We start from the raw sequence: 70815 nt of genomic DNA on the forward strand, positions 1-70815 counted from the left end.
TCTTGGTCCACGGAGCTCTTTCGTGTTGCTACAGTGACCTCAGGATCCCTCTAGCCTTGAAACAGTGTTCTTGGGGTTTCTTTGGAGTGCCATCAAGGATATCAAGGCTCCTTTCATGTGTGATGTGCAACACGGTATTGCTCTGCAAGCAGTGCAGGGGAATCGGGCCTCATCTCGCGGCGAGGGGGAAGTCTCATGGTTTTTCTCGAGTTGCGGCGGGAACCTGGGGTATATTCTCGAGTTACGACGGGGATGGCCCTTCCACACACGTGTGTGTTCAGCCATGTCAGGACTCCTGCCTAGTTGCGAGGGACAACTCGGGATTCTCCTCGAGGCTTTGCAGGGCAATTGGGACGCCTCTCCAGCTGAGGCGGGAGAACAAGGGTCCCTTTCCACGTGCCAAAGGAATCCTGGGTCTCCTATCAAGTTTCACGAGGAGTCAGGCATCGTCTCCTTTGGAGGCACTGATCTCCTCATACCTCTGGAGTTTTCAAAGATTTTGAGGCCTCCTGTCGCGATGAGGTGGGGAACTAGGTCTTTCTCTGTGGTCTCCACAGGGGATTCAGACACCCTTTCGTCTTGGGAGATGCAAGACGAGCCTGCATTCCAGTCACTGCAGGAATATCCGGCCTTATTTCGAGTCAGGGCATCGCGGTGTCCATTCCACTTGAGGCCGCAAACTCAGGGTCCCTCTCACATACCTAGAGCTGAGAGAAGCCTCCTCTTGAGGTGCTTGTGGTAAGGTGGTATTCCTCTGGAATCGAAGCCAGGGACTAACCTCTCATCTCGAGTTGATTTTTGGTCCCCGGAGCTCTTTCGTGTTGCTACAGTGACCTCAGGATCCCTCTAGCCTTGAAACAGTGTTCTTGGGGTTTCTCTGGAGTGCCATGAAGGTAATCAAGGCTCCTTTCATGTGTGATGTGCAACACAAAATTGCTCTGCACGCAGTGCAGGGAAATCGGGCCTCATCTCGCGGCGAGGGGGGAAGTCTCATGGTTTTTCTCGAGTTGCGGCGGGAACCTGGGGTATATTCTCGAGTTACGACGGGGATGGCCCTTCCACACACGTGTTTGTTCAGCCACGTCAGGACTCTTGCCTAGTTGCGAGACACAACTCGGGATTCTCCTCGAGGCTTGGCAAGGCAATTGGGACGCCTCTCCAGCTGAGGCGGGAGACCAAGGGTCCCTTTCCACGTGCCACAGGAATCCTGGGACTCCTATCAAGTTTCACGAGGAGTCAGGCATCGTCTCCTTTGGAGGCACTGATCTCCGCGTACCTCTGGAGTTTTCAAAGGATGTGAGGCCTCCGGTCGCGATGAGGTGGGGAACTAGGTCTTTCTATGTGGTCTCCACAGGGGATTCAGACATCCTTTCATCTTGGGAGATGCAAGACGAGCCTGCATTCAAGTCACTGCAGGGATATCCAGCTTTATTTCGCGTCACAGCATCGCGGTGTCCATTCCACTTGAGGCCGCAAACTCAGGGTCCCTCTCACATACCTAGAGCTGAGAGAAGCCTCCTCTTGAGGTGCTTGTGGTAAGGTGGTATTCCTCTGGAGTCGAAGCCAGGGACTAACCTCTCATCTCGAGTTGATTTTTGGCCCACGGAGTTCTTTCGTGTTGCTACAGCGACCTCAGGATCCCTCTAGCCTTGAAACAGTGTTCTTGGGGTTTCTCTGGAGTGCCATCAAGGAAATCAAGGCTCCTTTCATGTGTGATGTGCAACACGGAATTGCTCTGCACGCAGTGCAGGGGAATCGGGCCTCATCTCGCGGCGAGGGGGAAGTCTCATGGTTTTTCTCGAGTTGCGGTGGGAACCTGAGGTATATTCTCGAGTTACGACAGGGATGGCCCTTCCACCCACGTGTTTCTTCAGCGACGTCAGGACTCCTGCCTAGTTGCGAGGGACAACTCTGGATTCTCCTCGAGGCTTGGCATGGCAATTGGGACGCCTCTCCAGCTGAGGCGGGAGACCAAGTGTCCCTTTCCAAGTGCCACAGGAATCCTGGGACTCCTATCAAGTTTCTCGAGGAGTCAGGCATCGTCTCCTTTGGAGGCACTGATCTCCGCGTACCTCTGGAGTTTTCAAAGGATGTGAGGCTATCGGTCGCGATGAGGTGGGGAACTAAGTCTTTCTCTGTGCTTTCCACAGGGGATTCAGACAACCTTTCGTCTTGGGAGATGCAAGACGAGCCTGCATTGAAGTCATGCAGGGATATCCGGCCTTATTTCGCGTCAGGGCATCGCGGTGTCCATTCCACTTGAGGCCGCAAACTCAGGGTCCCTCTCACATACCTAGAGCTGAGAGAAGCCTCCTCTTGAGGTGCTTGTGGTAAGGTGGTATTCCTCTGGAGACGAATCCAGGGACTAACCTCTCTTTTCGAGTTGATTTTTGGTCCACAGAGTTCTTTCGTGTTGCTACAGTGACCTCAGGATCCCTCTATCCTTGAAACAGTGTTCTTGGGGTTTCTCTGGAGTGCCATCAAGGAAATCAAGGCTCCTTTCATGTGTGATGTGCAAGACGGAATTGCTCTGCACGCAGTACAGGGGAATCGGGCCTCATCTCGCATCGAGGGGGAAGTCTCATGGTTTTTCTCGAGTTGCGGCGGGAACCTGGGGTATATTCTCAAGTTATGACGGGGATGGCCCTTCCACCCACGTGTTTGTTCAGCCACGTCAGGACTCCTGCCTAGTTGCGAGGGACAACTCGGGATTCTCCTCGACGCTTGGCAGGGCAATTGGAACGCCTCTCCAGCTGAGGCGGGAGACCAAGGGTCCCTTTCCACGTGCCACAAGAATCCTGGGACTGCTATCAAGTTTCACGAGGAGTCAGGCATCGTCTCCTTTGGAGGCACTGATCTCCGCGTACCTCTGGAGTTTTCAAAGGATGTGAGGCCTCCGGTCGCGATGAGGTGGGGAACTAGGTCTTTCTCTGTGGTCTCCACAGGGGATTCAGACATCCTTTCGTCTTGGGAAATGCAAGACGAGCCTGAATTCAAGTCACTGCAGGGATATCCGGCCTTATTTCGAGTCAGGGCATCGCGGTGTCCATTCCACTTGAGGCCGCAAACTCAGGGTCCCTCTCACATACCTACAGCTGAGAGAAGCCTCCTCTTGAGGTGCTTGTGGTAAGGTGGTATTCCTCAGGAGTCGAAGCCAGGGACTAACCTCTCATCTCGTGTTGATTCTTGGTCCACGGAGCTCTTTCGTGTTGCTACAGTGACCTCAGGATCCCTCTAGCCTTGAAACAGTGTTCTTGGGGTTTCTCTGGAGTGCCATCAAGGAAATCAAGGCTTCTTTCATGTGTGATGTGCAACACGGAATTGCTCTGCACGCAGTGCAGGGGAATCGGGCCTCATCTCGCGGCGAGAGGGAAGTCTCATGGTTTTTCTCGAGTTGCGGCGGGTACCTGGGGTATATTCTCGAGTTACGACGGGGATGGCCCTTCCACACACGTGTTTGTTCAGCCACGTCAGGACTCTTGCCTAGTTGCGAGACACAACTCGGGATTCTCCTCGAGGCTTGGCAAGGCAATTGGGACGCCTCTCCAGCTGAGGCGGGAGACCAAGGGTCCCTTTCCACGTGCCACAGGAATCCTGGGACTCCTATCAAGTTTCACGAGGAGTCAGGCATCGTCTCCTTTGGAGGCACTGATCTCCGCGTACCTCTGGAGTTTTCAAAGGATGTGAGACCTGCGGTCGAGATGAGGTGGGGAATTAGGTGTTTCTCTGTGGTCTCCACAGGGGATTCAGACATCCTTTCTTCTTGGGAGATGCAAGACGAGCCTCCATTCAAGTCACTGCAGGGATATCCGGCCTTATTTCGAGTCAGGGCATCGCGGTGTCCTTTCCCCTTGAGGCCGCAAACTCAGGATCCCTCTCACATACCTAGAGCTGAGAGAAGCCTCCTCTTGAGTTGCTTGTGGTAAGGTGGTATTCCTCAGGAGTCGAAACCAGGGACTAACCTCTCATCTCGAGTTGATTCTTGGTCCACGGAGCTCTTTCGTGTTGCTACAGTGACCTCAGGATCCCTCTAGCTTTGAAACAGTGTTCTTGGGGTTTCTCTGGAGTGCCATCAAGGAAATCAAGGCTCCTTTCATGTGTGATGTGCAACACGGAATTGCTCTGCACGCAGTGCAGGGGAATCGGGCCTCATCTCGCGGCGAGGGGGAAGTCTCATGGTTTTTCTCGAGTTGCGGCGGGAACCTGGGGTATATTCTCGAGTTACGACGGGGATGGCCCTTCCACCCACGTGTTTCTTCAGCCACGTCAGGACTCCTGCCTAGTTGCGAGGGACAACTCGGGATTCTCCTCGAGGCTTGGCAGGGCAATTGGGACGCCTCTCCAGCTGAGACGGGAGACCAAGTGTCCCTTTCCACGTGCCACAGGAATCCTGGGTCTCCTATGAAGTTTCACGAGGAGTCAGGCATCGTCTCCTTTGGAGGCACTGATCTCCGCATACCTGTGGAGTTTTCAAAGGATTTGAGGCCTCCTGTCGCGATGAGGTGGGGAACTAGGTCTTTCTCTGTGGTCTCCACAGGGGATTCAGACACCCTTTCGTCTTGGGAGATGCAAGACGAGCCTGCATTCCAGTCACTGCAGGGATATCCGGCCTTATTTCGAGACAGAGCATCGCGGTGTCCATTCCACTTGAGGCCGCAAACTCAGGGTCCCTCTCACATACCTAGAGCTGAGAGAAGCCTCCTCTTGAGGTGCTTGTGGTAAGGTGGTATTCCTCTGGAGTCGAAGCCAGGGACTAACCTCTCATCTCGAGTTGATTTTTGGTCCACAGAGTTCTTTCGTGTTGATACAGTGACCTCAGGATCCCTCTATCCTTGAAACAGTGTTCTTGGGGTTTCTCTGGAGTGCCATCAAGGAAATCAAGGCTCCTTTCATGTGTGATGTGCAACACAGAATAGCTCTGCACAGAGTGCAGGGGAATCGGGCCTAATCTCGCGGCGAGGAAGAAGTCTCATGGTTTTTCTCGAGTTGCGGCGGGAACCTGGGGTATATTCTAGAGTTACGACGGGGATGGCCCTTCCACACACGTGTTGGTTCAGCCACGTCAGGACTCTTGCCTAGTTGCGAGACACAACTCGGGATACTCCTCGAGGCTTGGCAAGGCAATTGGGACGCCTCTCCAGCTGAGGCGGGAGACCAAGTGTCCCTTTCCAAGTGCCACAGGAATCCTGGGACTCCTATCAAGTTTCACGAGGAGTCAGGCATCGTCTCCTTTGGAGGCACTGATCTCCGCATACCTCTGGAGTTTTCAAAGGATGTGAGGCTATCGGTCGCGATGAGGTGGGGAACTAAATCTTTCTCTGTGCTTTCCACAGGGGATTCAGACATCCTTTCGTCCTGGGAGATGCATGACGAGCCTGCATTGAAGTCACTGCAGGGATATCCGGCCTTATTTCGAGTCAGGGCATCGCGGTGTCCATTACACTTGAGGCCGCAAACTCAGGGTCCCTCTCACATACCTAGAGCTGAGAGAAGCCTCCTCTTGAGGTGCTTGTGGTAAGGTGGTATTCCTCTGGAGACGAATCCAGGGACTAACCTCTCTTTTCGAGTTGATTTGTGGTCCACAGAGTTCTTTCGTGTTGCTACAGTGACCTCAGGATCCCTCTAGCCTTGAAACAGTGTTCTTGAAGTTTCTCTGGAGTGCCATGAAGGAAATCAAGGCTCCTTTCATGTGTGATGTGCAAGACGGAATTGCTCTGCACGCAGTACAGGGGAATCGGGCCTCATCTCGCATCGAGGGGGAAGTCTCATGGTTTTTCTCGAGTTGCGGCGGGAACCTGGGGTATATTCTCGAGTTACAATGGGGATGGCCCTTCCACCCACGTGTTTGTTCAGCCACGTCAGGACTCCTGCCTAGTTGCGAGGGACAACTCGGGATTCTCCTCGAGGCTTGGCAGGGCAATTGGAACGCCTCTCCAGCTGAGGCGGGAGACCAAGTGTCCCTTTCCACGTGCCACAAGAATCCTGGGACTCCTATCAAGTTTCACGAGGAGTCAGGCATCGTCTCCTTTGGAGGCACTGATCTCCGCGTACCTCTGGAGTTTTCAAAGGATGTGAGGCCTCCGGTCGCGATGAGGTGGGGAACTTGGTCTTTCTCTGTGGTCTCCACAGGGGATTCAGACATCCTTTCATCTTGGGAGATGCAAGACGAGCCTGCATTCAAGTCACTGCAGGGATATCCAGCCTTATTTCGCGTCCGGGCATCGCGGTGTCCATTCCACTTGAGGCCGCAAACTCAGGGTCCCTCTCACATACCTAGAGCTGAGAGAAGCCTCCTCTTGAGATGCTTGTGGTAAGGTGGTATTCCTCTGGAGTCGAAGCCAGGGAGTAACCTCTCATCTCGAGTTGATTTTTGGCCCACAGAGCTCTTTCGTGTTGCTACAGTGACCTCAGGATCCCTCTAGCCTTGAAACAGTGTTCTTGGGGTTTCTCTGGAGTGCCATCAAGGAAATCAAGGCTCCTTTCATGTGTGATGTGCAACACGGAATTGCTCTGCACGCAGTGCAGGGGAATCGGGCCTCATCTCGCGGCGAGGGGGAAGTCTCATGGTTTTTCTCGAGTTGCGGCGGGAACCTGGGGTATATTCTCGAGTTACGACGGGGATGGCCCTTCCACCCACGTGTTTCTTCAGCGACGTCAGGACTCCTGCCTAGTTGCGAGGGACAACTCTGGATTCTCCTCGAGGCTTGGCAGGGCAATTGGGACGCCTCTCCAGCTGAGGCGGGAGACCAAGTGTCCCTTTCCAAGTGCCACAGGAATCCAGGGACTCCTATCAAGTTTCACGAGGAGTCAGGCATCGTCTCCTTTGGAGGCACTGATCTCCGCGTACCTCTGGAGTTTTCAAAGGATGTGAGGCCTCCGGTCGCGATGAGGTGGGGAACTAGGTGTTTCTCTGTGGTCTCCACAGGGGATTCAGACATCCTTTCTTCTTGGGAGATGCAAGACGAGCCTGCATTCAAGTCACTGCAGGGATATCCGGCCTTGTTTCGAGTCAGGGCATCGCGGTGTCCATTCCACTTGAGGCCGCAAACTCAGGGTCCCTCTCACATACCTAGAGCTGAGAGAAGCCTCCTCTTGAGGTGCTTGTGGTAAGGTGGTATTCCTCTGGAGTCGAAGCCAGGGACTAACCTCTCATCTCGAGTTGATTTTTGGCCCACGGAGCTCTTTCGTGTTGCTACAGTGACCTCAGGATCCCTCTAGCCTTGAAACAGTGTTCTTGGGGTTTCTCTGGAGTGCCATCAAGGAAATCAAGGCTCCTTTCATGTGTGATGTGCAACACAGAATTGCTCTGCACGCACTGCAGGGAAATCGGGCCTCATCTCGCGGCGAGGGGGAAGTCTCATGGTTTTTCTCGAGTTGCGGCGGGAACCTGGGGTATATTCTCGAGATACGACGGGGATGGCCCTTCAACACACGTGTTTGTTCAGCCACGTCAGGACTCCTGCCTAGTTGCGAGGGACAACTCGGGATTCTCCTCGAGGCTTGGCAGGGCAATTGGGACGCCTCTCCAGCTGAGACGGGAGACCAAGGGTCCCTTTCCACGTGCCACAGGAATCCTGGGTCTCCTATCAAGTTTCACGAGGAGTCAGGCATCGTCTCCTTTGGAGGCACTGATCTCCGCATACCTCTGGAGTTTTCAAAGGATTTGAGGCCTCCTGTCGCGATGAAGTGGGGAACTACGTCTTTCTCTGTGGTCTCCACAGGGGATTCAGACACCCTTTCGTCTTGGGAGATGCAAGACGAGCCTGCATTCAAGTCACTGCAGGGATATCCGGCCTTATTTCGAGTCAGGGCATCGCGGTGTCCATTCCACTTGAGGCCGCAAACTCAGGGTCCCTCTCACATACCTAGAGCTGAGAGAAGCCTCCTCTTGAGTTGCTTGTGGTAAGGTGGTATTCCTCAGGAGTCGAAGCCAGGGACTAACCTCTCATCTCGAGTTGATTCTTGGTCCACGGAGCTCTTTCGTGTTGCTACAGTGACCTCAGGATCTCTCTAGCCTTGAAACAGTGTTCTTGGGGTTTCTCTGGAGTGCCATCAAGGAAATCAAGGCTCCTTTCATGTGTGATGTGCAACACGGAATTGCTCTGCACGCAGTGCAGGGGAATCGGGCCTCATCTCGCGGCGAGGGGGAAGTCTCATGGTTTTTCTCGAGTTGCGGCGGGAACCTGGGGTATATTCTCGAGTTACGACGGGGATGGCCCTTCCACCCACGTGTTTGTTCAGCCACGTCAGGACTCCTGCCTAGTTGCGAGGGACAACTCGGGATTCTCCTCGAGGCTTGGCAGGGCAATTGGGACGCCTCTCCAACTGAGACGGGAGACCAAGGGTCCCTTTCCACGTGCCACAGGAATCCTGGGTCTCCTATGAAGTTTCACGAGGAGTCAGGCATCGTCTCCTTTGGAGGCAATGATCTCCGCATACCTCTGGAGTTTTCAAAGGATTTGAGGCCTCCTGTCGCGATGAGGTGGGGAACTAGGTCTTTCTCTGTGGTCTCCACAGGGGATTCAGACACCCTTTCGTCTTGGGAGATGCAAGACGAGTCTGCATTCCAGTCACTGCAGTGATATCCGGCCTTATTTCGAGTCAGGGCATCGCGGTGTCCATTCCACTTGAGGCCGCAAACTCAGGGTCCCTCTCACATACCTAGAGCTGAGAGAAGCCTCCTCTTGAGGTGCTTGTGGTAAGGTGGTATTCCTCTGGAGACGAATCCAGGGACTAACCTCTCTTTTCGAGTTGATTTGTGGTCCACAGAGTTCTTTCGTGTTGCTACAGTGACCTCAGGATCCCTCTATCCTTGAAACAGTGTTCTTGGGGTTTCTCTGGAGTGCCATCAAGGAAATCAAGGCTCCTTTCATGTGTGATGTGCAAGACGGAATTGCTCTGCACGCAGTACAGGGGAATCGAGCCTCATCTCGCCTCGAGGGGGAAGTCTCATGGTTTTTCTCGAGTTGCGGCGGGAACCTGGGGTATATTCTCGAGTTACGACGGGGATGGCCCTTCCACCCACGTGTTTCTTCAGCCACGTCAGGACTCCTGCCTAGTTGCGAGGGACAACTCGTGATTCTCCTCGAGGCTTGGCAGGGCAATTGGAACGCCTCTCCAGCTGAGGCGGGAGACCAAGGGTCCCTTTCCACGTGCCACAGGAATCCTGGGACTCCTATCAAGTTTCACGAGGAGTCAGGCATCGTCTCCTTTGGAGGCACTGATCTCCGCGTACCTCTGGAGTTTTCAAAGGATGTGAGGCTATCGGTCGCGATGAGGTGGGGAACTAAGTCTTTCTCTGTGCTTTCCACAGGGGATTCAGACATCCTTTCGTCCTGGGAGATGCAAGACGAGCCTGCATTGAAGTCACTGCAGGGATATCCGGCCTTATTTCGAGTCAGGGCATCGCGGTGTCCATTCCACTTGAGGCCGCAAACTCAGGGTCCCTCTCACATACCTAGAGCTGAGAGAAGCCTCCTCTTGAGGTGCTTGTGGTAAGGTGGTATTCCTCTGGAGACGAATCCAGGTACTAACCTCTCTTTTCGAGTTGATTTTCGGTCCACAGAGTTCTTTCGTGTTGCTACAGTGACCTCAGGATCCCTCTATCCTTGAAACAGTGTTCTTGGGGTTTCTCTGGAGTGCCATCAAGGAAATCAAGGCTCCTTTCTTGTGTGATGTGCAACACGGAATTGCTCTGCACGCAGTGCAGGGGAATCGGGCCTCATCTCGCGGCGAGGGGGAAGTCTCATGGTTTTTCTCGAGTTGCGGCGGGAACCTGGGGTATATTCTCGAGATACGACGGGGATGGCCCTTCCACCCACGTGTGTGTTCAGCCACGTCAGGACTCCTGCCTAGGTGCGAGGGACAACTCGGGATTCTCCTCGAGGCTTGGCAAGGCAATTGGGATGCCTCTCCAGCTGAGGCGGGAGACCAAGGGTCCCTTTCCACGTGCCACAGGAATCCTGGGACTCCTATCAAGTTTCACGAGGAGTCAGGCATCGTCTCCTTTGGAGGCACTGATCTCCGCGTACCTCTGGAGTTTTCAAAGGATGTGAGGCTTCCTGTCGCGATGAGGTGGGGAACTAGGTCTTTCTCTGTGGTCTCCACAGGGGATTCAGACATTCTTTCGTCTTGGGAGATGCAAGACGAGCCTGCATTCCAGTCACTGCAGGGATATCCGGCCTTATTTCGAGTCAGGGCATCGCGGTGTCCATTCCACTTGAGGCCGCAAACTCAGGGTCCCTCTCACATGCCTAGAGCTGAGAGAAGCCTCCTCTTGAGGTGCTTGTGGTAAGGTGGTATTCCTCAGGAGTCGAAGCCAGGGACTAACCTCTCTTCTCGAGTTGATTTTTGGTCCACGGAGCTCTTTCGTGTTGCTACAGTGACCTCAGGATCCCTCTAGCCTTGAAACAGTGTTCTTGGGGTTTCTCTGGAGTGCCATCAAGGAAATCAAGGCTCCTTTCATGTGTGATGTGCAACACAGAATTGCTCTGCACGCAGTGCAGGGGAATCGGGCCTCATCTCGCGGCGAGGGGGAAGTCTCATGGTTTTTCTCGAGTTGCGGCGGGAACCTGGGGTATATTCTCGAGTTACGACGGGGATGGCCCTTCCAACCACGTGTTTCTTCAGCCACGTCAGGACTCCTGCCTAGTTGCGAGGGACAACACTGGATTCTCCTCGAGGCTTGGCAGGGCAATTGGGACGCCTCTCCAGCTGAGGCGGGAGACCAAGTGTCCCTTTCCAAGTGCCACAGGAATCCTGGGACTCCTATCAAGTTTCACGAGGAGTCAGGCATCGTCTCCTTTGGAGGCACTGATCTCCGCATACCTCTGGAGTTTTCAAAGAATGTGAGGCTATCGGTCGCGATGAGGTGGGGAACTAAGTCTTTCTCTGTGCTTTCCACAGGGGATTCAGACATCCTTTCTTCCTGGGAGATGCATGACGAGCCTGCATTTAAGTCACTGCAGGGATATCCGGCCTTATTTCGAGTCAGGGCATCGCGGTGTCCATTCCACTTGAGGCCGCAAACTCAGGGTCCCTCTCACATACCTAGAGCTGAGAGAAGCCTCCTCTTGAGGTGCTTGTGGTAAGGTGGTATTCCTCTGGAGACGAATCCAGGGACTAACCTCTCTTTTCGAGTTGATTTGTGGTCCACAGAGTTCTTTCGTGTTGCTACAGTGACCTCAGGATCCCTCTAGCCTTGAAACAGTGTTCTTGAGGTTTCTCTGGAGTGCCATCAAGGAAATCAAGGCTCCTTTCATGTGTGATGTGCAAGACGGAATTGCTCTGCACGCAGTACAGGGGAATCGGGCCTCATCTCGCATCGAGGGGGAAGTCTCATGGTTTTTCTCGAGTTGCGGCGGGAACCTGGGGTATATTCTCGAGTTACGACGGGGATGGCCCTTCCACCCACGTGTTTGTTCAGCCACGTCAGGACTCCTGCCTAGTTGCGAGGGACAACTCGGGATTCTCCTCGAGGCTTGGCAGGGCAATTGGAACGCCTCTCCAGCTGAGGCGGGAGACCAAGGGTCCCTTTCCACGTGCCACAAGAATCCTGGGACTCCTATCAAGTTTCACGAGGAGTTAGGCATCGTCTCCTTTGGAGGCACTGATCTCTGCGTACCTCTGGAGTTTTCAAAGGATGTGAGGCCTCCGGTCGCGATGATGTGGGGAACTAGGTGTTTCTCTGTGGTCTCCACAGGGGATTCAGACATCCTTTCTTCTTGGGAGATGCAAGACGAGCCTGCATTCAAGTCACTGCAGGGATATCCGGCCTTATTTCGAGTCAGGGCATCGCGGTGTCCATTCCACTTGAGGCCGCAAACTCAGGGTCCCTCTCACATACCTAGAGCTGAGAGAAGCCTCCTCTTGAGGTGCTTGTGGTAAGGTGGTATTCCTCTGGAGTCGAAGCCAGGGACTAACCTCTCATCTCGAGTTGATTTTTGGCCCACGGAGCTCTTTCGTGTTGCTACAGTGACCTCAGGATCCCTCTATCCTTGAAACAGTGTTCTTGGGGTTTCTCTGGAGTGCCATCAAGGAAATCAAGGCTCCTTTCTTGTGTGATGTGCAACACGGAATTGCTCTGCACGCAGTGCAGGGGAATCGGGCCTCATCTCGCGGCGACGGGGAAGTCTCATGGTTTTTCTCGAGTTGCGGCGGGAACCTGGGGTATATTCTCGAGTTACGACGGGGATGGCCCTTCCACCCACGTGTGTGTTCAGCCACGTCAGGACTCCTGCCTAGGTGCGAGGGACAACTCGGGATTCTCCTCGAGGCTTGGCAAGGCAATTGGGACGCCTCTCCAGCTGAGGCGGGAGACCAAGGGTCCCTTTCCACGTGCCACAGGAATCCTGGGACTCCTATCAAGTTTCACGAGGAGTCAGGCATCGTCTCCTTTGGAGGCACTGATCTCCGCGTACCTCTGGAGTTTTCAAAGGATGTGAGGCTATCGGTCGCGATGAGGTGGGGAACTAAGTCTTTCTCTGTGCTTTCCACAGGAGATTCAGACATCCTTTCGTCCTGGGAGATGCAAGACGAGCCTGCATTGAAGTCACTGCAGGGATATCCGGCCTTATTTCGAGTCAGGGCATCGCGGTGTCCATTCCACTTGAGGCCGCAAACTCAGGGTCCCTCTCACATACCTAGAGCTGAGAGAAGCCTCCTCTTGAGGTGCTTGTGGTAACGTGGTATTCCTCTGGAGACGAATCCAGGGACTAACCTCTCTTTTCGAGTTGATTTTTGGTCCACAGAGTTCTTTCGTGTTGCTACAGTGACCTCAGGATCCCTCTAGCCTTGAAACAGTGTTCTTGGGGTTTCTCTGGAGTGCCATGAAGGAAATCAAGGCTCCTTTCATGTGTGATGTGCAAGACGGAATTGCTCTGCACGCAGTGCAGGGGAATCGGGCTTCATCTCGCGGCGAGGGGGAAGTCTCATGGTTTTTCTCGAGTTGCGGCGGGAACCTGGGGTATATTCTCGAGTTACGACGGGGATGGCCCTTCCACCCACGTGTTTCTTCAGCGACGTCAGGACTCCTGCCTAGTTGCGAGGGAAAACTCGGGATTCTCCTCGAGGCTTTGCAGGGCAATTGGGACGTCTCTCCAGCTGAGACGGGAGACCAAGGGTCCCTTTCCACGTGCCACAAGAATCTTGGGACTCCTATCAAGTTTCACGAGGAGTTAGGCATCGTCTCCTTTGGAGGAACTGATCTCTGCGTACCTTTGGAGTTTTCAAAGGATGTGAGGCCTCTTGTCGCGATGATGTGGGGAACTAGGTGTTTCTCTGTGGTCTCCACAGGGGATTCAGACATCCTTTCTTCTTGGGAGCTGCAAGACGAGCCTGCATTCAAGTCACTGCAGGGATATCCGGCCTTATTTCGAGTCAGGGCATCGCGGTGTCCATTCCACTTGAGGCCGCAAACTCAGGGTCCCTCTCACATACCTAGAGCTGAGAGAAGCCTCCTCTTGAGGTGCTTGGGGTAAGGTGGTATTCCTCTGGAGTCGAAGCCAGGGACTAACCTCTCATCTCGAGTTGATTTTTGGCCCACGGAGCTCTTTCGTGTTCCTACAGTGACCTCAGGATCCCTCTCGCCTTGAAACAGTGTTCTTGGGGTTTCTCTGGAGTGCCATCAAGGAAATCAAGGCTCCTTTCATGTGTGATGTGCAAGACGGAATTGCTCTGCACACAGTGCAGGGGAATCGGGCCTCATCTCGCGGCGAGGGGGAAGTCTCATGGTTTTTCTCGAGTTGCGGCGGGAACCTGGGGTATATTCTCGAGTTACGACGGGGATGGCCCTTCCACCCACGTGTTTCTTCAGCGACGTCAGGACTCCTGCCTAGTTGCGAGGGACAACTCGGGATTCTCCTCGAGGCTTGGCAGGGCAATTGGGACGCCTCTCCAGCTGAGACGCGAGACCAAGGGTCCCTTTCCACGTGCCACAGGAATCCTGGGTCTCCTATCAAGTTTCACGAGGAGTCAGGCATCGTCTCCTTTGGAGGCACTGATCTCCGCGTACCTCTGGAGTTTTCAAAGGATGTGAGGCCTCCGGTCGCGATGAGGTGGGGAACTAGGTCTTTCTCTGTGGTCTCCACAGGGAATTCAGACATCCTTTCGTATTGGGAGATGCAAGACGAGCCTGCATTCCAGTCACTGCAGGAATATCCGGCCTTATTTCGAGTCAGGGCATCGCGGTGTCCATTCCACTTGAGGCCGCAAACTCAGGGTCCCTCTCACATACCTAGAGCTGAGAGAAACCTCCTCTTGAGGTGCTTGTGGTAAGGTGGTATACCTCTGGAGTCGAAGCCAGGGACTAACCTCTCATCTCGAGTTGACTTTTGGTCCACGGAGGTCTTTCGTGTTGCTACAGTGACCTCAGGATCCCTCTAGCCTTGAAACAGTGTTCTTGGGGTTTCTCTGGAGTGCCATGAAGGAAATCAAGGCTCCTTTCATGTGTGATGTGCAACACAGAATTGCTCTGCACGCAGTGCAGGTTAATCGGGCCTCATCTCGCGGCGAGGGGGAAGTCTCATGGTTTTTCTCGAGTTGCGGCGGGAACCTGGGGTATATTCTCGAGTTACGACGGGGTGGCCCTTCCACCCACGTGTTTCTTCAGCGACGTCAGGACTCCTGCCTAGTTGCGAGGGACAACTCTGGATTCTCCTCGAGGCTTGGCAGGGCAATTGGGACGCCTCTCCAGCTGAGGCGGGAGACCAAGTGTCCGTTTCCAAGTGCCACAGGAATCCTGGGACTCCTATCAAGTTTCACGAGGAGTCAGGCATCGTCTCCTTTGGAGGCACTGATCTCCGCGTACCTCTGGAGTTTTCAAAGGATGTGAGGCTATCGGTCGCGATGAGGTGGGGAACTAAGTCTTTCTCTGTGCTTTCCACAGGGGATTCAGACATCCTTTCGTCCTGGGAGATGCAAGACGAGCCTGCATTGAAGTCACTGCAGGGATATCCGGCCTTATTTCGAGTCAGGTCATCGCGGTGTCCATTCCACTTGAGGCCGCAAACTCAGGGTCCCTCTCACATACCTAGAGCTGAGAGAAGCCTCCTCTTGAGGTGCTTGTGGTAAGGTGGTATTCCTCTGGAGACGAATCCAGGGACTAACCTCTCTTTTCGAGTTGATTTTTGGTCCACAGAGTTCTTTCGTGTTGCTACAGTGACCTCAGGATCCCTCTATCCTTGAAACAGTGTTCTTGGGGTTTCTCTGGAGTGCCATCAAGGAAATCAAGGCTCCTTTCATGTGTGATGTGCAAGACGGAATTGCTCTGCACGCAGTACAGGGGAATCGGGCCTCATCTCGCATCGAGGGGGAAGTCTCATGGTTTTTCTCGAGTTGCGGCGGGAACCTGCGGTATATTCTCGAGTTACGACGGGGATGGCCCTTCCACCCACGTGTTTGTTCCGCCACGTCAGGACTCCTGCCTAGTTGCGAGGGACAACTCGGGATTCTCCTCGAGGCTTGGCAGGGCAATTGGAACGCCTCTCCAGCTGAGGCGGGAGACCAAGGGTCCCTTTCCACGTGCCACAAGAATCCTGGGACTCCTATCAAGTTTCACGAGGAGTCAGGCATCGTCTCCTTTGGAGGCACTGATCTCCGCGTACCTCTGGAGTTTTCAAAGGATGTGAGGCCTCCGGTCGCGATGAGGTGGGGAACTAGGTGTTTCTCTGTGGTCTCCAGAGGGGATTCAGACATCCTTTCTTCTTCGGAGATGCAAGACGAGCCTGCATTCTAGTCACTGCAGGGATATTCGGCCTTATTTTGAGTCAGGGCATCGCGGTGTCCATTCCACTTGAGGCCGCAAACTCAGGATCCCTCTCACATACCTAGAGCTGAGAGAAGCCTCCTCTTGAGGTGCTTGTGGTAAGGTGGTATTCCTCAGGAGTCAAAGTCAGGGACTAACCTCTCATCTCGTGTTGATTCTTGGTCCACGGAGCTCTTTCGTGTTGCTACAGTGACCTCAGGATCCCTCTAGCCCTGAAACAGTGTTCTTGGGGTTTCTCTGGAGTGCCATGAAGGAAATCAAGGCTCCTTTCATGTGTGATGTGCAACACGGAATTGCTCTGCACGCAGTGCAGGGGAATCGGGCCTCATCTCGCGGCGAGGGGGAAGTCTCATGGTTTTTCTCGAGTTGCGGCGGGAACCTGGGGTATATTCTCGAGTTACGACGGGGATGGCCCTTCCACACACGTGTTTGTTCAGCCACGTCAGGACTCCTGCCTAGTTGCGAGACACAACTCGGGATTCTCCTCGAGGCTTGGCAAGGCAATTGGGACGCCTCTCCAGCTGAGGCGGGAGACCAAGTGTCCCTTTCCAAGTGCCACAGGAATCCTGGGACTCCTATCAAGTTTCACGAGGAGTCAGGCATCGTCTCCTTTGGAGGCACTGATCTCCGCGTACCTCTGGAGTTTTCAAAGGATGTGAGGCCTCCGGTCGCCATGAGGTGGGGAACTAAGTCTTTCTCTGTGGTTTCCACAGGGGATTCAGACATCCTTTCATCTTGGGAGATGCAAGACGAGCCTGCATTCAAGTCACTGCAGGGATATCCGGCCTTATTTCGCGTCAGGGCATCGCGGTGTCCATTCCACTTGAGGCCGCAAACTCAGGGTCCCTCTCACATACCTAGAGCTGAGAGAAGCCTCCTCTTGAGGTGCTTGTGGTAAGGTGGTATTCCTCTGGAGTCGAAGCCAGGGACTAACCTCTCATCTCGAGTTGATTCTTGGCCCACGGAGCTCTTTCGTGTTGCTACAGTGACCTCAGGATCCCTCTAGCCCTGAAACAGTGTTCTTGGGGTTTCTCTGGAGTGCCATCAAGGAAATCAAGGCTCCTTTCATGTGTGATGTGCAACACGGAATTGCTCTGCACGCAGTGCAGGGGAATCGGGCCTCATCTCGCGGCGAGGGGGAAGTCTCATGGTTTTTCTCGAGTTGCGGCGGGAACCTGGGGTATATTCTCGAGTTACGACGGGGATGGCCCTTCCACACACGTGTTTGTTCAGCCACGTCAGGACTCCTGCCTAGTTGCGAGACACAACTCGGGATTCTCCTCGAGGCTTGGCAAGGCAATTGGGACGCCTCTCCAGCTGAGGCGGGAGACCAAGTGTCCCTTTCCAAGTGCCACAGGAATCCTGGGACTCCTATCAAGTTTCACGAGGAGTCAGGCATCGTCTCCTTTGGAGGCACTGATCTCCGCGTACCTCTGGAGTTTTCAAAGGATGTGAGGCCTCCGGTCGCCATGAGGTGGGGAACTAAGTCTTTCTCTGTGGTTTCCACAGGGGATTCAGACATCCTTTCATCTTGGGAGATGCAAGACGAGCCTGCATTCAAGTCACTGCAGGGATATCCGGCCTTATTTCGCGTCAGGGCATCGCGGTGTCCATTCCACTTGAGGCCGCAAACTCAGGGTCCCTCTCACATACCTAGAGCTGAGAGAAGCCTCCTCTTGAGGTGCTTGTGGTAAGGTGGTATTCCTCTGGAGTCGAAGCCAGGGACTAACCTCTCATCTCGATTTGATTCTTGGCCCACGGAGCTCTTTCGTGTTGCTACAGTGACCTCAGGATCCCTCTAGCCTTGAAACAGTGTTCTTGGGGTTTCTCTGGAGTGCCATCAAGGAAATCAAGGCTCCTTTCATGTGTGATGTGCAACACGGAATTGCTCTGCACGCAGTGCAGGGGAATCGGGCCTCATCTCGCGGCGAGGGGGAAGTCTCATGGTTTTTCTCGAGTTGCGACGGGAACCTGGGGTATATTCTCGAGTTACGACGGGGATGGCCCTTCCACCCACGTGTTTCTTCAGCGACGTCAGGACTGCTGCCTAGTTGCGAGGGACAACTCTGGATTCTCCTCGAGGCTTGGCAGGGCAATTGGGACGCCTCTCCAGCTGAGGCGGGAGACCAAGTGTCCCTTTCCAAGTGCCACAGGAATCCTGGGACTCCTATCAAGTTTCACGAGGAGTCAGGCATCATCTCCTTTGGAGGCACTGATCTCCGCGTACCTCTGGAGTTTTCAAAGGATGTGAGGCTATCGGTCGCGATGAGGTGGGGAACTAAGTCTTTCTCTGTGCTTTCCACAGGGGATTCAGACATCCTTTCGTCCTGGGAGATGTAAGACGAGCCTGCATTGAAGTCACTGCAGGGATATCCGGCCTTATTTCGAGTCAGGGCATCGCAGTGTCCATTCCACTTGAGGCCGCAAACTCAGGGTCCCTCTCACATACCTAGAGCTGAGAGAAGCCTCCTCTTGAGGTGCTTGTGGTAAGGTGGTATTCCTCTGGAGACGAATCCAGGGACTAACCTCTCTTTTCGAGTTGATTTTTGGTCCACAGAGTTCTTTCGTGTTGCTACAGTGACCTCAGGATCCCTCTATCCTTGAAACAGTGTTCTTGGGGTTTCTCTGGAGTGCCATCAAGGAAATCAAGGCTCCTTTCATGTGTGATGTGCAAGACGGAATTGCTCTGCACGCAGTGCAGGGGAATCGGGCCTCATCTCGGGGCGAGGGGGAAGTCTCATGGTTTTTCTCGAGTTGCGGCGGGAACCTGGGGTATATTCTCGAGTTACGACGGGGATGGCCCTTCCACCCACGTGTTTGTTCAGCCACGTCAGGACTCCTGCCTAGTTGCGAGGGACAACTCGGGATTCTCCTCGAGGCTTGGCAGGGCAATTGGAAAGCCTCTCCAGCTGAGGCGGGAGACCAAGTGTCCCTTTCCACGTGCCACAAGAATCCTGGGACTCCTATCAAGTTTCACGAGGATTCAGGCATCGTCTCCTTTGGAGGCACTGATCTCCGCGTACCTCTGGAGTTTTCAAAGGATGTGAGGCCTCCGGTCGCCATGAGGTGGGGAACTAGGTGTTTCTCTATGGTCTCCACAGGGGATTCAAACATCCTTTCTTCTTGGGAGATGCAAGACGAGCCTGCATTCAAGTCACTGCAGGGATATTCGGCCTTATTTCGAGTCAGGGCATCGCGGTGTCCATTCCACTTGAGGCCGCAAACTCAGGATCCCTCTCACATACCTAGAGCTGAGAGAAGCCTCCTCTTGAGGTGCTTGTGGTAAGGTGGTATTCCTCAGGAGTCAAAGCCAGGGACTAACCTCTCATCTCGTGTTGATTCTTGGTCTACGGAGCTCTTTCGTGTTGCTACAGTGACCTCAGGATCCCTCTAGCCTTGAAACAGTGTTCTTGGGGTTTCTCTGGAGTGCCATCAAGGAAATCAAGGCTCCTTTCATGTGTGATGTGCAACACGGAATTGCTCTGCACGCAGTACAGGGGAATCGGGCCTCATCTCGCATCGAGGGGGAAGTCTCATAGTTTTTCTCGAGTTGCGGTGGGAACCTGGGGTATATTCTCGAGTTACGACGGGGATGGCCCTTCCACTCACGTGTTTGTTCAGCCACGTCAGGACTCCTGCCTAGTTGCGAGGGACAACTTGGGATTCTCCTCGAGGCTTGGCAGGGCAATTGGAACGCCTCTCCAGCTGAGGCTGGTGACCAAGGGTCCCTTTCCACGTGCCACAAGAATCCTGGGACTCCTATCAAGTTTCACGAGGAGTCAGGCATCGTCTCCTTTGGAGGCACTGATCTCCGCATACCTCTGGAGTTTTCAAAGGATTTGAGGCCTCCTGTCGCGATGAGGTGGGGAACTAGGTCTTTCTCTGTGGTCTCCACAGGGGATTCAGACACCCTTTCGTCTTGGGAGATGCAAGACGAGCCTGCATTCCAGTCACTGCAGGGATATCCGGCCTTATTTCGAGTCAGGGCATCGCGGTGTCCATTCCACTTGAGGCCCCAAACTCAGGGTCCCTCTCACATACCTAGAGCTGAGAGAAGCCTCCTCTTGAGGTGCTTGTGGTAAGGTGGTATTCCTCTGGAGTCGAAGCCATGGACTAACCTCTCATCTCGAGTTGATTTTGGGTCCACGGAGCTCTTTCGTGTTGCTACAGTGACCTCAGGATCCCTCTAGCCTTGAAACAGTGTTCTTGGGGTTTCTCTGGAGTGCCATGAAGGAAATCAAGGCTCCTTTCATGTGTGATGTGCAACACAGAATTGCTCTGCACGCAGTGCAGGGGAATCGGGCCTCATCTCGCGGCGAGGGGGAAGTCTCATGGTTTTTCTCGAGTTGCGGCGGGAACCTGGGGTATATTCTCGAGTTACGACGGGGATGGCCCTTCCACACACGTGTTTGTTCAGCCACGTCAGGACTCCTGCCTAGTTGCGAGGGACAACTCTGGATTCTCCTCGAGGCTTGGCAAGGCAATTGGGACGCCTCTCCAGCTGAGGCGGGAGACCAAGGGTCCCTTTCCAAGTGCCACAGGAATCCTGGGACTCCTATCAAGTTTCACGAGGAGTCAGGCATCGTCTCCTTTGGAGGCACTGATCTCCGCGTACCTCTGGAGTTTTCAAAGGATGTGAGGCCTCCGGTCGCGATGAGGTGGGGAACTAGGTCTTTCTCTGTGGTCTCCACAGGGGATTCAGATATCCTTTCATCTTGGGAGATGCAAGACGAGCCTGCATTCAAGTCACTGCAGGGATATCCAGCCTTATTTCGAGTCAGGGCATCGCGGTGTCCATTCCACTTGAGGCCGCAAACTCAGGGTCCCTCTCACATACCTAGAGCTGAGAGAAGCCTCCTCTTGAGGTGCTTGTGGTAAGGTGGTATTCCTCTGGAGTCAAAGCCAGGGACTAACCTCTCATCTCGAGTTGATTTTTGGCCCACGGAGCTCTTTCGTGTTGCTACAGTGACCTCAGGATCCCTCTAGCCTTGAAACAGTGTTCTTGGGGTTTCTCTGGAGTGCCATGAAGGAAATCAAGGCTCCTTTCATGTGTGATGTGCAACACGGAATTGCTCTGCACGCAGTGCAGGGGAATCGGGCCTCATCTCGCGGCGAGGGGGAAGTCTCATGGTTTTTCTCGAGTTGCGGCGGGAACCTGGGGTATATTCTCGAGTTACGATGGGGATGGCCCTTCCACCCACGTGTTTCTTCAGCGACGTCAGGACTCCTGCCTAGTTGCGAGGGACAACTCTGGATTCTCCTCGAGGCTTTGCAGGGCAATTGGGACGCCTCTCCAGCTGAGGCGGGAGACCAAGTGTCCCTTTCCAAGTGCCACAGGAATCCTGGGACTCCTATCAAGTTTCACGAGGAGTCAGGCATCGTCTCCTTTGGAGGCACTGATCTCCGCGTACCTCTGGAGTTTTCAAAGGATGTGAGGCCTCCGGTCGCGATGAGGTGGGGAACTAGGTCTTTCTCTGTGGTCTCCACAGGGGATTCAGACATCCTTTCATCTTGGGAGATGCAAGACGAGCCTGCATTCAAGTCACTGCAGGGATATCCAGCCTTATTTCGAGTCAGGGCATCGCGGTGTCCATTCCACTTGAGGCCGCAAACTCAGGGTCCCTCTCACATACCTAGAGCTGAGAGAAGCCTCCTCTTGAGGTGCTTGTGGTAAGGTGGTATTCCTCTGGAGTCAAAGCCAGGGACTAACCTCTCATCTCGAGTTGATTTTTGGCCCACGGAGCTCTTTCGTGTTGCTACAGTGACCTCAGGATCCCTCTAGCCTTGAAACAGTGTTCTTGGGGTTTCTCTGGAGTGCCATGAAGGAAATCAAGGCTCCTTTCATGTGTGATGTGCAACACGGAATTGCTCTGCACGCAGTGCAGGGGAATCGGGCCTCATCTCGCGGCGAGGGGGAAGTCTCATGGTTTTTCTCGAGTTGCGGCGGGAACCTGGGGTATATTCTCGAGTTACGATGGGGATGGCCCTTCCACCCACGTGTTTCTTCAGCGACGTCAGGACTCCTGCCTAGTTGCGAGGGACAACTCTGGATTCTCCTCGAGGCTTTGCAGGGCAATTGGGACGCCTCTCCAGCTGAGGCGGGAGACCAAGTGTCCCTTTCCAAGTGCCACAGGAATCCTGGGACTCCTATCAAGTTTCACGAGGAGTCAGGCATCGTCTCCTTTGGAGGCACTGATCTCCGCGTACCTCTGGAGTTTTCAAAGGATGTGAGGCTATCGGTCGCGATGAGGTGGGGAACTAAGTCTTTCTCTGTGCTTTCCACAGGGGATTCAGACATCCTTTCGTCCTGGGAGATGCAAGACGAGCCTGCATTGAAGTCACTGCAGGGATATCCAGCCTTATTTCGAGTCAGGGCATCGCGGTGTCCATTCCACTTGAGGCCGCAAACTCAGGGTTCCTCTCACATACCTAGAGCTGAGAGAAGCCTCCTCTTGAGGTGCTTGTGGTAAGGTGGTATTCCTCTGGAGACGAATCCAGGGACTAACCTCTCTTTTCGAGTTGATTTTTGGTCCACAGAGTTCTTTCGTGTTGCTACAGTGACCTCAGGATCCCTCTATCCTTGAAACAGTGTTCTTGGGGTTTCTCTGGAGTGCCATCAAGGAAATCAAGGTTCCTTTCATGTGTGATGTGCAAGACGGAATTGCTCTGCACGCAGTACAGGGGAATCGGGCCTCATCTCGCATCGAGGGGGAAGTCTCATGGTTTTTCTCGAGTTGCGGCGGGAACCTGGGGTATATTCTCGAGTTACGACGGGGATGGCCCTTCCACCCACGTGTTTGTTCAGCCACGTCAGGACTCCTGCCTAGTTGCGAGGGACAACTCGGGATTCTCCTCGAGGCTTGGCAGGGCAATTGGAACGCCTCTCCAGCTGATGCGGGAGACCAAGGGTCCCTTTCCACGTGCCACAAGAATCCTGGGACTCCTATCAACTTTCACGAGGAGTCAGGCATCGTCTCCTTTGGAGGCACTGATCTCCGCGTACCTCTGGAGTTTTCAAAGGATGTGAGGCCTCCAGTCGCGATGAGGTGGGGAACTAGGTCTTTCTCTGTGGTCTCCACAGGGGATTCAGACATCCTTTCTTCTTGGGAGATGCAAGACGAGCCTGCATTCAAGTCACTTCAGGGATATCCGGCCTTATTTCGAGTCAGGGCATCGCGGTGTCCATTCCACTTGAGGCCGCAAATTCAGGGTCCCTCTCACATACCTAGAGCTGAGAGAAGCCTCCTCTTGAGGTGCTTGTGGTAAGGTGGTATTCCTCTGGAGTCGAAGCCAGGGACTAACCTCTCATCTCAAGTTGATTTTGGGTCCACGGAGCTCTTTCGTGTTGCAACAGTGACCTCAGGATCCCTCTAGCCTTGAAACAGTGTTCTTGGGGTTTCTCTGGAGTGCCATCAAGGAAATCAAGGCTCCTTTCATGTGTGATGTGCAACACGGAATTGCTCTGCACGCAGTGCAGGGGAATCGGGCCTCATCTCGCGGCGAGGGGGAAGTCTCATGGTTTTTCTCGAGTTGCGGCGGGAACCTGGGGTATATTCTCGAGTTACGACGGGGATGGCCCTTCCACCCACGTGTTTGTTCAGCCACGTCAGGACTCTTGCCTAGTTGCGAGACACAACTCGGGATTCTCCTCGAGGCTTGGCAAGGCAATTGGGACGCCTCTCCAGCTGAGGCGGGAGACCAAGGGTCCCTTTCCACGTGCCACAGGAATCCTGGGACTCCTATCAAGTTTCACGAGGCGTCAGGCATCGTCTCCTTTGGAGGCACTGATCTCCGCGTACCTCTGGAGTTTTCAAAGGATGTGAGGCTATCGGTCGCGATGAGGTGGGGAACTAGGTCTTTCTCTGTGGTCTCCACAGTGGATTCAGACATCCTTTCTTCTTGGGAGATGCAAGACGAGCCTGCATTCAAGTCACTGCAGGGATATCCGGCCTTATTTCAAGTCAGGGCATCGCGGTGTCCATTCCACTTGAGGACGCAAACTCAGGGTCCCTCTCACATACCTAGAGCTGAGAGAAGCCTCCTCTTGAGGTGCTTGTGGTAAGGTGGTATTCCTCGGGAGTCGAAGCCAGGGACTAACCTCTCATCTCGTGTTGATTCTTGGTCCACGGAGCTCTTTCGTGTTGCTACAGTGTTCTCAGGATCCCTCTAGCCTTGAAACAGTGTTCTTGGGGTTTCTCTGGAGTGCCATCAAGGAAATCAAGGTTCCTTTAATGTGTGATGTGCAACACGGAATTGCTCTGCACGCAGTGCAGGGGAATCGGGCCTCATCTCGCGGCGAGGGGGAAGTCTCATGGTTTTTCTCGAGTTGCGGCGGGAACCTGGGGTATATTCTCGAGTTACGACGGGGATGGCCCTTCCACACACGTGTGTGTTCAGCCAAGTCAGGACTCCTGCCTAGTTGCGAGGGACAACTCGGGATTCTCCTCGAGGCTTGGCAGGGCAATTGGAACGCCTCTCCAGCTGAGGCGGGAGACCAAGGGTCCCTTTCCACGTGCCACAAGAATCCTGGGACTCCTATCAAGTTTCACGAGGAGTCAGGCATCGTCTCCTTTGGAGGCACTGATCTCCGCGTACCTCTGGAGTTTTCAAAGGATGTGAGGCCTCCGGTCGCGATGAGGTGGGGAACTAGGTCTTTCTCTGTGGTCTCCACAGGGGATTCAGACATCCTTTCTTCTTGGGAGATGCAAGACGAGCCTGCATTCAAGTCACTGCAGGGATATCCGGCCTTATTTCGAGTCAGGGCATCGCGGTGTCCATTCCACTTGAGGCCGCAAACTCAGGATCCCTCTCACATACCTAGAGCTGAGAGAAGCCTCCTCTTGAGGTGCTTGTGGTAAGGTGGTATTCCTCTGGAGTCGAAGCCAGGGACTAACCTCTCATCTCGAGTTGATTTTTGGTCCACAGAGTTCTTTCGTGTTGCTACAGTGACCTCAGGATCCCTCTAGCCTTGAAACAGTGTTCTTGGGGTTTCTCTGGAGTGCCATGAAGGAAATCAAGGCTCCTTTCATGTGTGATGTGCAACACAGAATTGCTCTGCACGCAGTGCAGGGGAATCGGGCCTCATCTCGCGGCGAGGGGGAAGTCTCATGGTTTTTCTCGAGTTGCGGCGGGAACCTGGGGTATATTCTCCAGTTACGACGGGGATGGCCCTTCCACACACGTGTTTGTTCAGCCACGTCAGGACTCCTGCCTAGTTGCGAGACACAACTCGGGATTCTCCTCGAGGCTTGGCAAGGCATTTGGGACGCCTCTCCAGCTGAGGCGGGAGACCAAGGGTCCCTTTCCACGTGCCACAGGAATCCTGGGACTCCTATCAAGTTTCACGAGGAGTCAGGCATCGTCTCCTTTGGAGGCACTGATCTCCGCGTACCTCTGGAGTTTTCAAAGGATGTGAGGCCTCCGGTCGCGATGAGGTGGGGAACTAGGTCTTTCTCTGTGGTCTCCACAGGGGATTCAGACATCCTTTCATCTTGGGAGATGCAAGACGAGCCTGCATTCAAGTCACTGCAGGGATATCCAGCCTTATTTCGAGTCAGGGCATCGCGGTGTCCATTCCACTTGAGGCCGCAAACTCAGGGTCCCTCTCACATACCTAGAGCTGAGAGAAGCCTCCTCTTGAGGTGCTTGTGGTAAGGTGGTATTCCTCTGGAGTCGAAGCCAGGGACTAACCTCTCATCTCGAGTTGATTTTTGGCCCACGGAGCTCTTTCGTGTTGCTACAGTGACCTCAGGATCCCTCTAGCCTTGAAACAGTGTTCTTGGGGTTTCTCTGGAGTGCCATCAAGGAAATCAAGGCTCCTTTCATGTGTGATGTGCAACACGGAATTGCTCTGCACGCAGTGCAGGGGAATCGGGCCTCATCTCGCGGCGAGGGGGAAGTCTCATGGTTTTTCTCGAGTTGCGGCGGGAACCTGGGGTATATTCTCGAGTTACGACGGGGATGGCCCTTCCACCCACGTGTTTGTTCAACCACTTCAGGACTCCTGCATAGTTGCGAGGGACAACTCTGGATTCTCCTCGAGGCTTGGCAGGGCAATTGGGACGCCTCTCCAGCTGAGGCGGGAGACAAAGTGTCCCTTTCCACGTGCCACAGGAATCCTGGGACTCCTATCAAGTTTCACGAGGAGTCAGGCATCGTCTCCTTTGGAGGCACTGATCTCCGCTTACCTCTGGAGTTTTCAAAGGATGTGAGGCCTCCGGTCGCGATGAGGTTGGGAACTAAGTCTTTCTCTGTGCTTTCCAGAGGGGATTCAGACATTCTTTCGTCCTGGGAGATGCAAGACGAGCCTGCATGTAGTCACTGCAGGGATATCCGGCCTTATTTCGAGTCAGGGCATCGCGGTGTCCATTCCACTTGAGGCCGCAAACTCAGGGTCCCTCTCACATACCTAGAGCTGAGAGAAGCCTCCTCTTGAGGTGCTTGTGGTAAGGTGGCATTCCTCTGGAGACGAATCCAGGGACTAACCTCTCTTTTCAAGTTGATTTTTGGTCCACAGAGTTCTTTCGTGTTGCTACAGTGACCTCAGGATCCCTCTATCCTTGAAACAGTGTTCTTGGGGTTTCTCTGGAGTGCCATCAAGGAAATCAAGGCTCCTTTCATGTGTGATGTGCAAGACGGAATTGCTCTGCACGCAGTACAGGGGAATTGGGCCTCATCTCGCATCGAGGGGGAAGTCTCATGGTTTTTCTCGAGTTGCGGCGGGAACCTGGGGTATATTCTCGAGTTACGACGGGGATGGCCCTTCCACCCACGTGTTTGTTCAGCCACGTCAGGACTCCTGCCTAGTTGCGAGGGACAACTCGGGATTCTCCTCGAGGCTTGGCACGGCAATTGGAACGCCTCTCCAGCTGAGGCGGGAGACCAAGTGTCCCTTTCCACGTGCCACAAGAATCCTGGGACTCCTATCAAGTTTCACGAGGAGTCAGGCATCGTCTCCTTTGAAGGCACTGATCTAGGCGTACCTCTGGAGTTTTCAAAGGATGTGAGGCCTCCGGTCGCGATGAGGTGTGGAACTAGGTCTTTCTCTGTGGTCTCCACAGGGGATTCAGACATCCTTTCTTCTTGGGAGATGCAAGACGAGCCTGCATTCAAGTCACTGCAGGGATATCCGGCCTTATTTCGAGTCAGGGCATCGCGGTGTCCATTCCACTTGAGGCCGCAAACTCAGGATCCCTCTCACATACCTAGAGCTGAGAGAAGCCTCCTCTTGAGGTGCTTGTGGTAAGGTGGTATTCCTCAGGAGTCGAAGCCAGGGACTAACCTCTCATCTCGTGTTGATTCTTGGTCCACGGAGCTCTTTCGTGTTGCTACAGTGACCTCAGGATCCCTCTAGCCTTGAAACAGTGTTCTTGGGGTTTCTCTGGAGTGCCATGAAGGGAATCAAGGCTCCTTTCATGTGTGATGTGCAACACGGAATTGCTCTGCACGCAGTGCAGGGGAATCAGGCCTCATCTCGCGGCGAGGGGGAAGTCTCATGGTTTTTCTCGAGTTGCGGCGGGAACCTGGGGTATATTCTCGAGTTACGACGGGGATGGCCCTTCCACACACGTGTTTCTTCAGCGACGTCAGGACTCCTGCCTAGTTGCGAGGGACAACTCGGGATTCTCCTCGAGGCTTTGCAGGGCAATTGGGATGCCTCTCCAGCTGAGACGGGAGACCAAGGGTCCCTTTCCACGTGCCACAGGAATCCTGGGTCTCCTACCAAGTTTCACGAGGAGTCAGGCATCGTTTCCTTTGGAGGCACTGATCTCCGCAAACCTCTGGAGTTTTCAAAGGATTTGAGTCCTCCTGTCGCGATAAGGTGGGGAACTAGGTCTTTCTCTGTGGTCTCCACAGGGGATTCAGACACCCTTTCGTCTTGGGAGATGCAAGACGAGCCTGCATTCCAGTCACTGCAGGGATATCCGGCCTTATTTCGAGTCAGGGCATCGCGGTGTCCATTCCACTTGAGGCCGCAAACTCAGGGTCCCTCTCACATACGTAGAGCTGAGAGAAGCCTCCTCTTGAGGTGCTTGTGGTAAGGTGGTATTCCTCTGGAGTCGAAGCCAGGGACTAACCTCTCATCTCGAGTTGATTTTTGGCCCACGGAGCTCTTTCGTGTTGCTACAGTGACCTCAGGATCCCTCTAGCCTTGAAACAGTGTTCTTGGGGTTTCTCTGGAGTGCCATCAAGGAAATCAAGGTTCCTTTCATGTGTGATGTGCAAGACGGAATTGCTCTGCACGCAGTACAGGGGAATCGGGCCTCATCTCGCATCGAGGGGGAAGTCTCATGGTTTTTCTCGAGTTGCGGCGGGAACCTGGGGTATATTCTCGAGTTACGACGGGGATGGCCCTTCCACCCACGTGTTTGTTCAGCCACGTCAGGACTCCTGCCTAGTTGCGAGGGACAACTTGGGATTCTCCTCGAGGCTTGGCAGGGCAATTGGAACGCCTCTCCAGCTGATGCGGGAGACCAAGGGTCCCTTTCCACGTGCCACAAGAATCCTGGGACTCCTATCAAGTTTCACGAGGAGTCAGGCATCGTCTCCTTTGGAGGCACTGATCTCCGCGTACCTCTGGAGTTTTCAAAGGATGTGAGGCCTCCAGTCGCGATGAGGTGGGGAACTAGGTCTTTCTCTGTGGTCTCCACAGGGGATTCAGACATCCTTTCTTCTTGGGAGATGCAAGACGAGCCTGCATTCAAGTCACTTCAGGGATATCCGGCCTTATTTCGAGTCAGGGCATCGCGGTGTCCATTCCACTTGAGGCCGCAAATTCAGGGTCCCTCTCACATACCTAGAGCTGAGAGAAGCCTCCTCTTGAGGTGCTTGTGGTAAGGTGGTATTCCTCTGGAGTCGAAGCCAGGGACTAACCTCTCATCTCAAGTTGATTTTGGGTCCACGGAGCTCTTTCGTGTTGCAACAGTGACCTCAGGATCCCTCTAGCCTTGAAACAGTGTTCTTGGGGTTTCTCTGGAGTGCCATCAAGGAAATCAAGTCTCCTTTCATGTGTGATGTGCAACACGGAATTGCTCTGCACGCAGTGCAGGGGAATCGGGCCTCATCTCGCGGCGAGGGGGAAGTCTCATGGTTTTTCTCGAGTTGCGGCGGGAACCTGGGGTATATTCTCGAGTTACGACGGGGATGGCCCTTCCACACACGTGTTTGTTCATCCACGTCAGGACTCTTGCCTAGTTGCGAGACACAACTCGGGATTCTCCTCGAGGCTTGGCAAGGCAATTGGGACGCCTCTCCAGCTAAGGCGGGAGACCAAGGGTCCCTTTCCACGTGCCACAGGAATCCTGGGACTCCTATCAAGTTTCACGAGGCGTCAGGCATCGTCTCCTTTGGAGGCACTGATCTCCGCGTACCTCTGGAGTTTTCAAAGGATGTGAGGCTATCGGTCGCGATGAGGTGGGGAACTAGGTCTTTCTCTGTGGTCTCCACAGTGGATTCAGACATCCTTTCTTCTTGGGAGATGCAAGACGAGCCTGCATTCAAGTCACTGCAGGGATATCCGGCCTTATTTCAAGTCAGGGCATCGCGGTGTCCATTCCACTTGAGGACGCAAACTCAGGGTCCCTCTCACATACCTAGAGCTGAGAGAAGCCTCCTCTTGAGGTGCTTGTGGTAAGGTGGTATTCCTCAGGAGTCGAAGCCAGGGACTAACCTCTCATCTCGTGTTGATTCTTGGTCCACGGAGCTCTTTCGTGTTGCTACAGTGTTCTCAGGATCCCTCTAGCCTTGAAACAGTGTTCTTGGGGTTTCTCTGGAGTGCCATCAAGGAAATCAAGGTTCCTTTAATGTGTGATGTGCAACACGGAATTGCTCTGCACGCAGTGCAGGGGAATCGGGCCTCATCTCGCGGCGAGGGGGAAGTCTCATGGTTTTTCTCGAGTTGCGGCGGGAACCTGGGGTATATTCTCGAGTTACGACGGGGATGGCCCTTCCACACACGTGTGTGTTCAGCCAAGTCAGGACTCCTGCCTAGTTGCGAGGGACAACTCGGGATTCTCCTCGAGGCTTGGCAGGGCAATTGGAACGCCTCTCCAGCTGAGGCGGGAGACCAAGGGTCCCTTTCCACGTGCCACAAGAATCCTGGGACTCCTATCAAGTTTCACGAGGAGTCAGGCATCGTCTCCTTTGGAGGCACTGATCTCCGCGTACCTCTGGAGTTTTCAAAGGATGTGAGGCCTCCGGTCGCGATGAGGTGGGGAACTAGGTCTTTCTCTGTGGTCTCCACAGGGGATTCAGACATCCTTTCTTCTTGGGAGATGCAAGACGAGCCTGCATTCAAGTCACTGCAGGGATATCCGGCCTTATTTCGAGTCAGGGCATCGCGGTGTCCATTCCACTTGAGGCCGCAAACTCAGGGTCCCTCTCACATACGTAGAGCTGAGAGAAGCCTCCTCTTGAGGTGCTTGTGGTAAGGTGGTATTCCTCTGGAGTCGAAGCCAGGGACTAACCTCTCATCTCGAGTTGATTTTGGGTCCACGGAGCTCTTTCGTGTTGCTACAGTGACCTCAGGATCCCTCTAGCCTTGAAACAGTGTTCTTGGGGTTTCTCTGGAGTGCCATGAAGGAAATCAAGGCTCCTTTCATGTGTGATGTGCAACACAGAATTGCTCTGCACGCAGTGCAGGAGAATCGGGCCTCATCTCGCGGCGAGGGGGAAGTCTCATGGTTTTTCTCGAGTTGCGGCGGGAACCTGGGGTATATTCCCGAGTTACGACGGCGATGGCCCTTCCACACACGTGTTTGTTCAGCCACGTCAGGACTCTTGCCTAGTTGCGAGACACAACTCGGGATTCTCCTCGAGGCTTGGCAAGGCAATTGGGACGCCTCTCCAGCTGAGGCGGGAGACCAAGGGTCCCTTTCCACGTGCCACAGGAATCCTGGGACTCCTATCAAGTTTCACGAGGAGTCAGGCATCGTCTCCTTTGGAGGCACTGATCTCCGCGTACCTCTGGAGTTTTCAAAGGATGTGAGGCCTCCGGTCGTGATGAGGTGGGGAACTAGGTCTTTCTCTGTGGTCTCCACAGGGGATTCAGACATCCTTTCATCTTGGGAGATGCAAGACGAGCCTGCATTCAAGTCACTGCAGGGATATCCAGCCTTATTTCGCGTCAGGGCATCGCGGTGTCCATTCCACTTGAGGCCGCAAACTCAGGGTCCCTCTCACATACCTAGAGCTGAGAGAAGCCTCCTCTTGAGGTGCTTGTGGTAAGGTGGTATTCCTCTGGAGTCGAAGCCAGGGACTAACCTCTCATCTCGAGTTGATTTTTGGCCCACGGAGCTCTTTCGTGTTGCTACAGTGACCTCAGGATCCCTCTAGCCTTGAAACAGTGTTCTTGGGGTTTCTCTGGAGTGCCATCAAGGAAATCAAGGCTCCTTTCATGTGTGATGTGCAACACGGAATTGCTCTGCACGCAGTGCAAGGGAATCGGGCCTCATCTCGCGGCGAGGGGGAAGTCTCTTGGTTTTTCTCGAGTTGCGGCGGGAACCTGGGGTATATTCTCGAGTTACGACGGGGATGGCCCTTCCACCCACGTGTTTCTTCAGCGACGTCAGGACTCCTGCCTAGTTGCGAGGGACAACTCTGGATTCTCCTCGAGGCTTGGCAGGGCAATTGGGACGCCTCTCCAGCTGAGGCGGGAGACCAAGTGTCCCTTTCCAAGTGCCACAGGAATCCTGGGACTCCTATCAAGTTTCACGAGGAGTCAGGCATCGTCTCCTTTGGAGGCACTGATCTCCGCGTACCTCTGGAGTTTTCAAAGGATGTGAGGCTATCGGTCGCGATGAGGTGGGAAACTAAGTCTTTCTCTGTGCTTTCCACAGGGGATTCAGACATCCTTTCGTCCTGGGAGATGCAAGACGAGCCTGCATTGAAGTCACTGCAGGGATATCCGGCCTTATTTCGAGTCAGGGCATCGCGGTGTCCATTCCACTTGAGGCCGCAAACTCAGGGTCCCTCTCACATACCTAGAGCTGAGAGAAGCCTCCTCTTGAGGTGCTTGTGGTAAGGTGGTATTCCTCTGGAGACGAATCCAGGGACTAACCTCTCTTTTCGAGTTGATTTTTGGTCCACAGAGTTCTTTCGTGTTGCTACAGTGACCTCAGGATCCCTCTATCCTTGAAACAGTGTTCTTGGGGTTTCTCTGGAGTGCCATCAAGGAAATCAAGGCTCCTTTCATGTGTGATGTGCAAGACGGAATTGCTCTGCACGGAGTACAGGGGAATCGGGCCTCATCTCGCATCGAGGGGGAAGTCTCATGGTTTTTCTCGAGTTGCGGCGGGAACCTGGGGTATATTCTCGAGTTACGACGGGGATGGCCCTTCCACCCACGTGTTTGTTCAGCCACGTCAGGACTCCTGCCTAGTTGCGAGGGACAACTCGGGATTCTCCTCGAGGCTTGGCAGGGCAATTGGAACGCCTCTCCAGCTGAGGCGGGAGACCAAGGGTCCCTTTCCACGTGCCACAAGAATCCTGGGACTCCTATCAAGTTTCACGAGGAGTCAGGCATCGTCTCCTTTGGAGGCACTGATCTCCGCGTACCTCTGGAGTTTTCAAAGGATGTGAGGCCTCCGGTCGCGATGAGGTAGGGAACTAGGTGTTTCTCTGTGGTCTCTACAGGGGATTCAGACATCCTTTCTTCTTGGGAGATGCAAGACGAGCCTGCATTCAAGTCACTGCAGGGATATCCGGCCTTATTTCGAGTCAGGGCATCGCGGTGTCCATTCCACTTGAGGCCGCAAACTCAGGATCCCTCTCACATACCTAGAGCTGAGAGAAGCCTCCTCTTGAGGTGCTTGTGGTAAGGTGGTATTCCTCTGGAGTCGAAGCCAGGGACTAACCTCTCATCTCGAGTTGATTTTTGGTCCACGGAGCTCTTTCATGTTGCTACAGTGACCTCAGGTTCCCTCTAGCCTTGAAACAGTGTTCTTGGGGTTTCTCTGGAGTGCCATGAAGGAAATCAAGGCTCCTTTCATTTGTGATGTGCAACACAGAATTGCTCTGCACGCAGTGCAGGGGAATCGGGCCTCATCTCGCGGCGAGGGGGAAGTCTCATGGTTTTTCTCGAGTTGCGGCGGGAACCTGGGGTATATTCTCGAGTTACGACGGGGATGGCCCTTCCACACACGTGTTTGTTCAGCCACGTCAGGACTCTTGCCTAGTTGCGAGACACAACTCGGGATTCTCCTCGAGGCTTGGCAAGGCAATTGGGACGCCTCTCCAGCTGAGGCGGGAGACCAAGGGTCCCTTTCCACGTGCCACAGGAATCCTGGGACTCCTATCAAGTTTCACGAGGAGTCAGGCATCGTCTCCTTTGGAGGCACTGATCTCCGCGTCCCTCTGGAGTTTTCAAAGGATGTGAGGCCTCCGGTCGCGATGAGGTGGGGAACTAGGTCTTTCTCTGTGGTCTCCACAGGGGATTCAGACATCCTTTCATCTTGGGAGATGCAAGACGAGCCTGCATTCAAGTCACTGCAGGGATATCCGGCCTTATTTCGCGTCAGGGCATCGCGGTGTCCATTCCACTTGAGGCCGCAAACTCAGGGTCCCTCTCACATACCAAGAGCTGAGAGAAGCCTCCTCTTGAGGTGCTTGTGGTAAGGTGGTATTCCTCTGGAGTCGAAGCCAGGGACTAACCTCTCATCTCGAGTTGATTTTTGGCCCACGGAGCTCTTTCGTGTTGCTACAGTGACCTCAGGATCCCTCTAGCCTTGAAACAGTGTTCTTGTGGTTTCTCTGGAGTGCCATCAAGGAAATCAAGGCTCCTTTCATGTGTGATGTGCAACACGGAATTGCTCTGCACGCAGTGCAGGGGAATCGGGCCTCATCTCGCGGCGAGGGGGAAGTCTCATGGTTTTTCTCGAGTTGCGGCGGGAACCTGGGGTATATTCTCGAGTTACGACGGGGATGGCCCTTCCACCCACGTGTTTCTTCAGCGACGTCAGGACTCCTGCCTAGTTGCGAGGGACAACTCTGGATTCTCCTCGAGGCTTGGCAGGGCAATTGGGACGCCTCTCCAGCTGAGGCGGGAGACCAAGGGTCCCTTTCCAAGTGCCACAGGAATCCTGGGACTCCTATCAAGTTTCACGAGGAGTCAGGCATCGTCTCCTTTGGAGGCACTGATCTCCGCGTACCTCTGGAGTTTTCAAAGGATGTGAGGCTATCGGTCGCGATGAGGTGGGGAACTAAGTCTTTCTCTGTGCTTTCCACAGGGGATTCAGACATCCTTTCGTCCTGGGAGATGCAAGACGAGCCTGCATTGAAGTCACTGCAGGGATATCCGGCCTTATTTCGAGTCAGGGCATCGCGGTGTCCATTCCACTTGAGGCCGCAAACTCAGGGTCCCTCTCACATACCTAGAGCTGAGAGAAGCCTCCTCTTGAGGTGCTTGTGGTAAGGTGGTATTCCTCTGGAGACGAATCCAGGGACCAACCTCTCTTTTCGAGTTGATTTTTGGTCCACAGAGTTCTTTCGTGTTGCTACAGTGACCTCAGGATCCCTCTATCCTTGAAACAGTGTTCTTGGGGTTTCTCTGGAGTGCCATCAAGGAAATCAAGGCTCCTTTCATGTGTGATGTGCAAGACGGAATTGCTCTGCACGCAGTACAGGGGAATCGGGCCTCATCTCGCATCGAGGGGGAAGTCTCATGGTTTTTCTCGAGTTGCGGCGGGAACCTGGGGTATATTCTCGAGTTACGACGGGGATGGCCCTTCCACCCACGTGTTTGTTCAGCCACGTCAGGACTCCTGCCTAGTTGCGAGGGACAACTCGGGATTCTCCTCGAGGCTTGGCAGGGCAATTGGAACGCCTCTCCAGCTGAGGCGGGAGACCAAGGGTCCCTTTCCACGTGCCACAAGAATCCTGGGACTCCTATCAAGTTTCACTAGGAGTCAGGCATCGTCTCCTTTGGAGGCACTGATCTCCGCGTACCTCTGGAGTTTTCAAAGGATGTGAGGCCTCCGGTCGCGATGAGGTGGGGAACTAGGTGTTTCTCTGTGGTCTCCACAGGGGATTCAGACATCCTTTCTTCTTGGGAGATGCAAGACGAGCCTGCATTCAAGTCACTGCAGGGATATCTGGCCTTATTTCGCGTCAGGGCATCGCGGTGTCCATTCCACTTGAGGCCGCAAACTCAGGGTCCCTCTCACATACCTAGAGCTGAGAGAAGCCTCCTCTTGAGGTGCTTGTGGTAAGGTGGTATTCCTCTGGAGTCGAAGCCAGGGACTAACCTCTCATCTCGAGTTGATTTTTGGCCCACGGAGCTCTTTCGTGTTGCTACAGTGACCTCAGGATCCCTCTAGCCTTGAAACAGTGTTCTTGGGGTTTCTCTGGAGTGCCATGAAGGAAATCAAGGCTCCTTTCATGTGTGATGTGCAACACGGAATTGCTCTGCACGCAGTGCAGGGGAATCGGGCCTCATCTCGCGGCGAGGGGGAAGTCTCATGGTTTTTCTCGAGTTGCGGCGGGAACCTGGGGTATATTCTCGAGTTACGACGGGGATGGCCCTTCCACCCACGTGTTTCTTCAGCGACGTCAGGACTCCTGCCTAGTTGCGAGGGACAACTCTGGATTCTCCTCGAGGCTTGGCAGGGCAATTGGGACGCCTCTCCAGCTGAGGCGGGAGACCAAGTGTCCCTTTCCCAGTGCCACAGGAATCCTGGGACTCCTATCAAGTTTCACGAGGAGTCAGGCGTCGTCTCCTCTGGAGGCACTGATCTCCGCGTACCTCTGGAGTTTTCAAAGGATGTGAGGCTATCGGTCGCGATGAGGTGGGGAACTAAGTCTTTCTCTGTGCTTTCCACAGGGGATTCAGACATCCTTTCGTCCTGGGAGATGCAAGACGAGCCTGCATTGAAGTCACTGCAGGGATATCCGGCCTTATTTCGAGTCAGGGCATCGCGGTGTCCATTCCACTTGAGGACGCAAACTCAGGGTCCCTCTCACATACCTAGAGGTGAGAGAAGCCTCCTCTTGAGGTGCTTGTGGTAAGGTGGTATTCCTCTGGAGACGAATCCAGGGACTAACCTCTCTTTTCGAGTTGATTTTTGGTCCACAGAGTTCTTTCGTGTTGCTACAGTGACCTCAGGATCCCTCTATCCTTGAAACAGTGTTCTTGGGGTTTCTCTGGAGTGCCATCAAGGAAATCAAGGCTCCTTTCATGTGTGATGTGCAAGACGGAATTGCTCTGCACGCAGTACAGGGGAATCGGGCCTCATCTCGCATCGAGGGGGAAGTCTCATGGTTTTTCTCGAGTTGCGGCGGGAACCTGGGGTATATTCTCGAGTTACGACGGGGATGGCCCTTCCACCCACGTGTTTGTTCAGCCACGTCAGGACTCCTGCCTAGTTGCGAGGGACAACTCTGGATTCTCCTCGAGGCTTGGCAGGGCAATTGGAACGCCTCTCCAGCTGAGGCGGGAGACCAAGGGTCCCTTTCCACGTGCCACAAGAATCCTGGGACTCCTATCAAGTTTCACTAGGAGTCAGGCATCGTCTCCTTTGGAGGCACTGATCTCCGCGTACCTCTGGAGTTTTCAAAGGATGTGAGGCCTCCGGTCGCGATGAGGTGGGGAACTAGGTCTTTCTCTGTGGTCTCCACAGGGGATTCAGACATCCTTTCTTCTTGGGAGATGCAAGACGAGCCTGCATTCAAGTCACTGCAGGGATATCCGGCCTTATTTCGAGTCAGGGCATCGCGGTGTCCATTCCACTTGAGGCCGCAAACTCAGGGTCCCTCTCACATACCTAGAGCTGAGAGAAGCCTCCTCTTGAGGTGCTTGTGGTAAGGTGGTATTCCTCTGGAGTCGAAGCCAGGGACTAACCTCTCATCTCGAGTTGATTTTTGGTCCACGGAGCTCTTTCGTGTTGCTACAGTGACCTCAGGATCCCTCTAGCCTTGAAACAGTGTTCTTGGTGTTTCTCTGGAGTGCCATGAAGGAAATCAAGGCTCCTTTCATGTGTGATGTGCAACACAGAATTGCTCTGCACGCAGTGCAGGGGAATCGGGCCTCATCTCGCATCGAGGGGGAAGTCTCATGGTTTTTCTCGAGTTGCGGCGGGAACCTGGGGTATATTCTCAAGTTACGACGGGGATGGCCCTTCCACACACGTGTTTGTTCAGCCACGTCAGGACTCTTGCCTAGTTGCGAGACACAACTCGGGATTCTCCTCGAGGCTTGGCAAGGCAATTGGGACGCCTCTCCAGCTGAGGCGGGAGACCAAGGGTCCCTTTCCACGTGCCACAGGAATCCTGGGACTCCTATCAAGTTTCACGAGGAGTCAGGCATCGTCTCCTTTAGAGGCACTGATCTCCGCGTCCCTCTGGAGTTTTCAGAAGATGTGAGGCCTCCGGTCGCGATGAGGTGGGGAACTAGGTCTTTCTCTGTGGTCTCCACAGGGGATTCAGACATCCTTTCATCTTGGGAGATGCAAGACGAGCCTGCATTGAAGTCACTGCAGGGATATCCGGCCTTATTTCGAGTCAGGGCATCGCGGTGTCCATTCCACTTGAGGCCGCAAACTCAGGGTCCCTCTCACATACCTAGAGCTGAGAGAAGCCTCCTCTTGAGGTGCTTGTGGTAAGGTGGTATTCCTCTGGAGACGAATCCAGGGACTAACCTCTCTTTTCGAGTTGATTTTTGGTCCACAGAGTTCTTTCGTGTTGCTACAGTGACCTCAGGATCCCTCTAGCCTTGAAACAGTGTTCTTGGGGTTTCTCTGGAGTGCCATGAAGGAAATCAAGGCTCCTTTCATGTGTGATGTGCAAGACGGAATTGCTCTGCACGCAGTACAGGGGAATCGGGCCTCATCTCGCATCGAGGGGGAAGTCTCATGGTTTTTCTCGAGTTGCGGCGGGAACCTGGGGTATATTCTCGAGTTACGACGGGGATGGCCCTTCCACCCACGTGTTTGTTCAGCCACGTCAGGATTCCTGCCTAGTTGCGAGGGACAACTCTGGATTCTCCTCGAGGCTTGGCAGGGCAATTGGGACGCCTCTCCAGCTGAGGCGGGAGACCAAGGGTCCCTTTCCACGTGCCACAAGAATGCTGGGACTCCTATCAAGTTTCACGAGGAGTCAGGCATCGTCTCCTTTGGAGGCACTGATCTCCGCGTACCTCTGGAGTTTTCAAAGGATGTGAGGCCTCCGGTCGCGATGAGGTGGGGAACTAGGTGTTTCTCTGTGGTCTCCACAGGGAATTCAGACATCCTTTCTTCTTGGGAGATGCAAGACGAGCCTGCATTCAAGTCACTGCAGGCATATCCGGCCTTATTTCGAGTCAGGGCATCGCGGTGTCCATTCCACTTGAGGCCGCAAACTCAGGATCCCTCTCACATACCTAGAGCTGAGAGAAGCCTCCTCTTGAGGTGCTTGTGGTAAGGTGGTATTCCTCAGGAGTCGAAGCCAGGGACTAACCTCTCATCTCGTGTTGATTTTTGGTCCACGGAGCTCTTTCGTGTTGCTACAGTGACCTCAGGATCCCTCTAGCCTTGAAACAGTGTTCTTGGGGTTTCTCTGGAGTGCCATCAAGGAAATCAAGGCTCCTTTCATGTGTGATGTGCAACACGGAATTGCTCTGCACGCAGTGCAGGGGAATCGGGCCTCATCTCGCAGCGAGGGGGAAGTCTCATGGTTTTTCTCGAGTTGCGGCGGGAACCTGGGGTATATTCTCGAGTTACGACGGGGATGGCCCTTCCACACACGTGTGTGTTCAGCCATGTCAGGACTCCTGCCTAGTTGCGAGGGACAACTCGGGATTCTCCTCGAGGCTTTGCAGGGCAATTGGGACGCCTCTCCAGCTGAGACGGGAGACCAAGGGTCCCTTTCCACGTGCCACAGGAATCCTGGGTCTCCTATCAAGTTTCACGAGGAGTCAGGCATCGTCTCCTTTGGAGGCACAGATCTCCGCATACCTCTGGAGTTTTCAAAGGATTTGAGGCCTCCTGTCGCGATGAGGTGGGGAACTAGGTCTTTCTCTGTGGTCTTCACAGGGGATTCAGACATCCTTTCATCTTGGGAGATGCAAGACGAGCCTGCATTCAAGTCACTGCAGGGATATCCGGCCTTATTTCGCGTCAGGGAATCGCGGTGTCCATTCCACTTGAGGCCGCAAACTCAGGGTCCCTCTCACATACCTAGAGCTGAGAGAAGCCTCCTCTTGAGGTGCTTGTGGTAAGGTGGTTTTCCTCTGGAGTCGAAGCCAGGGACTAACCTCTCATCTCGAGTTGATTTTTGGCCCACGGAGCTCTTTCGTGTTGCTACAGTGACCTCAGGATCCCTCTAGCCTTGAAACAGTGTTCTTGGGGTTTCTCTGGAGTGCCATCAAGGAAATCAAGGCTCCTTTCATGTGTGATGTGCAACACGGAATTGCTCTGCACGCAGTGCAGGGGAATCGGGCCTCATCTCGCGGCGAGGGGGAAGTCTCATGTTTTTTCTCGAGTTGCGGCGGGAACCTGGGGTATATTCTCGAGTTACGACGGGGATGGCCCTTCCACCCACGTGTTTCTTCAGCGACGTCAGGACTCCTGCCTAGTTGCGAGGGACAACTCTGGATTCTCCTCGAGGCTTGGCAGGGCAATTGGGACGCCTCTCCAGCTGAGGCGGGAGACCAAGTGTCCCTTTCCAAGTGCCACAGGAATCCTGGGACTCCTATCAAGTTTCACGAGGAGTCAGGCGTCGTCTACTTTGGAGGCACTGATCTCCGCGTACCTCTGGAGTTTTCAAAGGATGTGAGGCTATCGGTCGCTATGAGGTGGGGAACTAAGTCTTTCTCTGTGCTTTCCACAGGGGATTCAGACATCCTTTCATCCTGGGAGATGCAAGACGAGCCTGCATTGAAGTCACTGCAGGGATATCCGGCCTTATTTCGAGTCAGGGCATCGCGGTGTCCATTCCACTTGAGGACGCAAACTCAGGGTCCCTCTCACATACCTAGAGGTGAGAGAAGCCTCCTCTTGAGGTGCTTGTGGAAAGGTGGTATTCCTCTGGAGACGAATCCAGTGACTACCCTCTCTTTTCGAGTTGATTTTTGGTCCACAGAGTTCTTTCGTGTTGCTACAGTGACCTCAGGATCCCTCTAGCCTTGAAACAGTGTTCTTGGGGTTTCTCTGGAGTGCCATCAAGGAAATCAAGGCTCCTTTCATGTGTGATGTGCAACACGGAATTGCTCTGCGCGCAGTACAGGGGAATCGGGCCTCATCTCGCATCGAGGGGGAAGTCTCATGGTTTTTCTCGAGTTGCGGCGGGAACCTGGGGTATATTCTCGAGTTACGACGGGGATGGCCCTTCCACCCACGTGTTTGTTCAGCCACGTCAGGACTCCTGCCTAGTTGCGAGGGACAACTCGGGATTCTCCTCGAGGCTTGGCAGGGCAATTGGAACGCCTCTCCAGCTGAGGCGGGAGACCAAGGGTCCCTTTCCACGTGCCACAAGAATCCTGGGACTCCTATCAAGTTTCACGAGGAGTCAGGCATCGTCTCCTTTGAAGGCACTGATCGCCGCGTACCTCTGGAGTTTTCAAAGGATGTGAGGCCTCCGGTCGCGATGAGGTGGGGAACTAGGTCTTTCTCTGTGGTCTCCACAAGGGATTCAGACATCCTTTCTTCTTGGGAGATGCAAGACGAGCCTGCATTCAAGTCACTGCAGGGATATCCGGCCTTATTTCGAGTCAGGGCATCGCGGTGTCCATTCCACTTGAGGCCGCAAACTCAGGATCCCTCTCACATACCTAGAGCTGAGAGAAGCCTCCTCTTGAGGTGCTTGTGGTAAGGTGGTATTCCTCTGGAGTCGAAGCCAGGGACTAACCTCTCATCTCGAGTTGATTTTTGGCCCACGGAGCTCTTTCGTGTTGCTACAGTGACCTCAGGATCCCTCTAGCCTTGAAACAGTGTTCTTGGGGTTTCTCTGGAGTGCCATCAAGGAAATCAAGGCTCCTTTCATGTGTGATGTGCAACACGGAATTGCTCTGCACGCAGTGCAGGGGAATCGGGCCTCATCTCGCGGCGAGGGGGAAGTCTCATGGTTTTTCTCGAGTTGCGGCGGGAACCTGGGGTATATTCTCGAGTTACGACGGGGATGGCCCTTCCACCCACGTGTTTCTTCAGCGACGTCAGGACTCCTGCCTAGTTGCGAGGGACAACTCTGGATTCTCCTCGAGGCTTGGCAGGGCAATTGGGACGCCTCTGCAGCTGAGGCGGGAGACCAAGTGTCCCTTTCCAAGTGCCACAGGAATCCTGGGACTCCTATCAAGTTTCACGAGGAGTCAGGCATCGTCTCCTTTGGAGGCACTGATCTCCGCGTACCTCTGGAGTTTTCAAAGGATGTGAGGCTATCGGTCGCGATGAGGTGGGGAACTAAGTCTTTCTCTGTGCTTTCCACAGGGGATTCAGACATCCTTTCGTCCCGGGAGATGCAAGACGAGCCTGCATTGAAGTCACTGCAGGGATATCCGGCCTTATTTCGAGTCAGGGCATCGCGGTGTCCATTCCACTTGAGGCCGCAAACTCAGGGTCCCTCTCACATACCTAGAGCTGAGAGAAGCCTCCTCTTGAGGTGCTTGTGGTAAGGTGGTATTCCTCTGGAGACGAATCCAGGGACTAACCTCTCTTTTCGAGTTGATTTTTGGTCCACAGAGTCCTTTCGTGTTGCTACAGTGACCTCAGGATCCCTCTATCCTTGAAACAGTGTTCTTGGGGTTTCTCTGGAGTGCCATCAAGGAAATCAAGGCTCCTTTCATGTGTGATGTGCAAGACGGAATTGCTCTGCACGCAGTACAGGGGAATCGGGCCTCATCTCGCATCGAGGGGGAAGTCTCATGGTTTTTCTCGAGTTGCGGCGGGAACCTGGGGTATATTCTCGAGTTACGACGGGGATGGCCCTTCCACCCACGTGTTTGTTCAGCCACGTCAGGATTCCTGCCTAGTTGCGAGGGACAACTCTGGATTCTCCTCGAGGCTTGGCAGGGCAATTGGGACGCCTCTCCAGCTGAGGCGGGAGACCAAGGGTCCCTTTCCACGTGCCACAAGAATGCTGGGACTCCTATCAAGTTTCACGAGGAGTCAGGCATCGTCTCCTTTGGAGGCACTGATCTCCGCGTACCTCTGGAGTTTTCAAAGGATGTGAGGCCTCCGGTCGCGATGAGGTGGGGAACTAGGTGTTTCTCTGTGGTCTCCACAGGCAATTCAGACATCCTTTCTTCTTGGGAGATGCAAGACGAGCCTGCATTCAAGTCACTGCAGGGATATCCGGCCTTATTTCGAGTCAGGGCATCGCGGTGTCCATTCCACTTGAGGCCGCAAACTCAGGATCCCTCTCACATACCTAGAGCTGAGAGAAGCCTCCTCTTGAGGTGCTTGTGGTAAGGTGGTATTCCTCAGGAGTCGAAGCCAGGGACTAACCTCTCATCTCGTGTTGATTTTTGGTCCACGGAGCTCTTTCGTGTTGCTACAGTGACCTCAGGATCCCTCTAGCCTTGAAACAGTGTTCTTGGGGTTTCTCTGGAGTGCCATCAAGGAAATCAAGGCTCCTTTCATGTGTGATGTGCAACACGGAATTGCTCTGCACGCAGTGAAGGGGAATCGGGCCTCATCTCGCAGCGAGGGGGAAGTCTCATGGTTTTTCTCGAGTTGCGGCGGGAACCTGGGGTATATTCTCGAGTTACGACGGGGATGGCCCTTCCACACACGTGTGTGTTCAGCCATGTCAGGACTCCTGCCTAGTTGCGAGGGACAACTCGGGATTCTCCTCGAGGCTTTGCAGGGCAATTGGGACGCCTCTCCAGCTGAGACGGGAGACCAAGGGTCCCTTTCCACGTGCCACAGGAATCCTGGGTCTCCTATCAAGTTTCACGAGGAGTCAGGCATCGTCTCCTTTGGAGGCACAGATCTCCGCATACCTCTGGAGTTTTCAAAGGATTTGAGGCCTCCTGTCGCGATGAGGTGGGGAACTAGGTCTTTCTCTGTGGTCTTCACAGGGGATTCAGACATCCTTTCATCTTGGGAGATGCAAGACGAGCCTGCATTCAAGTCACTGCAGGGATATCCGGCCTTATTTCGCGTCAGGGAATCGCGGTGTCCATTCCACTTGAGGCCGCAAACTCAGGGTCCCTCTCACATACCTAGAGCTGAGAGAAGCCTCCTCTTGAGGTGCTTGTGGTAAGGTGGTATTCCTCTGGAGTCGAAGCCAGGGACTAACCTCTCATCTCGAGTTGATTTTTGGCCCACGGAGCTCTTTCGTGTTGCTACAGTGACCTCAGGATCCCTCTAGCCTTGAAACAGTGTTCTTGGGGTTTCTCTGGAGTGCCATCAAGGAAATCAAGGCTCCTTTCATGTGTGATGTGCAACACGGAATTGCTCTGCACGCAGTGCAGGGGAATCGGGCCTCATCTCGCGGCGAGGGGGAAGTCTCATGTTTTTTCTCGAGTTGCGGCGGGAACCTGGGGTATATTCTCGAGTTACGACGGGGATGGCCCTTCCACCCACGTGTTTCTTCAGCGACGTCAGGACTCCTGCCTAGTTGCGAGGGACAACTCTGGATTCTCCTCGAGGCTTGGCAGGGCAATTGGGACGCCTCTCCAGCTGAGGCGGGAGACCAAGTGTCCCTTTCCAAGTGCCACAGGAATCCTGGGACTCCTATCAAGTTTCACGAGGAGTCAGGCGTCGTCTACTTTGGAGGCACTGATCTCCGCGTACCTCTGGAGTTTTCAAAGGATGTGAGGCTATCGGTCGCGATGAGGTGGGGAACTAAGTCTTTCTCTGTGCTTTCCACAGGGGATTCAGACATCCTTTCGTCCTGGGAGATGCAAGACGAGCCTGCATTGAAGTCACTGCAGGGATATCCGGCCTTATTTCGAGTCAGGGCATCGCGGTGTCCATTCCACTTGAGGACGCAAACTCAGGGTCCCTCTCACATACCTAGAGGTGAGAGAAGCCTCCTCTTGAGGTGCTTGTGGTAAGGTGGTATTCCTCTGGAGACGAATCCAGGGACTAACCTCTCTTTTCGAGTTGATTTTTGGTCCACAGAGTTCTTTCGTGTTGCTACAGTGACCTCAGGATCCCTCTAGCCTTGAAACAGTGTTCTTGGGGTTTCTCTGGAGTGCCATCAAGGAAATCAAGGCTCCTTTCATGTGTGATGTGCAACACGGAATTGCTCTGCGCGCAGTACAGGGGAATCGGGCCTCATCTCGCATCGAGGGGGAAGTATCATGGTTTTTCTCGAGTTGCGGCGGGAACCTGGGGTATATTCTCGAGTTACGACGGGGATGGCCCTTCCACCCACGTGTTTCTTCAGCCACGTCAGGACTCCTGCCTAGTTGCGAGGGACAACTCGGGATTCTCCTCGAGGCTTGGCAGGGCAATTGGAACGCCTCTCCAGCTGAGGCGGGAGACCAAGGGTCCCTTTCCACGTGCCACAAGAATTCTGGGACCCCTATCAAGTTTCACGAGGAGTCAGGCATCGTCTCCTTTGAAGGCACTGATCTCCGCATACCTCTGGAGTTTTCAAAGGATGTGAGGCCTCCGGTCGCGATGAGGTGGGGAACTAGGTCTTTCTCTGTGGTCTCCAGAGGGAATTCAGACATCCTTTCTTCTTGGGAGATGCAAGACGAGCCTGCATTCAAGTCACTGCAGGGATATCCGGCCTTATTTCGAGTCAGGGCATCCCGGTGTCCATTCCACTTGAGGCCGCAAACTCAAGATCCCTCTCACATACCTAGAGCTGAGAGAAGCCTCCTCTTGAGGTGCTTGTGGTAAGGTGGTATTCCTCAGGAGTCGAAGCCAGGGACTAACCTCTCATCTCGTGTTGATTCTTGGTCCACGGAGCTCTTTCGTGTTGCTACAGTGACCTCAGGATCCCTCTAGCCTTGAAACAGTGTTCTTGGGGTTTCTCTGGAGTGCCATCAAGGAAATCAAGGCTCCTTTCATGTGTGATGTGCAACACGGAATTGCTCTGCACGCAGTGGAGGGGAATCGGGCCTCATCTTGTGGCGAGGGGGAAGTCTCATGGTTTTTCTCGAGTTGCGGCGGGAACCTGGGGTATATTCTCGAGTTACGACGGGGATGGCCCTTCCACCCACGTGTTTCTTCAGCGACGTCAGGACTCCTGCCTAGTTGCGAGGGACAACTCTGGATTCTCCTCGAGGCTTGGCAGGGCAATTGGGACGCCTCTCCAGCTGAGGCGGGAGACCAAGTGTCCCTTTCCAAGTGCCACAGGAATCCTGGGACTCCTATCAAGTTTCACGAGGAGTCAGGCATCGTCTCCTTTGGAGGCACTGATCTCCGCGTACCTCTGGAGTTTTCAAAGGATGTGAGGCTATCGGTCGCGATGAGGTGGGGAACTAAGTCTTTCTCTGTGCTTTCCACAGGGGATTCAGACATCCTTTCGTCCTGGGAGATGCAAGACGAGCCTGCATTGAAGTCACTGCAGGGATATCCGGCCTTATTTCGAGTCAGGGCATCGCGGTGTCCATTCCACTTGAGGCCGCAAACTCAGGGTTCCTCTCACATACCTAGAGCTGAGAGAAGCCTCCTCTTGAGGTGCTTGTGGTAAGGTGGTATTCCTCTGGAGACGAATCCAGGGACTAACCTCTCTTTTCGAGTTGATTTTTGGTCCACAGAGTTCTTTCGTGTTGCTACAGTGACCTCAGGATCCCTCTATCCTTGAAACAGTGTTCTTGGGGTTTCTCTGGAGTGCCATCAAGGAAATCAGGGCTCCTTTCATGTGTGATGTGCAAGACGGAATTGCTCTGCACGCAGTACAGGGGAATCGGGCCTCATCTCGCATCGAGGGGGAAGTCTCATGGTTTTTCTCGAGTTGCGGCGGGAACCTGGGGTATATTCTCGAGTTACGACGGGGATGGCCCTTCCACCCACGTGTTTGTTCAGCCACGTCAGGACTCCTGCCTAGTTGCAAGGGACAACTCGGGATTCTCTTCGAGGCTTGGCAGGGCAATTGGAACGCCTCTCCAGCTGAGGCGGGAGACCAAGGGTCCCTTTCCAAGTGCCACAGGAATCCTGGGACTCCTATCAAGTTTCACGAGGAGTCAGGCATCGTCTCCTTTGGAGGCACTGATCTCCGCGTACCTCTGGAGTTTTCAAAGGATGTGAGGCTATCGGTCGCGATGAGTGGGGAACTAAGTCTTTCTCTGTGGTTTCCACAGGGGATTCAGACATCCTTTCGTCCTGGGAGATGCAAGACGAGCCTGCATTGAAGTCACTGCAGGGATATCCGGCCTTATTTCGAGTCAGGGCATCGCGGTGTCCATTCCACTTGAGGCCGCAAACTCAGGGTCCCTCTCACATACCTAGAGCTGAGAGAAGCCTCCTCTTGAGGTGCTTGTGGTAAGGTGGTATTCCTCTGGAGACGAATCCAGGGACTAACCTCTCTTTTCGAGTTGATTTTTGGTCCACAGAGTTCTTTCGTGTTGCTACAGTGACCTCAGGATCCCTCTATCCTTGAAACAGTGTTCTTGGGGTTTCTGTGGAGTGCCATCAAGGAAATCAAGGCTCCTTTCATGTGTGATGTGCAAGACGGAATTGCTCTGCACGCAGTACAGGGGAATCGGGTCTCATCTCGCATCGAGGGGGAAGTCTCATGGTTTTTCTCGAGTTGCGGCGGGAACCTGTGGTATATTCTCGAGTTACGACGGGGATGGCCCTTCCACCCACGTGTTTGTTCAGCCACGTCAGGACTCCTGCCTAGTTGCGAGGGACAACTCGGGATTCTCCTCGAGGCTTGGCAAGGCAATTGGGACGCCTCTCCAGCTGAGGCGGGAGACCAAGGGTCCCTTTCCACGTGCCACAGGAATCCTGGGACTCCTATCAAGTTTCACGAGGAGTCAGGCATCGTCTCCTTTGGAGGCACTGATCTCCGTGTACCTCTGGAGTTTTCAAAGGATGTGAGGCCTCCGGTCGCGATGAGGTGGGGAACTAGGTCTTTCTCTGTGGTCTCCACAGGGGATTCAGACATCCTTTCATCTTGGGAGATGCAAGACGAGCCTGCATTCAAGTCACTGCAGGGATATCCAGCCTTATTTCGCGTCAGGGCATCGCGGTGTCCATTCCACTTGAGGCCGCAAACTCAGGGTCCCTCTCACATACCTAGAGCTGAGAGAAGCCTCCTCTTGAGGTGCTTGTGGTAAGGTGGTATTCCTCTGGAGTCGAAGCCAGGGACTAACCTCTCATCTCGAGTTGATTTTTGGCCCACGGAGCTCTTTCGTGTTGCTACAGTGACCTCAGGATCCCTCTAGCCTTGAAACAGTGTTCTTGGGGTTTCTCTGGAGTGCCATCAAGGAAATCAAGGCTCCTTTCATGTGTGATGTGCAACACGGAATTGCTCTGCACGCAGTGGAGGGGAATCGGGCCTCATCTTGTGGCGAGGGGGAAGTCTCATGGTTTTTCTCGAGTTGCGGCGGGAACCTGGGGTATATTCTCGAGTTACGACGGGGATGGCCCTTCCACCCACGTGTTTCTTCAGCGACGTCAGGACTCCTGCCTAGTTGCGAGGGACAACTCTGGATTCTCCTCGAGGCTTGGCAGGGCAATTGGGACGCCTCTCCAGCTGAGGCGGGAGACCAAGTGTCCCTTTCCAAGTGCCACAGGAATCCTGGGACTCCTATCAAGTTTCACGAGGAGTCAGGCATCGTCTCCTTTGGAGGCACTGATCTCCGCGTACCTCTGGAGTTTTCAAAGGATGTGAGGCTATCGGTCGCGATGAGGTGGGGAACTAAGTCTTTCTCTGTGCTTTCCACAGGGGATTCAGACATCCTTTCGTCCTGGGAGATGCAAGACGAGCCTGCATTGAAGTCACTGCAGGGATATCCGGCCTTATTTCGAGTCAGGGCATCGCGGTGTCCATTCCACTTGAGGCCGCAAACTCAGGGTTCCTCTCACATACCTAGAGCTGAGAGAAGCCTCCTCTTGAGGTGCTTGTGGTAAGGTGGTATTCCTCTGGAGACGAATCCAGGGACTAACCTCTCTTTTCGAGTTGATTTTTGGTCCACAGAGTTCTTTCGTGTTGCTACAGTGACCTCAGGATCCCTCTATCCTTGAAACAGTGTTCTTGGGGTTTCTCTGGAGTGCCATCAAGGAAATCAGGGCTCCTTTCATGTGTGATGTGCAAGACGGAATTGCTCTGCACGCAGTACAGGGGAATCGGGCCTCATCTCGCATCGAGGGGGAAGTCTCATGGTTTTTCTCGAGTTGCGGCGGGAACCTGGAGTATATTCTCGAGTTACGACGGGGATGGCCCTTCCACCCACGTGTTTGTTCAGCCACGTCAGGACTCCTGCCTAGTTGCAAGGGACAACTCGGGATTCTCCTCGAGGCTTGGCAGGGCAATTGGAACGCCTCTCCAGCTGAGGCGGGAGACCAAGGGTCCCTTTCCAAGTGCCACAGGAATCCTGGGACTCCTATCAAGTTTCACGAGGAGTCAGGCATCGTCTCCTTTGGAGGCACTGATCTCCGCGTACCTCTGGAGTTTTCAAAGGATGTGAGGCTATCGGTCGCGATGAGTGGGGAACTAAGTCTTTCTCTGTGCTTTCCACAGGGGATTCAGACATCCTTTCGTCCTGGGAGATGCAAGACGAGCCTGCATTGAAGTCACTGCAGGGATATCCGGCCTTATTTCGAGTCAGGGCATCGCGGTGTCCATTCCACTTGAGGCCGCAAACTCAGGGTCCCTCTCACATACCTAGAGCTGAGAGAAGCCTCCTCTTGAGGTGCTTGTGGTAAGGTGGTATTCCTCTGGAGACGAATCCAGGGACTAACCTCTCTTTTCGAGTTGATTTTTGGTCCACAGAGTTCTTTCGTGTTGCTACAGTGACCTCAGGATCCCTCTATCCTTGAAACAGTGTTCTTGGGGTTTCTGTGGAGTGCCATCAAGGAAATCAAGGCTCCTTTCATGTGTGATGTGCAAGACGGAATTGCTCTGCACGCAGTACAGGGGAATCGGGCCTCATCTCGCATCGAGGGGGAAGTCTCATGGTTTTTCTCGAGTTGCGGCGGGAACCTGGGGTATATTCTCGAGTTACGACGGGGATGGCCCTTCCACCCACGTGTTTGTTCAGCCACGTCAGGACTCCTGCCTAGTTGCGAGGGACAACTCGGGATTCTCCTCGAGGCTTGGCAGGGCAATTGGAACGCCTCTCCAGCTGAGGCCGGAGACCAAGGGTCCCTTTCCAAGTGCCACAGGAATCCTGGGACTCCTATCAAGGTTCACGAGGAGTCAGGCATCGTCTCCTTTGGAGGCACTGATCTCCGCGTACCTCTGTAGTTTTCAAGGATGTGAGGCATGCGGTCGCGATGAGGTGGGGAACTAGGTGTTTCTCTGTGGTCTCCACAGGGGATTCAGACATCCTTTCATCTTGGGAGATGCAAGACGAGCCTGCATTCAAGTCACTGCAGGGATATCCAGCCTTATTTCGCGTCAGGGCATCGCGGTGTCCATTCCACTTGAGGCCGCAAACTCAGGATCCCTCTCACATACCTAGAGCTGAGAGAAGCCTCCTCTTGAGGTGCTTGTGGAAAGGTGGTATTCCTCTGGAGTCGAAGCCAGGGACTAACCTCTCATCTCGAGTTGATTTTTGGTCCACGGAGCTCTTTCGTGTTGCTACAGTGACCTCAGGATCCCTCTAGCCTTGAAACAGTGTTCTTGGGGTTTCTCTGGAGTGCCATGAAGGAAATCAAGGCTCCTTTCATGTGTGATGTGCAACACAGAATTGCTCTGCACGCAGTGCAGGGGAATCGGGCCTCATCTCGCGGCGAGGCGGAAGTCTCATGGTTTTTCTCGAGTTGCGGCGGGAACCTGGGGTATATTCTCGAGTTACGACGGGGATGGCCCTTCCACACACGTGTTTCTTCAGCGACGTCAGGACTCTTGCCTAGTTGCGAGACACAACTCGGGAGTCTCCTCGAGGCTTGGCAAGGCAATTGGGACGCCTCTCCAGCTGAGGCGGGAGACCAAGGGTCCCTTTCCACGTGCCACAGGAATCCTGGGACTCCTATCAAGTTTCACGAGGAGTCAGGCATCGTCTCCTTTGGAGGCACTGATCTCCGCGTACCTCTGGAGTTTTCAAAGGATTTGAGGCCTCCGGTCGCGATGAGGTGGGGAACTAGGTCTTTCTCTGTGGTCTCCACAGGGGATTCAGACATCCTTTCATCTTGGGAGATGCAAGACGAGCCTGCATTCAAGTCACTGCAGGGATATCCGGCCTTATTTTGCGTCAGGGCATCGCGGTGTCCATTCCACTTGAGGCCGCAAACTCAGGGTCCCTCTCACATACCTAGAGCTGAGAGAAGCCTCCTCTTGAGGTGCTTGTGGTAAGGTGGTATTCCTCTGGAGACGAATCCAGGGACTAACCTCTCTTTTCGAGTTGATTTTTGGTCCACAGAGTTCTTTCGTGTTGCTACAGTGACCTCAGGATCCCTTTATCCTTGAAACAGTGTTCTTGGGGTTTCTCTGGAGTGCCATCAAGGAAATCAAGACTCCTTTCATGTGTGATGTGCAAGACGGAATTGCTCTGCACGCAGTACAGGGGAATTGGGCCTCATCTCGCGGCGAGGGGGAAGTCTCATGGTTTTTCTCGAGTTGCGGCGGGAACCTGGGGTATATTCTCGAGTTACGACGGGGATGGCCCTTCCACCCACGTGTTTCTTCAGCGACGTCAGGACTCCTGCCTAGTTGCGAGGGACAACTCGGGATTCTCCTCGAGGCTTTGCAGGGCAATTGGGACGCCTCCCCAGCTGAGGCGGGAGACCAAGTGTCCCTTTCCAAGTGCCACAGGAATCCTGGGACTCCTATCAAGTTTCACGAGGAGTCAGGCATCGTCTCCTTTGGAGGCACTGATCTCCGCGTACCTCTGGAGTTTTCAAAGGATGTGAGGCTATCGGTCGCGAGGAGGTGGGGAACTACGTCTTTCTCTGTGCTTTCCACAGGGGATTCAGACATCCTTTCGTCCTGGGAGATGCAAGACGAGCCTGCATTGAAGTCACTGCAGGGATATCCGGCCTTATTTCGAGTCAGGGCATCGCGGTGTCCATTCCACTTGAGGCCGCAAACTCAGGGTCCCTCTCACATACCTAGAGCTGAGAGAAGCCTCCTCTTGAGGTGCTTGTGGCAAGGTGGTATTCCTCTGGAGACGAATCCAGGGACTAACCTCTCTTTTCGAGTTGATTTTTGGTCCACAGAGTTCTTTCGTGTTGCTACAGTGACCTCAGGATCCCTCTATCCTTGAAACAGTGATCTTGGGGTTTCTCTGGAGTGCCATGAAGGAAATCAAGACTCCTTTCATGTGTGACGTTCAACACGGAATTGCTCTGCACGCAGTGCAGGGGAATCGGGCCTCATCTCGCGGCGAGGGGGAAGTCTCATGGTTTTTCTCGAGTTGCGGCGGGAACCTGGGGTATATTCTCGAGTTACGACGGGGATGGCCCTTCCACACACGTGTGTGTTCAGCCATGTCAGGACTCCTGCCTAGTTGCGAGGGACAACTCGGGATTCTCCTTGAGGCTTTGCAGGGCAATTGGGACGCCTCTCCAGCTGAGGCGGGAGACCAAGTGTCCCTTTCCACGTGCCACAGGAATCCTGGGTCTCCTATCAAGTTTCACGAGGAGTCAGGCATCGTCTCCTTTGGAGGCACTGATCTCCGCATTCCTCTGGAGTTGTCAAAGGATTTGAGGCCTCCTGTCGCAATGAGGTGGGGAACGAGGTCTTTCTCTGTGGTCTCCACAGGGGATTCAGACACCCTTTCGTCTTGGGAGATGCAAGACGAGCCTGCATTCCAGTCACTGCAGGGATATCCGGCCTTATTTCAAGTCAGGGCATCGCGGTGTCAATTCCACTTGAGGCCGCAAACTCAGGATCCCTCTCACATACCTAGAGCTGAGAGAAGCCTCCTCTTGAGGTGCTTCTGGTAAGGTGGTATTCCTCTGGAGTCGAAGCCAGGGACTAACCTCTCATCTCGAGTTGATTTTTGGTCCACAGAGTTCTTTCGTGTTGCTACAGTGACCTCAGGATCCCTCTAGCCTTGAAACAGTGTTCTTGGGGTTTCTCTGGAGTGCCATGAAAGAAATCAAGGCTCCTTTCATGTGTGATGTGCAACACAGAATTGCTCTGCACGCAGTGCAGGGGAATCGGGCCTCATCTCGCGGCGAGGGGGAAGGCTCATGGTTTTTCTCGAGTTGCGGCGGGAACCTGGGGTATATTCTTGAGTTACGACGGGGATGACCCTTCCACACACGTGTTTGTTCAGCCACGTCAGGACCTTGCCTAGTTGCGAGACACAACTCGGGATTCTCCTCGAGGCTTGGCAAGGCAATTGGGACGCCTCTCCAGCTGAGGCGGGAGACCAAGGGTCCCTTTCCACGTGCCACAAGAATCCTGGGACTCCTATCAAGTTTCACGAGGAGTCAGGCATCGTCTCCTTTGGAGGCACTGATCTCCGCGTACCTCTGGAGTTTTCAAAGGATGTGAGGCCGCCTGTCGCGATGAGGTGGGGAACTAGGTCTTTCTCTGTGGTCTCCACAGGGGATTCAGACATCCTTTCTTCTTGGGAGATGCAAGACGAGCCTGCATTCAAGTCACTGCAGGGATATCCGGCCTTATTTCGAGTCAGGGCATCGCGGTGTCCATTCCACTTGAGGCCGCAAACTCAGGATCCCGCTCACATACCTAGAGCTGAGAGAAGCCTCCTCTTGAGGTGCTTGTGGTAAGGTGGTATTCCTCAGGAGTCGAAGCCAGGGACTAACCTCTCATCTCGTGTTGATTCTTGGTCCACGGAGCTCTTTCGTGTTGCTACAGTGACCTCAGGATCCCTCTATCCTTGAAACAGTGTTCTTGGGGTTTCTCTGGAGTGCCATCAAGGAAATCAAGGCTCCTTTCATGTGTGATGTGCAGCACGGAATTGCTCTGCACGCAGTGCAGGGGAATCGGGCCTCATCTCGCGGCGAGGGGGAAGTCTCATGGTTTTTCTCGAGTTGCGGCGGGAACCTGGGGTATATTCTCGAGTTACGACGGGGATGGCCCTTCCACACACGTGTGTGTTCAGCCATGTCAGGACTCCTGCCTAGTTGCGAGGAACAACTCGGTATTCTCCTCGAGGCTTTGCAGGGCAATTGGGACGCCTCTCCAGCTGAGGCGGGAGACCAAGTGTCCCTTTCCAAGTGCCACAGGAATCCTGGGACTCCTATCAAGTTTCACGAGGAGTCAGGCATCGTCTCCTTTGGAGGCACTGATCTCCGCGTACCTCTGGAGTTTTCAAAGGATGTGAGGCTATCGGTCGCGATGAGGTGGGGAACTAAGTCTTTCTCTGTGCTTTCCACAGGGGATTCAGACATCCTTTCGTCCTGGGAGATGCAAGACGAGCCTGCATTCCAGTCACTGCAGGGATATCCGGCCTTATTTCGAGTCAGGGCATCGCGGTGTCCATTCCACTTGAGGCCGCAAACTCTGGGTCCCTCTCACATACCTAGAGCTGAGAGAAGCCTCCTCTTGAGGTGCTTGTGGTAAGGTGGTATTCCTCTGGAGACGAATTGAGGGACTAACCTCCCTTTTCGAGTTGATTTTTGGTCCACAGAGTTCTTTCGTGTTGCTACAGTGACCTCAGGATCCCTCTAGCCTTGAAACAGTGTTCTTGGGGTTTCTCTGGAGTGCCATCAAGGAAATCAAGGCTCCTTTCATGTGTGATGTGCAAGACGGAATTGCTCTGCACGCAGTGCAGGGGAATCGGGCCTCATCTCGCATCGAGGGGGAAGTCTCATGGTTTTTCTCGAGTTGCGGCGGGAACCTGGGGTATATTCTCGAGTTACAACGGGGATGGCCCTTCCACCCACGTGTTTGTTCAGCCACGTCAGGACTCCTGCCTAGTTGCGAGGGACAACTCGGGATTCTCCTCGAGGCTTGGCAGGGCAATTGGAACGCCTCTCCAGCTGAGGCGGGAGACCAAGGGTCCCTTTCCACGTGCCACAAGAATCCTGGGACTCCTATCAAGTTTCACGAGGAGTCAGGCATCGTCTCCTTTGGAGGCACTGATCTCCGCGTCCCTCTGGAGTTTTCAAAGGATGTGAGACCTCCTGTCGCAATGAGGTGGGGAACTAGGTCTTTCTCTGTGGTCTCCACAGGGGATTCAGACATCCTTTCTTCTTGGGAGATGCAAGACGAGCCTGCATTCAAGTCACTGCAGGGATATCCTGCCTTATTTCGAGTCAGGGCATCGCGGTGTCCATTCCACTTGAGGCCGCAAACTCAAGGTCCCTCTCACATACCTAGAGCTGAGAGAAGCCTCCTCTTGACGTGCTTGTGGTAAGGTGGTATTCCTCTGGAGTCGAAGCCAGGGACTAACCTCTCATCTCGTGTTGATTCTTGGTCCACGGAGCTCTTTCGTGTTGCTACAGTGACCTCAGGATCCCTCTATCCTTGAAACAGTGTTCTTGGGGTTTCTCTGGAGTGCCATCAAGGAAATCAAGGCTCCTTTCATGTGTGATGTGCAACACGGAATTGCTCTGCACGCAGTGCAGGGGAATCGGGCCTCATCTCGCGGCGAGGGGGAAGTCTCATGGTTTTTCTCGAGTTGCGGCGGGAACCTGGGGTATATTCTCGAGTTACGACGGGGATGGCCCTTCCACACACGTGTGTGTTCAGCCATGTCAGGACTCCTGCCTAGTTGCGAGGGACAACTCGGGATTCTTCTTGAGGCTTTGCAGGGCAATTGGGACGCCTCTCCAGCTGAGGCGGGAGACCAAGTGTCCCTTTCCACGTGCCACAGGAATCCTGGGTCTCCTATCAAGTTTCACGAGGAGTCAGGCATCGTCTCCTTTGGAGGCACTGATCTCCGCATACCTCTGGAGTTTTCAAAGATTTTGAGGCCTCCTGTCGCAATGAGGTGGGGAACGAGGTCTTTCTCTGTGGTCTCCACAGGGGATTCAGACACCCTTTCGTCTTGGGAGATGCAAGACGAGCCTGCATTCCAGTCACTGCATTGATATCCGGCCTTATTTCAAGTCAGGGCATCGCGGTGTCAATTCCACTTGAGGCCGCAAACTCAGGATCCCTCTCACATACCTAGAGCTGAGAGAAGCCTCCTCTTGAGGTGCTTCTGGTAAGGTGGTATTCCTCTGGAGTCGAAGCCAGGGACTAACCTCTCATCTCGAGTTGATTTTTGGTCCACAGAGTTCTTTCGTGTTGCTACAGTGACCTCAGGATCCCTCTAGCCTTGAAACAGTGTTCTTGGGGTTTCTCTGGAGTGCCATGAAAGAAATCAAGGCTCCTTTCATGTGTGATGTGCAACACAGAATTGCTCTGCACGCAGTGCAGGGGAATCGGGCCTCATCTCGCGGCGAGGGGGAAGGCTCATGGTTTTTCTCGAGTTGCGGCGGGAACCTGGGGTATATTCTCGAGTTACGACGGGGATGGCCCTTCCACACACGTGTTTGTTCAGCCACGTCAGGACTCTTGCCTAGTTGCGAGACACAACTCGGGATTCTCCTCAAGGCTTGGCAAGGCAATTGGGACGCCTCTCCAGCTGAGGCGGGAGACCAAGGGTCCCTTTCCACGTGCCACAGAAATCCTGGGACTCCTATCAAGATTCACGAGGAGACAGGCATCGTCTCCTTTGGAGGCACTGATCTCCGCGTACCTCTGGAGTTTTCAAAGGATGTGAGGCCTCCGGTCGCGATGAGGTGGGGAACTAGGTCTTTCTCTGTGGTCTCCACAGGGGATTCAGACATCCTTTCATCTTCGGAGATGCAAGACGAGCCTGCATTCAAGTCACTGCAGGGATATCCAGCCTTATTTCGCGTCAGGGCATCGCGGTGTCCATTCCACTTGAGGCCGCAAACTCAGGGTCCCTCTCACATACCTAGAGCTGAGAGAAGCCTCCTCTTGAGGTGCTTGTGGTAAGGTGGTATTCCTCTGGAGTCGAAGCCAGGGACTAACCTCTCATCTCGAGTTGATTTTTGGCCCACGGAGCTCTTCCGTGTTGCTACAGTGACCTCAGGATCCCTCTAACCTTGAAACAGTGTTCTTGGGGTTTCTCTGGAGTGCCATCAAGGAAATCAAGGCTCCTTTCATGTGTGATGTGCAACACGGAATTGCTCTGCACGCAGTGCAGGGGAATCGGGCCTCATCTCGTGGCGAGGGGGAAGTCTCATGGTTTTTCTCGAGTTGCGGCGGGAACCTGGGGTATATTCTCGAGTGACGATGGGGATGGCCCTTCCACCCACGTGTTTCTTCACCGACGTCAGGACTCCTGCCTAGTTGCGAGGGACAACTCTGGATTCTCCTCGAGGCTTTGCAGGGCAATTGGGACGCCTCTCCAGCTGAGGCGGGAGACCAAGTGTCCCTTTCCAAGTGCCACAGGAATCCTGGGACTCCTATCAAGTTTCACGAGGAGTCAGGCATCGTCTCCTTTGGAGGCACTGATCTCCGCGTACCTCTGGAGTTTTCAAAGGATGTGAGGCTATCGGTCGCGATGAGGTGGGGAACTAAGTCTTTCTCTGTGCTTTCCACAGGGGATTCAGACATCCTTTCGTCCTGGGAGATGCAAGACGAGCCTGCATTGAAGTCACTGCAGGGATATCCGGCCTTATTTCGAGTCAGGGCATCGCGGTGTCCATTCCACTTGAGGCCGCAAACTCAGGGTCCCTCTCACATACCTAGAGCTGAGAGAAGCCTCCTCTTGAGGTGCTTGTGGTAAGGTGGTATTCCTCAGGAGTCGAAGCCAGGGACTAACCTCTCATCTCGTGTTGATTCTTGGTCCACGGAGCTCTTTCGTGTTGCTACAGTGACCTCAGGATCCCTCTATCCTTGAAACAGTGTTCTTGGGGTTTCTCTGGAGTGCCATCAAGGAAATCAAGGCTCCTTTCATGTGTGATGTGCAGCACGGAATTGCTCTGCACGCAGTGCAGGGGAATCGGGCCTCATCTCGCGGCGAGGGGGAAGTCTCATGGTTTTTCTCGAGTTGCGGCGGGAACCTGGGGTATATTCTCGAGTTACGACGGGGATGGCCCTTCCACACACGTGTGTGTTCAGCCATGTCAGGACTCCTGCCTAGTTGCGAGGGACAACTCGGTATTCTCCTCGAGGCTTTGCAGGGCAATTGGGACGCCTCTCCAGCTGAGACGGGAGACCAAGGGTCCCTTTCCACGTGCCACAGGAATCCTGGGTCTCCTATCAAGTTTCATGAGGAGTCAGGCATCGTCTCCTTTGGAGGCACTGATCTACGCATACCTCTGGAGTTTTCAAAGGATTTGAGGCCTCCTGTCGCGATGAGGTGGGGAACTAGGTCTTTCTCTGTGGTCTCCACAGGGGATTCAGACACCCTTTCGTCTTGGGAGATGCAAGACGATCCTGCATTCCAGTCACTGCAGGGATATCCGGCCTTATTTCGAGTCAGGGCATCGCGGTGTCCATTCCACTTGAGGCCCCAAACTCAGGGTCCCTCTCACAAACCTAGAGCTGAGAGAAGCCTCCTCTTGAGGTGCTTGTGGTAAGGTGGTATTCCTCTGGAGTCGAAGCCAGGGACTAACCTCTCATCTCGAGTTGATTTTTGGTCCACGGAGCTCTTTCGTGTTGCTACAGTGACCTCAGGATCCCTCTAGCCTTGAAACAGTGTTCTTGGGGTTTCTCTGGAGTGCCATGAAGGAAATCAAGGCTCCTTTCATGTGTGATGTGCAACACAGAATTGCTCTGCACGCAGTGCAGGGGAATCGGGCCTCATCTCGCGGCGAGGGGGACGTCTCATGGTTTTTCTCGAGTTGCGGCGGGAACCTGGGGTATATTCTCGAGTTACGACGGGGATGGCCCTTCCACACACGTGTTTGTTCAGCCACGTCAGGACTCTTGCCTAGTTGCGAGACACAACTCGGGATTCTCCTCGAGGCTTGGCAAGGCAATTGGGACGCCTCTCCAGCTGAGGCGGGAGACCAAGGGTCCCTTTCCACGTGCCACAGGAATCCTGGGACTCCTATCAAGTTTCACGAGGAGTCAGGCATCGTCTCCTTTGGAGGCACTGATCTCCGCGTACCTCTGGAGTTTTCAAAGGATGTGAGGCTATCGGTCGCGATGAGGTGGGGAACTAGGTCTTCTCTGTGGTCTCCACAGGGGATTCAGACATCCTTTCATCTTGGGAGATGCAAGACGAGCCTGCATTCAAGTCACTGCAGGGATATCCAGCCTTATTTCGCGTCAGGGCATCGCGGTGTCCATTCCACTTGAGGCCGCAAACTCAGGGTCCCTCTCACATACCTAGAGCTGAGAGAAGCCTCCTCTTGAGGTGCTTGTGGTAAGGTGGTATTCCTCTGGAGTCGAAGCCAGGGACTAACCTCTCATCTCGAGTTGATTTTGGGTCCACGGAGCTCTTTCGTGTTGCTACAGTGACCTCAGGATCCCTCTAGCCTTGAAACAGTGTTCTTGGGGTTTCTCTGGAGTGCCATCAAGGAAATCAAGGCTCCTTTCATGTGTGATGTGCAACACGGAATTGCTCTGCACGCAGTGCAGGGGAATCGGGCCTCATCTCGCGGCGAGGGGGAAGTCTCATGGTTTTTCTCGAGTTGTGGCGGGAACCTGGGGTATATTCTCGAGTTACGATGGGGATGGCCCTTCCACCCACGTGTTTCTTCAGCGACGTCAGGACTCCTGCCTAGTTGCGAGGGACAACTCTGGATTCTCCTCGAGGCTTGGCAGGGCAATTGGGACGCCTCTCCAGCTGAGGCGGGAGACCAAGTGTCCCTTTCCAAGTGCCACAGGAATCCTGGGACTCCTATCAAGTTTCACGAGGAGTCAGGCATCGTCTCCTTTGGAGGCACTGATCTCCGCGTACCTCTGGAGTTTACAAAGGATGTGAGGCTATCGGTCGCGATGAGGTGGGGAACTAAGTCTTTCTCTGTGCTTTCCACAGGGGATTCAGACATCCTTTCGTCCTGGGAGATGCAAGACGAGCCTGCATTGAAGTCACTGCAGGGATATCCGGCCTTATTTCGAGTCAGGGAATCGCGGTGTCCATTCCACTTGAGGCCGCAAACTCAGGGTCCCTCTCACATACCTAGAGCTGAGAGAAGCCTCCTCTTGAGGTGCTTGTGGTAAGGTGGTATTCCTCTGGAGACGAATCCAGGGACTAACCTCCCTTTTCGAGTTGATTTTTGGTCCACAGAGTTCTTTCGTGTTGCTACAGTGACCTCAGGATCCCTCTAGCCTTGAAACAGTGTTCTTGGGGTTTCTCTGGAGTGCCATCAAGGAAATCAAGGCTCCTTTCATGTGTGATGTGCAACACGGAATTGCTCTGCACGCAGTGCAGGGGAATCGGGCCTCATCTCGCATCGAGGGGGAAGTCTCATGGTTTTTCTCGAGTTGCGGCGGGAACCTGGGGTATATTCTCGAGTTACGACGGGGATGGCCCTTCCACCCACGTGTTTGTTCAGCCACGTCAGGACTCCTGCCTAGTTGCGAGGGACAACTCGGGATTCTCCTCGAGGCTTGGCAGGGCAATTGGAACGCCTCTCAAGCTGAGGCGGGAGACCAAGGGTCCCTTTCCACGTGCCACAAGAATCCTGCGACTCCTATCAAGTTTCACGAGGAGTCAGGCATCGTCTCCTTTGGAGGCACTGATCTCCGCGTACCTCTGGAGTTTTCAAAGGATGTGAGGCCTCCGGTCGCGATGAGGTGGGGAACTAGGTCTTTCTCTGTGGTCTCCACAGGGGATTCAGACATCCTTTCTTCTTGGGAGATGCAAGACGAGCCTGCATTCAAGTCACTGCAGGGATATCCGGCCTCATTTCGAGTCAGGGCATCGCGGTGTCCATTCCACTTGAGGCCGCAAACTCAGGATCCCTCTCACATACCTAGAGCTGAGAGAAGCCTCCTCTTGAGGTGCTTGTGGTAAGGTGGTATTCCTCAGGAGTCGAAGCCAGGGACTAACCTCTCATCTCGTGTTGATTCTTGGTCCACGGAGCTCTTTCGTGTTGCTACAGTGACCTCAGGATCCCTCTATCCTTGAAACAGTGTTCTTGGGGTTTCTCTGGAGTGCCATCAAGGAAATCAAGGCTCCTTTCATGTGTGATGTGCAACAGGGAATTGCTCTGCACGCAGTGCAGGGGAATCGGGCCTCATCTCGCGGCGAGGGGGAAGTCTCATGGTTTTTCTCGAGTTGCGGCGGGAACCTGGGGTATATTCTCGAGTTACGACGGGGATGGCCCTTCCACAAGTGTGTGTTCAGCCATGTCAGGACTCCTGCCTAGTTGCGAGGGACAACTCGGGATTCTCCTTGAGGCTTTGCAGGGCAATTGGGACGCCTCTCCAGCTGAGGCGGGAGACCAGGTGTCCCTTTCCACGTGCCACAGGAATCCTGGGTCTCCTATCAAGTTTCACGAGGAGTCAGGCATCGTCTCCTTTGGAGGCACTGATCTCCGCATACCTCTGGAGATTTCAAAGATTTTGAGGCCTCCTGTCGCAATGAGGTGGGGAACGAGGTCTTTCTCTGTGGTCTCCACAGGGGATTCAGACACCCTTTCGTCTTGGGAGATGCAAGACGAGCCTGCATTCAAGTCACTGCAGGGATATCCGGCCTTATTTCAAGTCAGGGCATCGCGGTGTCAATTCCACTTGAGGCCGCAAACTCAGGATCCCTCTCACATACCTAGAGCTGAGAGAAACCTCCTCTTGAGGTGCTTCTGGTAAGGTGGTATTCCTCTGGAGTCGAAGCCAGGGACTAACCTCTCATCTCGAGTTGATTTTTGGTCCACAGAGTTCTTTCGTGTTGCTACAGTGACCTCAGGATCCCTCTATCCTTGAAACAGTGTTCTTGGGGTTTCTCTGGAGTGCCATGAAAGAAATCAAGGCTCCTTTCATGTGTGATGTGCAACACAGAATTGCTCTGCACGCAGTGCAGGGGAATCGGGCCTCATCTCGCGGCGAGGGGGAAGGCTCATGGTTTTTCTCGAGTTGCGGCGGGAACCTGGGGTATATTCTCGAGTTACGACGGGGATGGCCCTTCCACACACGTGTTTGTTCAGCCACGTCAGGACTCTTGCCTAGTTGCGAGACACAACTCGGGATTCTCCTCGAGGCTTGGCAAGGCAATTGGGACGCCTCTCCAGCTGAGGCGGGAGACCAAGGGTCCCTTTCCACGTGCCACAGGAATCCTGGGACTCCTATCAAGTTTCACGAGGAGTCAGGCATCGTCTCCTTTGGAGGCACTGATCTCCGCGTACCTCTGGAGTTTTCAAAGGATGTGAGGCTATCGGTCGCGATGAGGTGGGGAACTAAGTCTTTCTCTGTGCTTTCCACAGGGGATTCAGACATCCTTTCGTCCTGGGAGATGCAAGACGAGCCTGCATTGAAGTCACTGCAGGGATATCCGGCCTTATTTCGAGTCAGGGCATCGCGGTGTCCATTCCACTAGAGGCCGCAAACTCAGGGTCCCTCTCACATACCTAGAGCTGAGAGAAGCCTCCTCTTGAGGTGCTTGTGGTAAGGTGGTATTCCTCAGGAGTCGAAGCCAGGGACTAACCTCTCATCTCGTGTTGATTCTTGGTCCACGGAGCTCTTTCGTGTTGCTACAGTGACCTCAGGATCCCTCTAGCCTTGAAACAGTGTTCTTAGGGTTTCTCTGGAGTGCCATCAAGGAAATCAAGGCTCCTTTCATGTGTGATGTGCAACACGGAATTGCTCTGCACGCAGTGCAGGGGAATCGGGCCTCATCTCGCGGCGAGGGGGAAGTCTCATGGTTTTTCTGGAGTTGCGGCGGGAACCTGGGGTATATTCTCGAGTTACGACGGGGATGGCCCTTCCACCCACGTGTTTCTTCAGCGACGTCAAGACTCCTGCCTAGTTGCGAGGGACAACTCGGGATTCTCCTCGAGGCTTTACAGGGCAATTGGGACGCCTCTCCAGCTGAGACGGGAGACCAAGGGTCCCTTTCCACGTGCCACAGGAATCCTGGGTTTCCTATCAAGTTTCACGAGGAGTCAGGCATCGTTTCCTTTGGAGGCACTGATCTCCGCATACCTCTGGAGTTTTCAAAGGATGTGAGGCCTCCGGTCGCGATGAGGTGGGGAACTAGGTCTTTCTCTGTGGTCTCCACAGGGGATTCAGACATCCTTTCATCTTGGGAGATGCAAGACGAGCCTGCATTCAAGTCACTGCAGGGATATCCAGCCTTATTTCGAGTCAGGGCATCGCGGTGTCCATTCCACTTGAGGCCGCAAACTCAGGGTCCCTCTCACATACCTAGAGCTGAGAGAAGCCTCCTCTTGAGGTGCTTGTGGTAAGGTGGTATTCCTCTGGAGTCGAAGCCAGGGACTAACCTCTCATCTCGAGTTGATTCTTGGTCCCCGGAGCTCTTTCGTGTTGCTACAGTGACCTCAGGATCCCTCTAGCCTTGAAACAGTGTTCTTGGGGTTTCTCTGGAGTGCCATCAAGGAAATCAAGGCTCCTTTCATGTGTGATGTGCAACACGGAATTGCTCTGCACGCAGTGCAGGGGAATCGGGCCTCATCTCGCGGCGAGGGGGAAGTCTCATGGTTTTTCTCGAGTTGCGGCGGGAACCTGGGGTATATTCTCGAGTTACGACGGGGATGGCCCTTCCACCCACGTGTTTGTTCAGCGACGTCAGGACTCCTGCCTAGTTGCGAGGGACAACTCTGGATTCTCCTCGAGGCTTGGCAGGGCAATTGGGACGCCTCTCCAGCTGAGGCGGGAGACCAAGTGTCCCTTTCCAAGTGCCACAGGAATCCTGGGACTCCTATCAAGTTTCATGAGGAGTCAGGCATCGTCTCCTTTGGAGGCACTGATCTCCGCGTACCTCTGGAGTTTTCAAAGGATGTGAGGCTATCGGTCGCGATGAGGTGGGGAACTAAGTCTTTCTCTGTGCTTTCCACAGGGGATTCAGACATCCTTTCGTCCTGGGAGATGCAAGAAGAGCCTGCATTCAAGTCACTGCAGGGATATCCGGCCTTATTTCGAGTCAGGGCATCGCGGTGTCCATTCCACTTGAGGCCGCAAACTCAGGGTCCCTCTCACATACCTAGAGCTGAGAGAAGCCTCCTCTTGAGGTGCTTGTGGTAAGGTGGTATTCCTCTGGAGTCGAAGCCAGGGACTAACCTCTCATCTCAAGTTGATTTTTGGCCCACGGAGCTCTTTCGTGTTGCTACAGTGACCTCAGGCTCCCTCTAGCCTTGAAACAGTGTTCTTGGGGTTTCTCTGGAGTGCCATGAAGGAAATCAAGGCTCCTTTCATGTGTGATGTGCAACACAGAATTGCTCTGCACGCAGTGCAGGGGAATCGGGCCTCATCTCGCGGCGAGGGGGAAGTCTCATGGTTTTTCTCGAGTTGCGGCGGGAACCTGGGGTATATTCTCGAGTTACGACGGGGATGGCCCTTCCACACACGTGTGTGTTCAGCCACGTCAGGACTCCTGCCTAGTTGCGAGGGACAACTCGGGATTCTCCTCGAGGCTTGGCAGGACAATTGGAACGCCTCTCCAGCTGAGGCGGGAGACCAAGTGTCCCTTTCCAAGTGCCACAGGAATCCTGGGTCTCCTATCAAGTTTCACGAGGAGTCAGGCATCGTCTCCTTTGGAGGCACTAATCTCCGCATACCTCTGGAGTTTTCAAAGGATTTGAGGCCTCCTGTCGCGATGAGGTGGGGAACTAGGTCTTTCTCTGTGGTCTCTACAGGGGATTCAGACACCCTTTCGTCTTGGGAGATGCAAGACGAGCCTGCATTCCAGTCACTGCAGGGATATCCGGCCTTATTTCGAGTCAGGGCATTGCGGTGTCCATTCCACTTGAGGCCGCAAACTCAGGGTCCCTCTCACATACCTAGAGCTGAGAGAAGCCTCCTCTTGAGGTGCTTGTGGTAAGGTGGTATTCCTCTGGAGTCGAAGCCAGGGACTAACCTCTCATCTCGAGTTGATTTTTGGTCCACGGAGCTCTTTCGTGTTGCTACAGTGACCTCAGGATCCCTCTATCCTTGAAACAGTGTTCTTGGGGTTTCTCTGGAGTGCCATGAAGGAAATCAAGGCTCCTTTCATGTGTGATGTGCAACACAGAATTGCTCTGCACGCAGTGCAGGGGAATCGGGCCTCATCTCGCGGCGAGGGGGAAGTCTCATGGTTTTTCTCGAGTTGCGGCGGGAACCTGGGGTATATTCTCGAGTTACGACGGGGATGGCCCTTCCACACTCGTGTTTGTTCAGCCACGTCAGGACTCTTGCCTAGTTGCGAGACACAACTCGGGATTCTCCTCGAGGCTTGGCAAGGCAATTGGGACGCCTCTCCAGCTGAGGCGGGAGACCAAGTGTCCCTTTCCACGTGCCACAGGAATCCTGGGACTCCTATCAAGTTTCACGAGGAGTCAGGCATCGTCTCCTTTGGAGGCACTGATCTCCGCGTACCTCTGGAGTTTTCAAAGAATGTGAGGCCTCCGGTCGCGATGAGGTGGGGAACTAGGTCTTTCTCTGTGGTCTCCACAGGGGATTCAGACATCCTTTCATCTTGGGAGATGCAAGACGAGCCTGCATTCAAGTCACTGCAGGGATATCCAGCCTTATTTCGCGTCAGGGCATCGCGGTGTCCATTCCACTTGAGGCCGCAAACTCAGGGTCCCTCTCACATACCTAGAGCTGAGAGAAGCCTCCTCTTGAGGTGCTTGTGGTAAGGTGGTATCCCTCTGGAGTCGAAGCCAGGGACTAACCTCTCATCTCGAGTTGATTTTTGGCCCACGGAGCTCTTTCGTGTTGCTACAGTGACCTCAGGATCCCTCTAGCCTTGAAACAGTGTTCTTGGGGTTTCTCTGGAGTGCCATCAAGGAAATCAAGGCTCCTTTCATGTGTGATGTGCAACACGGAATTGCTCTGCACGCAGTGCAGGGGAATCGGGCCTCATCTCGTGGCGAGGGGGAAGTCTCATGGTTTTTCTCGAGTTGCGGCGGGAACCTGGGGTATATTCTCGAGCTACGACGGGGATGGCCCTTCCACCCACGTGTTTCTTCAGCGACGTCAGGACTCCTGCCTAGTTGCGAGGGACAACTCTGGATTCTCCTCGAGGCTTGGCAGGGCAATTGGGACGCCTCTCCAGCTGAGGCGGGAGACCAAGTGTCCCTTTCCAAGTGCCACAGGAATCCTGGGACTCCTATCAAGTTTCACGAGGAGTCAGGCATCGTCTCCTTTGGAGGCACTGATCTCCGCGTACCTCTGGAGTTTTCAAAGGATGTGAGGCTATCGGTCGCGATGAGGTGGGGAACTAAGTCTTTCTCTGTGCTTTCCACAGGGGATTCAGACAACCTTTCGTCCTGGGAGATGCAAGAAGAGCCTGCATTCAAGTCACTGCAGGGATATCCGGCCTTATTTCGAGTCTGGGCATCGCGGTGTCCATTCCACTTGAGGCCGCAAACTCAGGGTCCCTCTCACATACCTAGAGCTGAGAGAAGCCTCCTCTTGAGGTGCTTGTGGTAAGGTGGTATTCCTCTGGAGACGAATCCAGGGACTAACCTCTCTTTTCGAGTTGATTTTTGGTCCACAGAGTTCTTTCGTGTTGCTACAGTGACCTCAGGATCCCTCTAGCCTTGAAACAGTGTTCTTGGGGTTTCTCTGGAGTGCCATCAAGGAAATCAAGGCTCCTTTCATGTGTGATGTGCAAGACGGAATTGCTCTGCACGCAGTACAGGGGAATCGGGCCTCATCTCGCATCGAGGGGGAAGTCTCATGGTTTTTCTCGAGTTGCGGCGGGAACCTGGGGTATATTCTCGAGTTACGACGGGGATGGCCCTTCACCCACGTGTTTGTTCAGCGAAGTCAGGACTCCTGCCTAGTTGCGAGGGACAACTCGGGATTCTCCTCGAGGCTTGGCAAGGCAATTGGGACGCCTCTCCAGCTGAGGCGGGAGACCAAGGGTCCCTTTCCACGTGCCACAGGAATCCTGGGACTCCTATCAAGTTTCACGAGGAGTCAGGCATCGTCTCCTTTGGAGGCACTGATCTCCGCGTACCTCTGGAGTTTTCAAAGGATGTGAGGCCTCCGGTCGCGATGAGGTGGGGAAATAGGTGTTTCTCTGTGGTCTCCACAGGGGATTCAGACATCCTTTCTTCTTGGGAGATGCAAGACGAGCCTGCATTCAAGTCACTGCAGGGATATCCAGCCTTATTTCGCGTCAGGGCATCGCGGTGTCCATTCCACTTGAGGCCGCAAACTCAGGGTCCCTCTCACATACCTAGAGCTGAGAGAAGCCTCCTCTTGAGGTGCTTGTGGTAAGGTGGTATTCCTCTGGAGTCGAAGCCAGGGACTAACCTCTCATCTCGAGTTGATTTTTGGCCCACGGAGCTCTTTCGTGTTGCTACAGTGACCTCAGGATCCCTCTAGCCTTGAAACAGTGTTCTTGGGGCTTCTCTGGAGTGCCATCAAGGAAATCAAGGCTCCTTTCATGTGTGATGTACAACACGGAATTGCTCTGCACGCAGTGCAGGGGAATCGGGCCTCATCTCGCGGCGAGGGAGAAGTCTCATGGTTTTTCTCGAGTTGCGGCGGGAACCTGGGGTATATTCTCGAGTTACGACGGGGATGGCCCTTCCACCCACGTGTTTCTTCAGCGACGTCAGGACTCCTGCCTAGTTGCGAGGGACAACTCTGGATTCTCCTCGAGGCTTGGCAGGGCAATTGGGACGCCTCTCCAGCTGAGGCGGGAGACCAAGTGTCCCTTTCCAAGTGCCACAGGAATCCTGGGACTCCTATCAAGTTTCACGAGGAGTCAGGCATCGTCTCCTTTGGAGGCACTGATCTCCGCGTACCTCTGGAGTTTTCAAAGGATGTGAGGCTATCGGTCGCGATGAGGTGGGGAACTAAGTCTTTCTCTGTGCTTTCCACAGGGGATTCAGACATCCTTTCGTACTGGGAGATGCTAGACGAGCCTGCATTGAAGTCACTGCAGGGATATCCGGCCTTATTTCGAGTCAGGGCATCGCGGTGTCCATTCCACTTGAGGCGGCAAACTCAGGGTCCCTCTCACATACCTAGAGCTGAGAGAAGCCTCCTCTTGAGGTGCTTGTGGTAAGGTGGTATTCCTCTGGAGACGAATCCAGGGACTAACCTCTCTTTTCGAGTTGATTTTTGGTCCACAGAGTTCTTTCGTGTTGCTACAGTGACCTCAGGATCCCTCTATCCTTGAAACAGTGTTCTTGGGGTTTCTCTGGAGTGCCATCAAGGAAATCAAGGCTCCTTTCATGTGTGATGTGCAAGACGGAATTGCTCTGCACGCAGTACAGGGGAATCGGGCCTCATCTCGCATCGAGGGGGAAGTCTCATGGTTTTTCTCGAGTTGCGGCGGGAACCTGGGGTATATTCTCGAGTTACGACGGGGATGGCCCTTCTACCCACGTGTTTCTTCAGCCACGTCAGGACTCCTGCCTAGTTGCGAGGGACAACTCTGGATTCTCCTCGAGGCTTGGCAGGGCAATTGGAACGCCTCTCCAGCTGAGGCGGGAGACCAAGTGTCCCTTTCCACGTGCCACAAGAATCCTGGGACTCCTATCAGTTTTTCACGAGGAGTCAGGCATCGTCTCCTTTGGAGGCACAGATCTCCGTGTACCTCTGGAGTTTTCAAAGGATGTGAGGCCTCTGGTCGCGATGAGGTGGGGAACTAGGTCTTTCTCTGTGGTCTCCACAGGGGATTCAGACATCCTTTCGTCCTGGGAGATGCAAGACGAGCCTGCATTCAAGTCACTGCAGGGATATCCGGCCTTATTTCGAGTCAGGGCATCGCGGTGTCCATTCCACTTGAGGCCGCAAACTCAGGATCCCTCTCACATACCTAGAGCTGAGAGAAGCCTCCTCTTGAGGTGCTTGTGGTAAGGTGGTATTCCTCAGGAGTCGAAGCCAGGGACTAACCTCTCATCTCGTGTTGATTCTTGGTCCCCGGAGCTCTTTCGTGTTGCTACAGTGACCTCAGGATCCCTCTAGCCTTGAAACAGTGTTCTTGGGGTTTCTCTGGAGTGCCATGAAGGAAATCAAGGCTCCTTTCATGTGTGATGTGCAACACGGAATTGCTCTGCACGCAGTGCAGGGGAATCGGGCCTCATCTCGCGGCGAGGGGGAAGTCTCATGGTTTTTCTCGAGTTGCGGCGGGAACCTGGGGTATATTCTCGAGTTACGACGGGGATGGCCCTTCCACCCACGTGTTTCTTCAGCGACGTCAGGACTCCTGCCTAGATGCGAGGGACAACTCGGGATTCTCCTCGAGGCTTTGCAGGGCAATTGGGACGCCTCTCCAGCTGAGACGGAAGACCAAGGGTCCCTTTCCACGTGCCACAGGAATCCTGGGTCTCCTATCAAGTTTCACGAGGAGTCAGGCATCGTCTCCTTTGGAGGCACTGATCTCCGCATACCTCTGGAGTTTTCAAAGGATGTGAGGCTATGGGTCGCGATGAGGTGGGGAACTAAGTCTTTCTCTGTGCTTTCCACAGGGGATTCAGACATCCTTTCGTCCTGCGAGATGCAAGACGAGCCTGCATTGAAGTCACTGCAGGGATATCCGGCCTTATTTCGAGTCAGGGCATCACGGTGTCCATTCCACTTGAGGCCGCAAACTCAGGGTCCCTCTCACATACCTAGAGCTGAGAGAAGCCTCCTATTGAGGTGCTTGTGGTAAGGTGGTATTCCTCTGGAGTCGAAGCCAGGGACTAACCTCTCATCTCGAGTTGATTTTTGGTCCACGGAGCTCTTTCGTGTTGCTACAGTGACCTCAGGATCCCTCTAGCCTTGAAACAGTGTTCTTGGGGTTTCTCTGGAGTGCCATGAAGGAAATCAAGGCTCCTTTCATGTGTGATGTGCAACACAGAATTGCTCTGCACGCAGTGCAGGGGAATCGGGCCTCATCTCGCGGCGAGGGGGAAGTCTCATGGTTTTTCTCGAGTTGCGGCGGGAACCTGGGGTATATTCTCGAGTTACGACGGGGATGGCCCTTCCACACACGTGTTTGTTCAGCCACGTCAGGACTCTTGCCTAGTTGCGAGACACAACTCGGGATTCTCCTCGAGGCTTGGCAAGGCAATTGGGACGCCTCTCCAGCTGAGGCGGGAGACCAAGGGTCCCTTTCCACGTGCCACAGGAATCCTGGGACTCCTATCAAGTTTCACGAGGAGTCAGGCATCGTCTCCTTTGGAGGCACTGATCTCCGCGTACCTCTGGAGTTTTCAAAGTATGTGAGGCCTCCGGTCGCGATGAGGTGGGGAACTACGTCTTTCTCTGTGGTCTCCACAGGGGATTCAGACATCCTTTCATCTTGGGAGATGCAAGACGAGCCTGCATTCAAGTCACTGCAGGGATATCCAGCCTTATTTCGCGTCAGGACATCGCGGTGTCCATTCCACTTGAGGCCGCAAACTCAGGGTCCCTCTCACATACCTAGAGCTGAGAGAAGCCTCCTCTTGAGGTGCTTGTGGTAAGGTGGTATTCCTCTGGAGTCGAAGCCAGGGACTAACCTCTCATCTCGTGTTGATTCTTGGTCCACGGAGCTCTTTCGTGTTGCTACAGTGACCTCAGGATCCCTCTAGCCTTGAAACAGTGTTCTTGGGGTTTCTCTGGAGTGCCATCAAGGAAATCAAGGCTCCTTTCATGTGTGATGTGCAACACGGAATTGCTCTGCACGCAGTGCAGGGGAATCGGGCCTCATCTCGTGGCGAGGGGGAAGTCTCATGGTTTTTCTCGAGTTGCGGCGGGAACCTGGGGTATATTCTCGAGCTACGACGGGGATGGCCCTTCCACCCACGTGTTTCTTCAGCGACGTCAGGACTCCTGCCTAGTTGCGAGGGACAACTCTGGATTCTCCTCGAGGCTTGGCAGGGCAATTGGGACGCCTCTCCAGCTGAGGCGGGAGACCAAGTGTCCCTTTCCAAGTGCCACAGGAATCCTGGGACTCCTATCAAGTTTCACGAGGAGTCAGGCATCGTCTCCTTTGGAGGCACTGATCTCCGCGTACCTCTGGAGTTTTCAAAGGATGTGAGGCTATCGGTCGCGATGAGGTGGGGAACTAAGTCTTTCTCTGTGCTTTCCACAGGGGATTCAGACAACCTTTCGTCCTGGGAGATGCAAGAAGAGCCTGCATTCAAGTCACTGCAGGGATATCCGGCCTTATTTCGAGTCTGGGCATCGCGGTGTCCATTCCACTTGAGGCCGCAAACTCAGGGTCCCTCTCACATACCTAGAGCTGAGAGAAGCCTCCTCTTGAGGTGCTTGTGGTAAGGTGGTATTCCTCTGGAGACGAATCCAGGGACTAACCTCTCTTTTCGAGTTGATTTTTGGTCCACAGAGTTCTTTCGTGTTGCTACAGTGACCTCAGGATCCCTCTAGCCTTGAAACAGTGTTCTTGGGGTTTCTCTGGAGTGCCATCAAGGAAATCAAGGCTCCTTTCATGTGTGATGTGCAAGACGGAATTGCTCTGCACGCAGTACAGGGGAATCGGGCCTCATCTCGCATCGAGGGGGAAGTCTCATGGTTTTTCTCGAGTTGCGGCGGGAACCTGGGGTATATTCTCGAGTTACGACGGGGATGGCCCTTCACCCACGTGTTTGTTCAGCGAAGTCAGGACTCCTGCCTAGTTGCGAGGGACAACTCGGGATTCTCCTCGAGGCTTGGCAAGGCAATTGGGACGCCTCTCCAGCTGAGGCGGGAGACCAAGGGTCCCTTTCCACGTGCCACAGGAATCCTGGGACTCCTATCAAGTTTCACGAGGAGTCAGGCATCGTCTCCTTTGGAGGCACTGATCTCCGCGTACCTCTGGAGTTTTCAAAGGATGTGAGGCCTCCGGTCGCGATGAGGTGGGGAAATAGGTGTTTCTCTGTGGTCTCCACAGGGGATTCAGACATCCTTTCTTCTTGGGAGATGCAAGACGAGCCTGCATTCAAGTCACTGCAGGGATATCCAGCCTTATTTCGCGTCAGGGCATCGCGGTGTCCATTCCACTTGAGGCCGCAAACTCAGGGTCCCTCTCACATACCTAGAGCTGAGAGAAGCCTCCTCTTGAGGTGCTTGTGGTAAGGTGGTATTCCTCTGGAGTCGAAGCCAGGGACTAA

Source organism: Cervus elaphus, chromosome 20, assembly GCF_910594005.1.
Source record: "Cervus elaphus chromosome 20, mCerEla1.1, whole genome shotgun sequence".
NCBI classification, from domain to species: Eukaryota; Metazoa; Chordata; class Mammalia; order Artiodactyla; family Cervidae; genus Cervus; species Cervus elaphus.